Source organism: Prionailurus bengalensis, chromosome F2 (assembly GCF_016509475.1).
Source record: "Prionailurus bengalensis isolate Pbe53 chromosome F2, Fcat_Pben_1.1_paternal_pri, whole genome shotgun sequence".
In the NCBI taxonomy this organism is placed as follows: domain Eukaryota; kingdom Metazoa; phylum Chordata; class Mammalia; order Carnivora; family Felidae; genus Prionailurus; species Prionailurus bengalensis.
This window is the reverse complement of record NC_057353.1, coordinates 76,016,997-76,089,085: the sequence shown is the minus strand read 5'-3', so window position 1 is coordinate 76,089,085 and position 72,089 is coordinate 76,016,997. Positions and strand designations below refer to the sequence as shown.

The following is a 72,089-nucleotide window of genomic DNA, read 5'->3' as shown; positions in this document are numbered from 1 at the left end:
CTCTCTCTCTTTCCCTTTCTCTCTCCCTCTCCCCCGCTCGCTTTCTCTCTCTCTCTCAAAATAAATAAATAAACCTCTAAAAAAAAAAAAAAAAGACCTCAGAGGCATCTAGAACAAGGACCACCCGCTGCAAGCCATCAGAGTCCTTGTGGGTCACACAGGCTGCCAGCGGCTGACTCCAGCCACGGTGTCAGGGAGCCCATGGAGAGATGGGGAGCCCGGTGAGGAAAGCCCAGAAGCTTTGCCCAATTCAGGAAGCAGCAGCTGACCTGACAGCATGGTTGTTCCCGGGAACAGTAAGGCCCAGAGCCATCAGCTCTTCCCAATTTTTCAGAGAAGCCATAAATCCTTACTTTTCTTTGAAATCCACCCGTTTAAAAACATTGGCAATTTATTTAAACTGCTCTTAAAATGCAACTGAGGGTGCCTGGGCCGCTCAGTCAGTTAACTCAGGTCATGATCTCAGGACTCCCAAGTTCGAGCCCCGCGTTGGGAGTCTCTGTCTCCCTCTCTCTCTGCCCCTCCCCCATTCGCTCTGCCTCTCTGTCTCAAAATTAAATAAATTAAATAAATTAATAATACATTTAATTAATATAAATAAATTAAATAAATTAATAATACATTTAATTAATATAAATAAATTAAATAAACATTTAAAAAGTAAAAAGTAAAAAATAAAATAAAAAAAAAAATAAAGTAAAATAAATTTTACCTGAATCAACAAACCTGACTGCAAGCTGGATCCTGCCTACAGGTCGCCAGTTTATGACCATCCCATGGAAGCAAGGTCTGAGTCCAGAGAACTGAGGCCACCTGCCAAGGACACACGGCTTGTTGGTGTGGTGACAGCACAGGGACTGGGCCTCTAGGTGGCCAGGCTCAGTCTAGCCCTTGCTCTCCAGCATCTGAGTGGCCTGAATGCCCCTCGGGGTTGCCCCGCTGACACACACCTGCCAAGGTCCCTGCACGTCACTGCCACGTTCACCTCTCTAAGCAAAAACTCTTCGATGATTCCCAGTGGCTTCCCGGACTCACGTTCGATCTTCTGTGCTGAGCATAAAATTCTTTCCCTTCCCTTGCTTTCTCCAAGGTCATTCTGAGAGCTTTTGAACTTGACCTCTTCACGGACCTCCACATCCTGGGCACCCACTGTGCAGGGCACAGCGGCCAGCCCTGAGAACACAGAGTCCAGTGAGACCCAGGCCCTCCTTCGAGGAACTGTGGTGGTCAATTTTATGTGTCAACTTCGATCAGCCGTAGCGCCCAGGTATGTCATCAGTCACAAGGCCAGATGTTACTGTGAAGGTATTTTTTAGATGTGCTTAATATTTAAACCAATAGACTTCGAGAAAAGCAGAAGGCCCTCCATAATGTGGGTGGGCTCCATCCAATCAGTTGAAGGCTTAAGAGAAAAGACTGAGGTCCCTGAAAAAGAGAACAAACACACTGCTCCAGACTGCCTTTGAACTCAATCTGCGACACCAATTCTTCCCTGATCTCCAGCCTTCCACCCAGCCCTGCGTATTTTGGACTTACCTCCCTCCCCAGTCACATGAGCCAATTCCTTAAAATAACTCTCTCCCCAATACATAGACAGATGGATAGATAGAGGAGGGTGTGGGGGACAGAGAGGGAGGAGAGGGAGACACGCATACCTTACTGGTTCCGTCTGTCTAGAGAACTTATACAGAAACTCGGAGTCTGCTGCGAAATATACTGACTGCGACTCCCTTCATTATACTCAATTCACATTTGATGTGAAGGCTCAGGAAAATGAGAGAAAGGGCAGTTCCCCCCCACCCCGCCCCCGCCAGACTTGTAAGCAATTTCTGTGTATCTGTGCTATGTGCATTTTTTGGAGAAAAGGGGCAAAGAATTTTGGAGCCCCTCCCCCACAAAAACGTGAGGACCACCAAATTCCCCGCGCTTGGACAGCCATCCCTGCTCTGCTAGTCTGTAACTCAGCGGTACCAGAAGCATTTCTGCGGGTCATTTTGCTCCCACCAACCAGAGACCTAGAATGAGCTTTCGGTGTTCATTGAGAATGAAGCCTCCGAGAAACGGCACAAGATGGAAATAATACCACCCCACCGATTTGCTGTGAGTCTTCTAAGAGGCGGCAAACGTGACTGAACTGCATGGGGGCTGAACCCACAGAGGGGGCTCAGTGAGTGTCCCCTTGCTTATTTATTCAGCCGGATACACTCAAGGCCTGAGGAGCCCCCGTCCTCGGCTTGCAGGATTTCAGCGTAAGTCGACTAAGGTCAAGCTGCTCTCCTTCCAGCCATAGACACAAGGAAAGAAAGATGATGCACCTGCTCCTTTAAGTCCAAACTCCTAGCCCAGGACAGGTACTTTCTTCTCACAGAGGCGGTCGCATTTTCTCAGCTGCTCTCCAGGGTAATTATACCTCCCCCCAGGCAACTGTCACAATGCCAGGGCGCGAGCGCTTTACCTGTCCCTCCTTCCTCACATCCAGAAGGAAGAGAGGCACGGGGGCCTGGCACCTGGGGTCAGAGTCAGGGAGACGAGCCTGCCTAGTGGCATCCTGCTCTTCAGACCTTGGTTTTCCCCAATAACCAACAGGGGTCGGTAAGACAAGTCACGTCACAGCGTGCAAGGATTTAATGAGATAAGTCGTGCAAGGCTTGTGATCCCTCTCTAGGCAGGGTTGTAAGCAAGGATTATTTTTTTTATTACCCTAATTTTTGCAGGGGAAGGACCGCTGACACTGAGTCCCCTTTGCCTAACCTCCCTTGAACTGGGGCATCCTATCCTATCACCTGCCACCAAAAGAGCCCGGGCAAGCACCTTTTGGAAATGTACTTCTCACGTGACCTCTTGGATCACTGAGCTGGGTAGACAATTAGCTCTCATCCCGCTTTCCAGACGGGACTTCTAAAGTCCAAGAGGTGAAGCCACTTGCCCAGTAGGGCATGGCTGGGAAGCCGTGGAAAGGCTCTCCACTCCCAATTGCTTCTGCCCCTCTTACTGACTGCACAGAGGTCAGAAAGTTGATATGGCAGCCAAGAAACTTGGCAAGAGCTTCTTGGTCAGGGGGTCACAGAGCAGGAGAAAGCATGGGAACTTTTATCCCAATTACATCCTGTTTAACTTGGACTTCCCTAGAGCCTGCAAAGCCAAACGGCCAGCATAGTTCTTGCCCTTGGGTGGCCATCAGGAATTCTGACTTCTAATTTGGGCTGATTACTTTGGACAAGTTGCCCAGCCTCCCTGTTCTAATCTTCCCATTTATAAGTCTGGGATAATAATAGCTTCCTCTCTTTGGGGAACATTTCAATGGCTTTTTTTTTTCTGAACAGGGTGACATCATTTGTTCCCCTTAATTTGCTTTGTTTGGGTAGGCAGGAAATTATTTTCAGCCAGCAGCCAGTAATCACTAATCACACTGACAATTTGTAAAAAGTGAACTGCCAAATGTATTTCAAGACTGGATCTCTATTTGCTAATGCAACGTTCCCCCAGGAGTGGATTTTAGCTGATGTTCAGGCACCATGTGGCCGTGGTTAGAGACTGGGCTAGAATAGAAAATGCAATGGACTGAGTGTTAGGAAGCTCCTGGTGGGGCTGGGAGACCCTGATGAAGTCATTTTACCTGCCTGAGTCACTAACTCTTCAACTGTGAAAGGAGAGAGTTGGACTAAAATACCTTTAGGGTCCCCTTCAGCGATGCTGCTCTGACTTCACCTAAAATAATCACTTAATAAGAATAGTTCTCAGTTACCCTGGTCCCTCCAACCCTCACCCTTCCCCATTCCCCCTCCAGACAGATACCAGCATAAGCCAAATCATTTCACTCACTGTTTGAAACTCCTCCAATAGCAGAGCAAGGGCCAGGAAAATCATGGTGGGTTCATGCAAAGGTATAATATGCAGTCATTTAAAATGATGTATAGGGGCACCTGGTTGGCTCAGTTGGTTAAGTGTCTGACTCTTGGTTTCGGCTCAAGCCATGATTTCATGGTTTGTGAGATCGAGCCCCGTATTGGGCTCCGTGCTGACAGCATGGAGCCTGCTAGGGATTCTCTCTCTGACTCTCTCTCTTTCTCTTTCTCTTTCTCTCTCTCTCTCAAAATAAATAAATTAACATTTTTAAAAAAGAAATAAAAGAAAATGATGTATAAAGAGGAGCTTTCAGGGTGCCTGGGTAGCTTAGTTGGTTGAGCGTCCAACTCTTGATTTCGGCTCAGGTCGTGATCTCACAGTTTTGTGGGTTTGAGCCCTGCATTGGGCTCTACCCCGGCAGTGTGGAGGCTTCTTGGGATTCTCTCTCTCCCTCTCCCTCTGCCCCTCCCTCACTCATGTGGTCTCTGTCTCTCAAAGTAAATAAATAAACTTTTTTTAAAAAGAGGAGCTTTCCGTAATATGGAGAAGCAAAGAGCTTAATTTAGGTGAGAAAGAAGGATGCAAAATAATATCTCAATAATTAAAAATATGTAAGACAAAGACTAGAAGGAAAGGCCACAAGATGTTCATTGACTCAGCTTACTAAGTGCCAGAGCTGGGACTCAAACCCAGGTAGAAAGAATGTGAGTGAGTTGTTAGAGAAACAGCATGGGCAACAAATGTCCAGCACTTGAAGAGCTTAAAGACAAGAGGACTGGAATTGTGTCGTGGACCCAGAGAACCTATGTAGAGAAGCTATCGCTATTATCAGTCACGTATTTCACCATGGAGCATAATCAAGTAAAGTTAGTTAATGCATTTTTTGCCAGATCCTTCACTTTCTTCCTTTTCTTCAGCAAAGTTTCTGCACACATTAAGAAGGCATGTTCTGTTCATCCTTCAGAATCGCCCTCCAAATATCTGTAGAAGCTAAGAAATAAATCTTTGGTATCTTAAGTGATGAATCTTTTTTTTTTCCCCTTACATCACCATCAGAGGTCCTAGATTATAAAATAATTAAATTACTTGATAGTTACGGCAAAAATCATGTCTTTTCCTCTGGGACGGGCCACTGCCTTTGAAATGACACTCTTAAAAAAGACAGATCATTTATCCTGGTCTTACTATTTCAGAAATCCCAGGATGATCCAGTGTTCCAAACCTAACGATCCCCCATGGTTTTCTGGACACAGCCCTAACTGTCACACTCACCGATGACAGACATGTCCCCGGGCCTGAGGCTCACATCCGGGATAACAGGAAATAATATGAGCTAGATAAGTACAGACCCACGAAGTAGGTAAAAATCGCTGTATGTGTTATTTTCTTACATAAAAGAGTCCGCTTTAAACAAACAAAAACTACCCTGTTTCATAAGATGATGGGTGCAAGGCTATTGACACTAGAAAGGTAATTCTACCTAAATGATGGAGGAGGAACTGTTCATTCGAGTTAACCAGTACATGGGGCCCATCTCTCAAAACAGAAAAAATACGTTAAGACAAGCTACCAGGCAGTATTTTTGTGGAAACGGCATCATGCTTGGAACCGGGAGACCACGATTCAAACCCCAGGCCCTTACGTCTCCTCCATGGGTTTTTTTGCAAGTTCCCAATCCACCTTAAGCTTCACTATTGCCACCAAAAAAATAAACAAATAAATAAATGGGGCTAACAGTTTTAACGCAAAAATGGCACTCCAGAAAACGTGAGTGGAATATAAAATTAAACATAGAAGGAAAAAATCAATACCCTTCTTACATGTTATATAGAAGACGCACATTATATATAAAATGTATATACATATCCATATCTTTCAAATATAGAACTCATAAGAGCGCCATGTTATCTATCACTGTGGACTATTAGTGCTGAGAGGGACTTCAGGGCTTATGAGTCTGGAAGGTTTCAACCTGGAGCCAAGCAGTTCTAGAAGTTCCATACGAAGCCAAGCAGCCTTCAGATGTGAGGTGAATGCCTGTAGTATTTGTCCTCCCAGTATCCATTGCCCCTTCTCATGACAACAATATCCTAATTTCGTTGAGGGGAGCCATCCCTGACGCACTCTCCACATGGTTCAGGTGGGGCTTACCCACCCCGTGTTACAGTGACAGGCGCATGGCCAGTCCAGCATCCATCCCACCATCTCTCCACGGGGATGGCCTCAGCTCTGGCCTGGACTTTTAACAGAACCATGAGAAAGAGTTGTGCTCTCCTTGGTGGGGTTGCTCAGCTGGCAGAAGATGGACATATTTGCAATGACCCGGGGAGATCTTTCCTGGAAAGAAAGCAAACAACTCAGCAGCACTAAGAGGTAGAGAGAGATAGGCTCCTGAAGGCATCCTCTGGGCTCCTGGGTCCAGCCGTGTCTAAAGCTAGAGCTTCTCCAAAACTTTTGAGCGCTATGAACCATTCCATTGCCTTTCGGTATAGGCCACTGTGAGCCGGGTCTCTATCATCTGAGACCAAAAGAATCCTGCCCAGTACAAGAGATTTCATGAATTCCTTGAAACGGTAGGCAAATTTTATATAAATACGCATAGATATATTTTCCCAGAGAGAGGATCTGTGTTTTTAACAAGTTCCTGAACTAAAAAGATTAAAACTGACCATTCTGATCCAGTGCTCATATTTTTCGGATGAGAAAGCCAAGAGTCAAGTCGAGGGAGTAACTTGCCTCAGGTCACATGGCAAGTTGGTGACAGAACACGGAACAGAATCAATTCTGCTGACTCAGCCTACCCTTACACCTCCCTCCTCCCCAGTGGAGCTCACCTCTGGCCACTCACGATCACCATGTGCAGGTTCTCCGATGTCCAGGGATGCACAGCCGAGCCCTGTATTTTTTGAAGCCTCCTGGAAAATTCTAATGTGCAAGTAGGATGAGAACCCCTGCCTTACAACATGCAAACAATGGTGAGGAAGTACACACAGCCCAACTATTCCGATATTCATTCCCCATTAAATAAATACATTACTTACATAAAATGAAACATCTTACTCTACGCCAGCACTGCAGTAGGTGTTGAGATGCAAAAATTGAAAAAAAAATACAGGACCTCCCCTGAAAAACAGTTGATCTCTTGGGTAAAACAAAACAAGAACGATCCATCCAAAAAATGGCCACTTTTCATTGGCAACAGAATGGAATTCTTGGCAGCCTTAGCTTCAAACTCGCAGCCACCTAACTCTCTCTTGGTCTCTCAAATTAAGTAAACAGCTCCTTCAGAAGACACGGTCGAGTGTTTGCATCTATTTGAAACAGTCCCATTTAGGGAACGTATGGCATTTGAGTACATTTACAAAAAGGGTAGAATTTAAGGGTAACGTTTTTGTGCAATCAAAGTTAAATTGCTGTCGGTGTAAAATAGACCGCTGTATTAGTAAGATGTTTTATGTAAGCCTCGAGGTAATCACAAAACAAAAATAAAAGATAGATTCACAAACAGTGAAGAGAAGGGAATCAAAGCATACCACTACAGAAAATCATTAATTCACAAAGGAAGGCAGCAAGAGAGGAAGAAAGGAACAAGGGACTACAAAACATCTAGGAAACAAGATGGTGTTAGTAAGTCCTTCCATAGCAATAATTACTCTAAAGGAAAATGGATTGAATTCTCCAGTCAAAGGACACAGAGTGACTAGATGGATTTTTTAAAAAACAAGACCCAGCTATTTGCTGCCTATAAGAGACACATTTCAGCTTTAAGAACACACATAGGCTCAAAGTGAGGGGGTGGAAAAAGATAGTTCATGCAAGTGGAAATTTAAAAAAGAGCATGGGTAAGTTCACTTTTATCAGACAAAAGAGACTTTAAGTCAAAAACAGTAACAAAAGACAAAGAAGGTCATTATATAATGATAAAGGAGTCATTCATCAAGAAGATACAACAATCATAAATATATATGCACCCAACAGTGAAGCACCTAAGTATATTAAGGAAACACTAACAGATATGAAGGGAGAAAGAGTCAACAATACATAATAGTAGCCGACCATAATACCTCACTTCTACCAATGGATAGACCATGCAGACAGAAAATCAACAGGGAAACATTAGACTTGAATATACTTTAGGCCAAGTGGACCTAATAGACATCTACAGAACGTTCCATCAATAGCAGAAGAGCACACGTTCTTCTCAAGTGCACACAAACATTTCACAGGGCACATTTCTACACACCAGCAACAGAGAGGTGAAAAGGAGAACGAGATCTCTGCTCTCGAGGAACTCACATCTAGGGCAGAAGTCCATCCTGGGAATTTTTTATGTCAAACTTGGCAAAGGTGGATGAAATTAAGACAACAGAGGTAGAAATTATACAGATAATAACATTGGCACCTCATTCCTGTAACCTTCTCCAGAGGCTTGCCCTTGAACAAATTAGTCACCTCACTTGGAGATGCACTATGGGCAGTGACAAAAGATGCCTGACCCACTCAACCCACGTGCAGACAGGGCACAACCCAAGCTGGGCCAGTACTTCCATCCCACATGCCTGGTCCCATTGCAGCTGAGAAAGCCACACCTGAGATGGAGTGACACTCTCTAAGCCACACTGTTATCTGTGCTGGGAACTGGGATAGAGATACAAATGTAGTATTTCTGGAGCCCCTGAGTGTCTGCCCTGCCAATCACCCCTCTCCCATATGGAGGTCCTGAAAGATAGATCTACCAGAGAGAGTGGCCATCTAGAAAATTAAATATCTTACAATGATCGGCGGGGCCAGTGGCCAGCAGCTGAGTTCAGCATTTTCTGTTAAAGATGAATTTAAAACACAAGTTAGACCAGAAACTGAGTATAGCATCTCTCAAAAAATCCACCTCCAAATTTTGACTTCTCCCACTTGCTTCTTCCACATGTAAGGAGCCAAAATGTGGGGCTGGCACTATGTTAACATGGCTTCATTAATACCGGTTTTCTAAATGGAAGCAATACAATTTACAAATGAAGTTGCCTGCCAGCCTTTTCTATTTGGTACAGCTCTGCTGTCTGGTACAGTAGCTATGAGCTACAGGAGGATATTTAAATTTAAATTTTAATTAAAATTAAAAATTCAAGTCTTCAGTCATACAAGCCACCATTTCAAGTGCTCGACAGCCACACATGACCAGTGACTACCATATTGGACCATGCCGATGTAGAACATTTCCATCTTTGCAGAAAGTCACATCCTACAACCCTGACCATGAGGAGGCAACAGGACAAGAGATAAATGGTCTGTCTCAGAGAGTCAGGCAAGGCTCCGTTTACCCAAGCAGCCTCTGGGGAAGGGGCGGGGGGGAAGGAAGGTGGAGAGACAGTCAGGAAAACTGATCCACATCCTTTAACACACAGTGAACCCACTCGGTAACGAGCCAGCCTACTCTGTGCTTTGGGGTCCAACCCATAAATGCACATCACCCCTTCGTGGAGAAACAGGTGGGACCAGGGGCAAAAGATCCTCTCTGTTTTCATGGTGTGCAGATGAGACTGCTATTAACCAAAACATTACATTTTTTTTAATGGAGTGATTTATAGCATGAACTAAGTTCCCTTGCCATCCATTATAACTATGAAATCACAGAGAGGGACTGATGGATCCAGCTAGGATCAGGTGCTCACCCTTGGGTCAATCTCCCTTGAGGGTTGGAACAATATGGCAGCCAAAAGGGTAGCTATGTGATTGAAGCATGACTGCTACCCTTGGAAATCCTTCTACAACGGGCAGACAGAAGTCAGAGGTCCTCTACACTAACTTCACATCCCTCATTTCACTTCTTGTTTTGTTTAGCCAATCTTGCCTTGCTTATTCCTGATCTTTGAGATTTTGGAGGACAAGGATCCTGTTTCTTCCCCCGTGCCCACACATACCTGCTTCATGGTTGGTTCTCACTCCTCAACAAATATTTAACTGAATGATAGTAGATGGCATCTATTGAGTCCTACCTTGGGCCTGGGACAATGCTATGTGCTTCATCCACGTTAACTCATGTAAACATTACAGCAACTTTATTGATGGATTTTATTTCCCCTATTTTATAGGTGAAGAAACTGAGTCTCATCAAAATGAAGGAACTTGCTCAAGGTCACAGAACCACTAAGTGCTGACTGTGGGATTCAAACTCCCACCTATATGACTTTTCATGCTGCTAAATATTTAAAACCGGATGCGTGAATGTTAGCAGAAAGTCTTTGATAAACACCAGTAACTGCTCACAAAATCATTGTCTAAAATGAATTCTACCAAAAAGAGGATACGTGCAAGGCCACATTCAGGATGACTTCTGAGTGCTATCATTGATGTCTATTTTCTGTGAAGACAAAGCCACATTCACATGATATTGAAGGAGCAAAAATGTGGCCTGGAAGTATGTTAAACACAGCTTAGTTAATAATGATGGTCCAAATGGAAATAATAAAATTATGAATGAAAGTATCTTCCAGTGTTTTCTACTTGGCACGCTCAATTGAATCTTCATTCTGTAGTTGACCTCCGAATGTCAGCAACTTATAGTCGGTAGTTGACATACAATTAGCATCCAGGGTGCCCTGTAGCTAATATTCCTTTATATCAGCTAGCATATATTTCTTTCTTATATTGCTGGGGCCCCTAGCTAAGAGTAAATGCTACACCTGCCTTCCTCAACTCCATATTTTCTCACTCAAATAATCTTTGAGCATCTGCCTCTGTCCAATACCCTTCAACAAGTGACCTGCCCTCTGACCTGCTCACTGGTCCTAGAACAGGTCCTGCACATTGCTTCTTCTTTGCTCATGCTGTTCCGGTAGTATTACTTTCCGGAAGTAGTATTACTTTCCGTACCTAGGACTCACCTATTCCTATGCTTTCTTCAAGGACCAATGAAACCCACACAGAGTGAATGTGAGTACGGCTAACTCTTGAACAGCACAGGGGGTTAGGAGCACTGAGACCCCCCCATGCAGTTGAAAATTTACACATAAATTTTGACTCCCTAAAAACTTAACTACTAATAGCCTACTGTTGACTGGAAGCCTTACTGAGAACAGAAACAGTCAACTAACACACAGCTTGTATGTTATATGTATTATATACTGTATTCTTACAATAAAGTCATCTAGAGAAAGAAAATGATAAGGCGGGGTGTGGCTGGGGGTTGTAGCTGGTTGAGCTTCTGACTCTTGGTTTCAGCTCAGGTCATGATCCTAGGGTTATGGGATCGAGCCCCATGTCAGGCTCCACACTGAGTGTGCAGCCTGCTTGAGATTCTCTCTCCCTCTCTATCTGTCCCTTCCCCACTAGTGTTCTCTCCCTCTCTCTCTCTCTAAAAATAAAAAAATTAATTTAAGAAAGAAAAAAGAAAATGATAAGAGGGGAGGTTGGTGGGAATATGGGTGAAATAGGTGATGGGGATTAAGGAGCACACTTGTGATGAGCATTGGTTGACGTACGGAAGAGTTGAATCACTATATTGTACATCTGAAACTAACATAATACTGTATGTTAACTAACTAGAATTATAAAACCATAAAAACTTTCCTAAAATTAACTAATATAAATAAATTAAATTAAAAAACAAAAAAAATGGTAAGGAAAATCCATTTACAATACTATACTGTATTGGCCACACAAACAAACAAACATATAATTGGATCCATGCAGCTTAAACTGTATTGTTTAAGGGTCAACTGTAGTTTAATTAGTCCTCTGCTATCACTGCCATAGGAGATGTTTAATATTTGCCACAGGAAGTGCCAAGTTACTGTAAAATGGAAGCTCCATTTCCAAGTTGTACTTTGTATCGGTCAGTTTTCACTGAATGACAAGAACACAAAGATATAGGGGAAGGAAATTCTAGGGAGAGGAAACAGCAAGGAGAAAGAGCCTGAGGTAGGAATGAGCTTGGTTTATTCAAGAAAAGGGTCAAGTGCCAGCATGGTAGGAACAGAGTGAGTGGGGAAAATAGTGGAACAAGATGAGCTTAAAGAAATGCTAGGCGGAGGGGGGACAGGGGGCAAGGTGGGGGGTGGGGGGGCGCCTGGGTGGCTCAGTCGGTTGAGCATCCAAATTCAGCTCAGGTCAGGATCTCATGGTTTGTGAGTTAGAGCCCCGCGTTGGGCTGTGTGTTGACAGCTCAGAGCCTGGAACCTGCTTCGGACTCTGTGTCTCCCTCTCTCTCTGCCCCTCCCCTGCTCACACTTTGCCTCTCTCTGTCAATAATAAATAAACATTTTTAAAAATGGGAAAAATTTTAGCAAGAAAAAAAAAAGAAATGCTAGGGACCCATGTTTCTTCTGTGCCACCTGTTATAATTTTGTCCTCAGTTTCTCCATCTGTAAAATGGAGTTACTAACCATCAGCAGCTTTTATCTATTAGGATCTCTGCGAGAAGTCTGTGCAACAGGCAGGAGAGGAATTGTCATTCCCCCTTTACAGGTAAGGAAACAGAGACTTGGAAATTTTACTGGCTTTGCACGGAGAATCAGGACTCACAGTCAAGGCTCCCGATTGCTGTTGCCATGCTCTTCCCCATTTGTGAATTTCAATGACCGCAAGCGACCCTAAATTCTGAGGCGGGTCTTTACAACTTTCAATTCTTTTTAAGAGGGAATTAACCCCAGTATTGTGGATAAGCTTAGAGCCTCCTATGGTTTTTATTTTTAATTTAATTTGCCGCTTTACGTACTTATCTCTCCTACCAAAATGTGAGAGGTCAAAATGTTGAAACTGCTCTGCAGAACTTGGGTGGGCAGAAAAGTCGGGGGTGGAGTATATGGGGAGGGACACCAACAGTGCCCACATATCCAAGGTCACACAGCTTGTCAATTGTGAGGCTAGAATTTGAACCAAGAGGAAAGTGTGGCCTGTTTCCAGTGATTGGGACGGTGTATGCGGAGGACCAAGGAGGGCGCCTGACCACGGTAACAGCTCAGTTAACTTTAGCTGCTGTTACTGTCTCCCACAACCACGCTGTTAGAAGGGTCTGTCACTAGTCAACAGCCATCTGGTCCAATGGCCAAGAATCCACCCAAAGATCCACGGAATTAGAAAGATCAGGTTGTGAGGATGCCAGAGCATTGCCATCCCATGAGTCCTCCCTCCCTAACTCACACAAAAGCCTGGCAGTCTCGCCCTATTTCTCGGAACAGAGTCTGCTGGGGACCGGGAAATTAATCAGACTTCATTAATTCTGCAGAATAAACCATGGTGTGTTTACCGTTGCACTCAAAGGCGTTATCATCAATCACCAAAATCAAAGCTCACCTGTCTGAGCAGAGGCGAAGCTTGCACTGGAGCCCCAGGAGCGGGTCACAGCATCAACGGCTTCCCGATGGTTTCCTTTCTTTCTGAGCCTTTCTGGGACCAGCGGGACCAGTTACACTGTGCTCCAGTTTGATCATTAACAGTCACGAACATCAGCCCAGCAGTTTGGAAGGGGCTCTCGTGCAGTGCATTTTTGCTTGGAATAGGTAAAGACTAAGCTACATTCAGAGGAGATGGGAGGTTTGAGGGGCGCTGGTTTGTTTTTGTTTATTTTGAGCCACAGCTTCTTAAGTCAAAGCCCGAATACACATGAGAGATCTAGAAAGGATTAGTGATGTGTCCAAAGTCACATAAGCCATTAACGGCGTATCTGGGACCAGAACTCAGGACTCCTGACTCTCAGTCTACAGCTCTTTCCACACCAATGCTTCCGCCTAAGGGCTTCAGGTTGATCAGAATACGCTCAAAAATATTTACTCCCACCTGGGAAGAGTACACTGCCTACCTTGGTCCTGACTACATGATTTTCTTTGGCCATTAAGTAGAAGCAGACCTGCAGGCAGAGACAGAAGTGTGCCTTCATGGTTAGGCATGCTCTGCCTTCGAGAGAAGACGCTAACCCAAAGAGCCCCTGGGTCCAAGGGAGATGAGACACCCATGGAGCAAACCCAGACCCAGACTTGCAGCCTAGAGGCACTTAGTCCCGCTCCATCTAGATCAGCCGGTCCCCAGCTGACGCACAGACACAGGAGTGGAATAAATGCCTGTCTCTGAGATTTGTGTAATTGCATATGATGCCACAGTAGTTGAGTGGCTCAGGGCTCGTCCTGCAAACAAATGCACAAAATCCCTGTGATGCAAAACTTTGCACTAGAAGGAGACTAGGCTTGGGCAGAGTTTAATTTGAATCTTGGCTTGGGCATTTATTTAGTGACTTTGGGATCTCAGGAAAATCATTAAAATGCTGAGACTCGATTTCCTAAACTCTGAACCGAAAGTAGTATTTACCTATAGGGGGATGCTATGTGATGGCGTTTTGGAGTGATGGGGGTCCAGAGCTGACGGCCAAGAAAGATTTCTTGAAGATGTCTTTGGTGCAAAAAAGGTGATTTTACTAAAGCCCGGGGACAGGACCCACGGGCAGAAAGAGCTGCACTGGGGTTGTGAGGAGTGACTGGTTATATACTATGGAGTCGGGGCAGGAAAAGACAAAAGGAAGTTTCTTAAAAGGGATTTTCGTATGCTAAAGAAGACTCCACGATTCCTGAAGGCCTAGCTATCACCAAGCTAAGGCTCTTTTTCCCTCTAAGAAAGCATTAAGACAGTATCGAGTTCCTAGAGATTAGGCTATTGATAAGATATTTGTAAATTGATGGAGACTATCAGTTTTTCCTTTGTTTTTGGGTAGCCAGGAATGTCTGAGAAACATCATACATATCATACCTCGTGGAGGGAGGGGATGTTGTTAGCTTGTGCTTTGCCCTCAACTTGCCTTATGCTCCCTCATCATTATGGACTGAATCATGTCCCCCCAGAAATCATATTGAAACCTAACCCCCAGTGTGGCTATATTTGGAGATGGGGCTTATAAGGACATAATTAAGGTTAAAGGAGATTATAAGGGTGGGGCCCTGATCCTGTAGGATTAGTGTCCTTATAAGAAGAGATACCAGAACAATCTCTCTCTTTCTCCCTCTCCCTCCTTCCCCTTCTCCCCGGCCCCTCCCCCTCTCACTCTCTCCCACTAGGTGAGGACATGTGAGGACAGGTGAGAAGGGCTGGAAGAGCTTCTAACCAGGAACCCAACCCCACTGATCCTGGACTTCACGAGAAATCTCCAGATTTCTCCAGAATCCAGAATCACGAGAAATAAGTTTCTGTTATTTAAACCACCCATTCTGTGGTATTTTGTTATAGTGGCCCAAGAAGACTGACACAGGGGATGATCAGAACCGGAAATTCAGAATTTTACATTAGCTGCCTAGCATACAGTGGAGTTTAATGGCAAACCTCTAGCCGGAGAGTTGAGACAAGGTCAGTTGTAACTACACTGAAAATCAGTGTGTAAGAAATGCATTCTCCTCCAGTGTGGTCCTGGAACCCTGAATTTTAGCTAGGCACATTACCCAACATAAGAACTCTATTTTCCAGATTCCTTTTAGGTAGTGTGATTTGGCTATGTGACAAAGTTGCCCAAGAAGACATTGGCAGAAGCATCATGTACAGCATCCGAGAGATGTCCATAAAAAGAGAGGGGACACCCTTCCCCCCCCTTCCTCATTCTTACCGGCTTGAATGCACAGTCGATAGCTGGAGCTCAAGCAATCATTTTAGAATAGGAACCACATGCCGTGTAATGCAGAAAAGAGAGAGAAGGGGCTTATGTTTTGACCCCTTGGTGCCAACCTTGGACAATCCTGCCTATGGACTTCTTTAACGTAAGAGAAAAGTGAACTAACTTGATTAGGCCACTATTATTTAAGGCAGCCCTACTCAGTATCACTTGGGAGCTTGTTAGAAATGCAAATTCTCGGTTCCCACTACAGACCTCCCTAATCAGAATCTCTGGGGCCCAGAAGTCTGTGTTTTACCAAGCTCTCCAGGTGATTCTTGTGCTCTCTAAAGTTTGAGAGGCACCGATTTAGAGTTTTCCAGCGCATACACCTAAACTGATAGCTGATAAAGTAGTCCTAAATTGCAGGTTTTGTCAAGGACTTGGTGAAGGCTTAAAAGGCACATGATATAAAGCCAGAAAGGATGGCAAAGCCAATAACCGATAGTGTCAAGATTTAGAATGATCTTGACAGAGTGGAATACTGGACAAACGCCAAGAAGATGAAATGTAATGGGGATATATAAAAAGCAAATCAAAATGTTATTTTTTTATTGAAGGAAATATAAAATGTTCTTCTGTTTGACTCCTTAAATTAACAAGAAGAAATGTAAAATTGCATATTTTAAAGTACAGCAAATAATGTTATAAATCAATGCCAATTATGGCTAGTGAAAAGAACAAGGGAAGGAGAGAAGATCCGGAAAAGGAAGAGCACAGAACGCAAAGGAATAAAGAGACATAGTCAAGGACAGAGAGGGAGAGAACAGAGGTCCCTCCATGGGCTCATTCTGTGGATCCTGAGATGACCTTCACAGCTGGAGGTAATCATCATAATTAGCCAGATTATGTTGAAACTTACTATGTGCCAGCCGCTGTACTGTGAGTGATATGCAAATTTATTCTCTCAGGAACTCTATGAGGTAAGAGCTATTATTATCATTGTTTTTCAGATACAGACGCTGAGGCAGAGAGAGGTTGAGTAAGTTTCCCAAGGCCACACAGCTGGCACAAGGTAGAAGTGAGATATGAACCCAGGTGACCAGGGTTCAGGGCTGTGGCCCCTCAGTTGTTCTGGTGTCTCTAGCCTTTGCTGCCGCCCCACTCTTCTGACTGACTGATTACTTTCTACTGATTAAAGGCCTGCCATAAAAATAAGGAAATCCACTATCTCACATGACTGTTAAGTCCAGACGTAGGGGGGGATCCAGGGGCAGCATCATTATCAGCTCAAAGATGTCATCACAGATACAAGTTTTTCCATTCCTGTGTGCTGTTGTCCTGAGCATCTGGGTTTATCCTAAAGCTGGATCCCCCTCATAGGTCCAAGACGGCGGCCAACAGTCTCGAAGCCTTGTGCTGTCTTTTTCATGGCCAACAAGGAAGAGAAATCTTTGCCCTAAGCACGGGATATACTGGAATATAAGTCCTTTAATGCAGTTTTATTGTACCAATGTAGGCAAATGGCCATTCTTAGACAATAGGGGCCATCAAGGGGAATACTATGAATTGATTGTGATTGATTACTCAGGACCTACCCCTGAATTAGGGATGGGGCCAACCAAGTCAGGACTCTACGCTCCCCAGGACAAATGGGTTCCACTATTTGTTGTGATTCCCTCTCCCTTTTCTTCTAAAGCAAATCAAGTTTCCTCATCTGTTTGAACCCTAGCAAAATAATAAAATACTGACAAATTCATAAAATATTCACTAGAGAGCAGCTAGGATATAAAACCATGATCCCCTCTTTACAACTCTTCAACAGCCTTCCTAACCTTGTATTTTTGGGCTGAAGCCCTCTTGCTCTCCCTTGGCAGGTGTAATTGTGTTCGGTAAGGAGGAGTCGCACGTGGTGGTGGTAGCAAGTGCTTTAGGAGGAAGGAAGTATCCAGCGTTTACTGAATGTCCAGGTGCCAAGAGTGATGCATTTTTGCACCATTGCTTCATTATTTATTTCAGTCATTACAAGGAGATAGTATTATCCCCACGTGATACATGAGAGAACCAAGGCCCAGAACCATTGTGCGTTTGCTCATGGTCATTCAGGTAGTCAAGTGGCAGAGGTGGATTTCAAGCTGGAGTCTGTCTGATTCTATTACCCAACTTCTTACCACCACACCACACAACCCAATCTGGGATCGTCTCCATTTGCCGACATGCTTAGCATTGAACTTTTTAACTGAGATTCCTTGGCTACGTCTCTCTGCTCTCTGGCTCATGTTAGTTGTGAGAACTACTCTCAGTTTCTAGCATACTTTATAAAAATTTCTCCTTACTGAACACTTACTATGTGCCAAGAACTGTGCTAACTGCTTTACGTGTACAACCTCCGTTTACCCTGTCGATAACCCTGCGATCCAGTTTATGATGCAGAATGCCTTTAGTTGCAAGTGGTGGAATCCAAAACCAAACATCCTGTGCCAATGGCCACATCCACAATTCTCTTCTAGTTACGACTCTCTCTAGACTTAATTGTGAGTATCTTGAATGTGTCTGGCTTCAGTAGGAGAATCACACTTACGATCTCTTTTTCCCTGAGCCCTTTTGTCTGACTGAAAAAATTTAATTGGTGCCACCTTAGTCAATTCAGAGGTTCTACTGGTCCCTGCCGCAAGGCTGAATTTTAATCAGACTTTGTACCTTAAAGACCTCAGTTTTATCTTTCATTGTTTGGAAATCAGAATCAAGAACATCTCCTATTGCTCAGTCCTCACATTTCTGGACATTTCTACTCCCTTCGATCTCCCCAAAATGGACCACTCTTTCCTAAGCCCAACTCTCTCGTATGGCACCATAGGCGTGTGAGTCACATTCTGTTTCAAAAACTTCTTGGCCTACAGCCACAAACTTGTTCAGTGATCACAGGGGACACTTTCACCCATGCCTCACCACTAGATAACAAGAGGTGCCATTTTTCCACCCTTCAATAACATAGTTTTTTTGTCCCATTCCCAAGCCCCAGAGGTAATGTCCCCATTATTTAGGTTTTCTGCAATGGCAGCCCCTGAATTGTAAGTCCCAACTGCTGTATCAATCAGCCTCGCCTAAGTAGGCTGGAGTAGCCACAAATAAGCCTCAAATCTTTACAATAGGGAAGATTCTTCCTTGCTTATGCCCATGTCCTCTGGTGATGGGCTGTGATGTTGCTTCCTGTCTTCTTTTTTTTTTTTTTTAATTTTTTTTTCAACGTTTTTTATTTTATTTTTGGGACAGAGAGAGACAAAGCATGAATTTCCTGTCTTCTTTATTCTAGAACTCAGACTGAACACACAGACACTAGCTGGGACAGGCCAGCCTGTGGCAGAGGAAGAAGAAAAATCGGGCACATGTTCCTGTGTTTAGAAATGGCATGTGTACTTCCAGTCACATGCCATTCACCCAAACAAGTTGTAGAGTCAAGCCTGACTTCAATGGGTGAAAAATCTTCTCTCCCAGGAAAAGGCAGCATAGAGACGCATGGTGAAGACAGCAGATGTTTTTAAACAAATAATACAACCTACCCAGCAGTGTCCTGGTAAGCGTTTAACTGCCTTTGAGGGAATAAAAGCCTTGACTTGTAGCTTTTGCCGATTTCCATGGTGTAAATACTCCCTCGATGGCCAATTTCAAGCTACCAGTGTCCCTGAATGGATTAGGGAGAGGTGTGTGTAACGAGCTCTCATGAGTAGTGTGAGCAGGAAATTGCACGGAACTAAAGCTACCTTTCATATCAGTTACTAAGCAGACGGTCCAGTCATACCTGTGCCACAATACAAATACGAAATCTTGCTGTGGGCTACAGGAAGGAAGGCACGAAAGGAGAATATTGTTTGACTCCGCATACACCTGAATGGAAGCTAAAACTAAGGATTTGCAGTAGGGCTGAGGACTTAGTCCACTCAAAATTAAGTCTTCATGTTATTTGCTATTCCTCAATTAATCGGTAAATTCAAGTGGAGAGGAAGAACGTGAGATTGAAATAAGAATCATCTTTTGCCTTTATAAATAAGATTCAGCCCCAGGTTCCTCCTTTGCAGAAATTCTTATTAAGGACTTGGCTCTCCTCCAAGAAAAATAAGGTAGCTATCATTCAGAACTCTTGCATTCCAAATGACTCCTGATAGGAGCTGCTTGGTGAGTATTCCTCTCTATTTTTGTATATGCTTACAATTTTCCAGTAAATTGTCTGTTGAAAATGTCCCTGAGCTTGGAAGTAGGCTCTAAGTTGTGGGTTTTTTTTTTTCCAAAGATACTTTTTTTAAGCACCTTGGCATCACCACTGTGGTGACATTGAGCAAGTTCCTTGCAAGCTCTGAATTTCTGTTTCCCCACCCATAAGATAGGGTAACAACTCCTACCTTGTAAGACTGTTATCAAGTTTAAATACCTGGCATACATAAAGCACCTCAAAGAGTACCTTGTACACGGCGGTCACTTGATAAATACTTATTATCACACATTACTAAGAATACTGATAAGCATTCTCATAATTATTATTGAGGCATGGGACCAGAGAGCTTGAGTCACTATTTTAAATTGTGCAGGCCTTAATTCTGTAGCCTCAGAGAACTTGGCAGGAGTAATTTGACCGTTGATTTTGAATGCATCTGACAGGAATGACTTTTGTAGCTCTCCTGGAAGCTTGGATACCATTGTCATGTGACAGAACTCACCTCTTTAGTTGCTAATGCATTATATCTACTGGCCTCAAGCTTGGCCCAAATTGTCCTTCTAAAAGGAAAGACTGTAATGGTTTGCCTTGGGGCAAAATCTTGGCCTGAAGGGTGTGGATCCTGAGCCCCATCCTCAAAGAGAACGGAAGGCTCATTCAACCATGGCTCAGCCTTTCATCCGGATTCGGACGTAAAACAACAAAAGGAACTTTCTGCCACCAACTCCACAAGAATTCTGGAGGAACTGAAGGGCCGGTCAAACACAGATGCCTGGCATGCCACGTAGGTTCACAGGACAGGCATCCAAAGAGATCGTGATGGTGATTCATAGAATGAACAGCCCACCATCTTTCCGGGGTCAACTCATTCATTCTTCATGAGTTGCTGTAAATAGTCCAGATTTGTTTACGCCTCTCAACTTAAAAAGATAATGATGAGGAAGATGCTGATGCTGGTAATGATAATAGTAAATAAAAATGGTGCAAGTTGCATTCTACTGTGTGTGTTTGTGTGTGTGTGTGTGTGTGTGTGTGTGTGTAATTCGATGTATGTATCTGTGTATTGGTTCTTCCCAGGTGGCTTTTTTTAAGCCAATTACCAGCTTGTAGAATTGCACATAGCAATGCTCTAGCAGCAACAGTCACACATAGGAAAGCCATCAAAGGCTTGGAAGCAATTTAATAAAGACTTCTGGAGACAGAGGCTCACTTAATTGGGTGTCCCAAAATTAAGAATTTAATGCTACCTGTATGAGCAGCTCCAAAAATTTGGGGTGCAAATATGGCCATGTTATTTACTTTTCCAATTAAGTCATTGAGTAACACTTGCTGCTATAACAGATGAACCCCTAAATGTTCACCTATTTCTTGCTCTGTGAAATGTGAATTTCTTGCTCCAAGAGAAATGTTTCTAGGTGGAGATCAGCTTTCCTCCATAGAGTGATCCAGGGATCCAAGCCTGATTACACTCTCTTTCCTGGACAATGGACTATGGACTTATCCTGCCAAAGGTGATTTCCCTTGGGCTCCCAGGACACCCTTAAAGCAGCCAGCTTAACTTTCTGGCACCTCTCCTGATAGAGCTAAATAGACCAAAAAAAAAAAAAAAGACAAGAAAAAATTATATGAAAGCCTTATATTCACTGGGACATCCTAGTATATTGGATTGTTTGAAGTGTCTGAACCAGATGTCATCTCTAGGTTGTAGGGGGTGAGTGTCTATGAATGAAACTTGATTTGGAGAATATGCTCATATGTAAAGTGTCATAAATAAACTAAGCCTTTATTTTTGGAGGAATCAGTTAATGTTTTTCCTAAGATTTATAATTAGTGTTCAATACGTTTGTTGAATACACCCTTTTGAATCATGTCTGGAACTTAGATGCTCAGTTGTTGTTTATTAGAATAAATAAATGCATGATAGTGATGTTGATCTAATAAGCACTTTGAAATACGCCCACATCTTTAGATACAACTCTGTACGATAAAATTCATTGAAATTTTTTGAGATAAACTGGTAGCCATTCAATACATATTTATTTATGCATATTATCAAAGATAAAATCGGGATACCATAAATTGCCAAAGTAGACAGAGATGTGCCTGGTACATGTCCCTCAGGACTGCTAGGTATGTTTATGCAGGTTGAATACAGCCCCAGGGGGTTTCATTCATATAAGACTTCTGTATTAATAGCCCCCCCCCAGGGTTGTGAAGTGCATAGTGAGAGCTCGGCCACTGACTCCAATGCATCCGTTCAACAGGCTGTGAGGACAGAACAGCCAATTCACCTTGTTGATCACCAGGACTGATGCAGCCAGTCTGGCCAACTGGAGAGACATGGGCTCTCACTTCCCCCCACATTTTCCTCATTCACCATCCCCCCTCCCTACAAGTTTAGGTTCTGGTCAAAGATGTTGACCTTCCCAGAGAGGGGAGCGTGCCCTCCAACCAAGGCCGTGCTTATGGCCCAGGTAGAGCCCTACTCACACACCAGGGGCCTCCCAGTAATCTTGGAGCAAGAGAGTCCCTCAAGATCGGAACTGAATGTTCTCCTCTTTGTAATGAGGCACTTACACAAATGCTCACCCAATGGCTTTTTTCTAACCCAACTTTTTACGCATTCCTTTTTTGATGCCAAGATTCAGCTTAGCTTTTCATGAACTGACAATGTCACTTATTCATAGACATTTTTGTTTTGCAGCCTCCATAAGGGCCTCAGCTGGGGATGTCATGTCCCAAAGGCCAACTTTAAACATTTTATCCTTGGGGTGCCAGGGTGGCTCAGTGGGTTAAATGGCCAACTCTTGATTTTGATTCAGGTGATCTCACCATTCAGAATTCAGATTCAAAATGATCTCACCATTTGTGAGTTTGAGCCCTGCATTGGGCTTTGCACTGACAGCGCAGAGCCTGCTTTGGATCCTCTGTCTCCCTCTCTTTGCCCCCCCCCCCCCCGCCCCTGGCCCCTACTCACTCTCCCTCTCTTTCAAAAATAAAGTTCAAAAATTTTTAGAAAACCATTTTAGGGGGCACCTGGGTGGCTCAGTCGGTTGGGCATCTGACATCAGCTCAGGTCATGATCTCACCGTCCGTGAGTTCAAGCCCCGTGTCGGGCTCTGTGCTGACAGCTCAGAGCCTGGAGCCTGCTTCGGATTCTGTGTCTCCCTCTCTCTGCCCCTCTGCCACTCACACTCTATCTCTGTCTCTCAAAAATGAATAAAGGTTAAAAAAAATTAAAAAGAAAACAACCATTTTATCCTTATATGCACAACATGTGTATTCTAAAACTAAGAATTTTGATTTCAGTTATGGAAAAATAAGTGTGAAAAACAAACAGAAAGGAAAAATACGGCCCTTCCATTTAGGCCGACTAGTGCATATTCACTGCACCTAACGCAGTCACATTTCTTCTTGGTGGAGCAAAGGGAGTACCAATTTTTCTGCTAAAAAGTAGGAGCCTTTGGTCATGACAAGACAGGTGAGATAAGGAAAGATCGAAGTCCCAGCAGGAGCACCACCATCACATCTGTGGCAGCAGAATACCTCCCATAATAGTCTATTTCCAAATTAGATGAGCTGGTCACCAAATCCTGGCTTGGCCAACAGCTAATAGTGTGTGTGACCTTGGCCCAGTCACTTGCCCTCCTGAAGTTTTGGCTTCTTCATCTGCAGCATGTAGATAACATTCTACTAAATAGGATTGTTGGCGGACTAACTGAGAGAATCAATGGAAAACATGAACTTTAGTCCCTGATTCATGCTTGGTTTTTAATATGTCATTACTATCGTTTCATCATTCGTTATTATTTTAAGTATCTACTCACTATTTCTGTAATTCCGAGCATGGCTTTGTGAAGACTCAAAGAGGTGCAATAGCTTTCTCCCTCATGGAGCTTATAATACACTCATTTGTTCAATAAGCATTTATTGAGTGTCTATTATGTGCCAGGCACCGTGGTGGGTATTAGAGTAACACACGTGACTAAGGTAAGCCAAGGCCCCTGCCCTCAAGTGGCTCACATTCTAGTGGAGAAGGTAAGAGGTGACAATACATACAGTGTATTTACAACACCCAATAAGAAGGGTTACACCAGAGGCGTGTGGCCTGGCTGTTCCCATAGGCCTAGAGAGTGTAGATGCGATTAGCCTGGTAGAGGGGCCTGAGCAGAGAATTCTAGCTAGGTGAACCTATGTGCGCAAAGAACATGACAGGCAAGAGAAGCTGCGGTTTTGCAACACCTGTGGAGCAAAACAGTTCTTGCAGAAGCAGTGGGAGACACGGCCAAAGAAACCAGTTGAGGATGAAGCATCAAGAGCCACCGCAGAAGAGGTCTCTTTCCCGAAGAGGCAAAGAGGAGCCAAGAAGACAGTTAAGCTACTTAGGGGGATGTGCTCAATTTTTCTACCTTTTGGAAACATCCTGCTGGAGTCTGGGGTAGGGTGGAAGTTGGGCTGGATGAGCCCGAGATAAGGTGAAAAGACCAGTTCCGTTTTTGTCCAGCTGAGAGAGACGAGGGCTCACAGCAAGGCAGTGGCCGAGGCGGTGGGGAGCCTCCATAGCTACCACCGCCATTTAGGAGAAAGATCACGGAACACAAAACAGACAGAATGGAGATGGGGGTAAACAGAATGATTCATGCTCCTGGGTGTTTGGCAGGGCCTCAAACATGATCAGGAATCAGAGGACTGGGTTTGGTGAGGACTTAGCACACATGTAGTGAGTTAAACAGCATATCAAGAGGAGAACAGTACTACATATACAACACCACTGGGTTTTAGGTTATTGTGCCAAATTAGACAAAGGAACAGATGCTATCCGTTCAGGTTAAGCAAACGATATTTGAACTCTTTTTTCAAGATTCCTCTTTGCACAATTTCCCCCCTTGTCTGGGAGCAACCTCGCTGATACACATTGGGGTAATTTCCCTGTTATCCCTTAACAGCGGCTGAAAATCTCATTCTAGGTCCACAGCAGCAGTTATTAAGAAACTGTGACCTCTTCTTCCCTAGACTTCCTACTTCTCAACTCTGCTCAATAGTTTGTGCTATTGCCAAAGCCTTCTTTCATTGCATGAGTGTGACCATGTAATTTCTGGTGCATTTTAGAGTAGTCCAAGATTTATTGAGAATTCATAACTTCCCAGAAAGTCTTTGGGTCTGAGTTATAAATATAAACAAGATAAAGTCTGCCCCCAAGAACTTTATGAAATAGGCAGGGAGCCCATTCAGCCATTCAATAGCTAGTTGTTCCGTAGCGTTGTGGTACTAAGGGAGACGTGGGAAATGCGCAGTGGAACTAGACACGATTCCTGCCATTAAAGAGTTTTATGTCTGATGGAGAAGGCGAATAAATCAAGCCTTAGAGCAATGGGTGATAAGTGATATATTAGACATAAGATGCCTTGGGAGCACGGAATAGGAACAGCCAACCCGTATCTAGATGTTCAGAGAAGCTTTCTGTACATGACATGTCCATAAATCACAGAATACAAAGTCTACTAGGAATAGCGTCCAAAGAAAGGTATACACCAACTGCTCTGGAAACCGGACAAGTTCATTCCGACTCAGTGGATCCAGCAAGAGTTTTGGGAAGACACTACATTTTAGTTAGACCTTGGAAGGGCCAAGTGAATTAATTCCTGCAAGCAAAGGAGGAAACATAAGGGCGTGTTTGGGGAATGGGGAGGTGTCCTTCACTAAGATCAGGTTTGGGGCTATAAGACACAAGGAGACAGACATACACTTTTTAAAAAGTTACAGTATAGGAAATACAGTCAATAGTATTGTAATAACGTATGGTGACAAACAGCGACTAGATTTATGGTGGTAAGCATTAAGCAATGTACAGAATTGTCCATCACCGTTGTACATCTGAAACTAATGCAACATTGTATATCAACTAGACTTCAATCATAAAAATTAAAATTAAAAAAAGTTAACAGCAAATCGAGTTAAAAAGTACTACGACATTCAAGAAATACCATGAAGTAGTAAGCGATGAAGAGCTAAGCGAGAGGCAAAGGCTGGAAGCACAGGTTTGATGAACGGTGAGGTCATCAGTGTGTCTGAATCGCAAGGTGCCTGCACAGCCCTGTGGTCACAGGCTCCGTGTGGGCTGGAAAGGCATTCTTGCCTACAGGGACGATGCTGGGTAAATGACGAGGGTTAACGGAGTTAATCTTTCCTCAGCTAGCCAGAAATCGTGAGGGCATGGAGCTCCTTGCTACCGTGTGCACACTTTAACCAAAACTTCACTTGAAGTGTAGCGGCCCCGAAGGGAACTGAGTAAAGCGCCATTCTGTTGCTAGTTCAGGCGCAAATCAAGAAGCCGAATAACTGGCCTCCAAAAGTTGCACAAAGGCTATCGGCCCTTATGTCCAGAGTTCTAAGCCTCTTAGCGGTGAGAGTGGGGCCGGTGGGAGTATGAAGGGATCCACAGACAGCAAAGGAGGGTCTTGACAGGTGTTTCTGGATGGTTCCCCCCCCCCCCCATTCTCCCTAAGGGAAGGCCATGTAGGACAGAATATTGAACTTGAAGCCTGGGTCTCTGCCACTACCTGACCCTGACACTGAACAGACATTTAATGTTTCAGTCTCTGCATCCCATGTCCCCATTTGTAAACTAAGGTTGTGTGGGTACCATACTAATAGCTAAGTACTTAGGGTTGACCATATGTCAGGTCAGGCGTTTCCTTTCTTTTTAACTTAAGTATAATTGACATACAGTGTTATATTAGCTTCAGGTATATTAACAGTGATGACGCTATGCTCACCATAATTGTACTTAGCATCTGTCACCATATAACATTATTACAACATTGAGGATATTACAATATTTACATATGATGATAATTATAAATGACGATACTGTTTACTCCACTTCTCTCTTTATCCGCCCAACCACCGCGGTAATTTTACTAACCCAATTTGACTCAGGACATTCAGTTCAGAGTGCTTAAGTAACACGTCCAAGGTCACACAGCAATAGCTGCAGGGCCAGACCGCATTCCGAAAATGCCGGACTCCACCACCACGCGATCCCAGTCCCATAGGGGTTAATCTCCCCCCAAGGCGCCCAGGGTCCCCTTCCCTTGACCACCGGACACCTCCCCCTCCTGCTCCCTGAACTCCGGGGAACGCGCCTCTTCCACCACCGGGCATGCTCAGTGGCTCACGAAGGATCTCCGTTCGGCCTCGGGAAATTTTTCACGCCGCTCGGGCGGCCGAGCCCGCCCCGCCCACGGCTCCTTCTCATTGGATTGGTCAAATTCAGCAAGTAGACGAGGAGGCGCAGATGACCTCCCAACCCCCCCGCCCCAAGCGCCCTGGGCGCGCGCGCTCCGAGCGTGCGTGCGTGCGTGTGAGTGAGCACGTGAGGGCCCGGAACGTGCACAGGGGGAGGGGGCAGGAAACGGGAGGCGAGGGGCGGGGCCGCCGTTGCCATGGCAGTGACGTCAGGCGTCGGAGAGCGAACCCGCCCCTGCCCCACGCGCGCGCGCGCACACAGAGCCATGCACACGCGCGCGCACCGCCGCTCTCCCTCAGACACACTGGAGGGAAAGGTCAAACTAAAGGCGAGGGAGCGGGGAGGCCGGAGGGAGCCGCCGCCGCCGCCGCGCGCCATGACGGACGCGGCCGAGGCTGCTTTCTCGCCGCCGACACCGCCGAGCCGCGGCTCTCGCCGCGCCCCCTGCCCCCGCCCCCCGTGCCCCCCTCCCCCCCCCCCCGGCTCTCGCGCGTCCCCGCGCCCCCTCCCCACGGCGCTCCGGGCGCGCGTCGGGCCTGGGGCGCGCGCCGGGCGGGCGCGGGCGCGGGTGCGGGAGGGTGGGGGCCGCGGCGGGCGGCCTGCCTCCTCGCGCGACCCCCGGTCCCTCCGCCCGTCCCCTGGGCGAGAGCCCGCCAGGTGAGTGCGGCGGCGGGGGGCAGAGGGCGTCAGGAGAGGACCGGGGAGCGCTCAGCCCCCCGCCTGACCCCTTCCGGGGACGCTGACAGGCTCTCGGGACCCGGCCTCTGGGGGGCGTCGCAGGGTCAGCCTGTCGGGGGGCCTTTTCTGGCGCCCCCGCCCCTCGAGGTCGAGCCCCGGCATGGTAGGGGGCTCCGCGCAGGGGGAGTGCAGCCGCCGGGTAGGAGTTGGCAGGGCGACCCGGGCGTGGGGACAGGCGACGGGAGGCAGGTGGGCCCTTCTCTGGGGCTTGGTAAAGTGCGGGGAGGGGGCGAGGGGCCGGGCAAGGTGCGCGCGGGGGGCCCGCGGGAAGCTTTCCGGACGCGGTCCTCGGGCAGTTGGGAGAAACTCTGCCCTTGGGACGAGGCGCTGTGCTTTTGCCCGGGCCAGCGAAAGTGGCGGATTTTACAGCGAAACTCAGGGAAGCCAGGCAGGACCGGACGGGAGAGGGACCGGGAGGACCCGCCTGGATGGGCACCAGGGATGAAGAAATCCGCCTGTGGGTAGCACTGGGGCATGATGTGTGGACGTTGCCATGCCAATGTTTGGCTGTTTGTTGCTTGTGGTTATTTTAGGACTAAATGATTAAAAAAAAAAAAAAAAGTTACTTGGGAGAGAGGGAACTGCTTGGATGGTCATGAGTTCTTCCCTGGGTATGCAGGAAATGGGTAAATCTTTCACATTACCACCCCCCAACGGAATCCATGCCCAGTGGGCTTTAACAATAATACATACAAAACGCTGGAGCCCCCGAAACCCGGCAGTGTTTGTCAGCTGAGTTTCAGGTGTCAGGCTCCGTGTTCCGTGGGAGAAAAACAGGAGGACACCGTAGTACTTGATATGCTCAAGCAGTCGCCTTTTTGTAATAAGCTTTGGAGCCCATCAAAGGGGAGTTTAGTTGTAACTGCCAGGGTTAAGTAATCACATTGACCCAGTGCCACCCACCAATCAGGAGCTTCCCTGAGTGTAACTTGGAAGACTGCTACCAGCCCAGGACTGTGCTGATTGTGAATTACCAGTGGTTCGGCTGGATTTTTTTTTTCCTCTTTAATTTTCCGCTATTACCTTGCATTTAGCAGACGTTACAATGAATTACCCAGTTGAACTCCTCTCCACTAAATCACTTTTAAATTCTCAGGCGCTAGCTCTGACGGGTCTTTTTTCGCCCCGTGTTTGAAAGTTGTTTGGATATTTCAAATATAATAGCTTCAACTTGATAAGGATTTTTTTTGAGTATAAGTCCAGCTTAAACAGATTATACACCAAGCGGGTGACGTGTTTTAAAATTTAAATCTCATCCAAGAAAACTTATGGTTTGTGAACGGCGCAGGTTGTGACAGCTGCCGTCACAGAGGAGATGTCTGAAGGAGTCTTCTGTGAAGGATAAGAGAACACCCAGGACGCCTGGTGAGTTTGATATTAACCGGCAGGTGTCCCCCCCCCCCTCCCCCCGGCTTTGCAAACTTGCTCGTTACTTGAGCATTTCTGACACGTGGGAGCCACTTCTGTTGGTTGTGGATCTTTGGTTATTTGTCATTTTCAGAAAGTTCTGTCGACAGAAAACTCTCACTTCAAAATTGAGTCGTTGTGGCATGAACCCGAGGCACCAAAGACTTTCAGTGCGAGATGTAGAGGAGGATCATTCAGTTTGGGATCTTGTTAATTCTTTCTGTGCAGCAATTTTTGTACCTGGCTCTGTGCTGTGACACCCTTTAAAGGGCTTGCTCCTATTGGCTGTTGCTGACATATGTCTGCATACAATCCTGTAATGGGCTGTTTGACTGTTACAACCTAAAGCATCATTTCCTGTACTATAGAAATAATTTTTTATTGCCCATCCTTCCTTCTCTCTGTTGAAAGGGAACTGTAGAATTGGGCAGATCAGCACTTACTCAGCATATGCCCCACGTGTGAGTCTCATTGACCTTGGTAGCATCATGGAGGTCATGTGTTCATGGAGATAAACTGTGCTTGAACAGTTTCCACCAAATGATAAAGACACATGGGAAAGAGATTTGAGATATGCATATCTTGATTTTTTTTTTTAAGTCGTTTTTATTGGGAATTTATTGTGATCATTGCCAAAAATAATTCATTGATTTCTTTTGGGAGAATACATACTTTTCTATTTTACATTTAAAAAATTACTTCTTTTTTCAACTTTTCTAGTATTGCTTGTATATTCTACCACTGACAAATGTTTTTTGGGGTGACCTTTTTAAAGCTTGAGAACTAGGGACAAGGGCAGTAATGCTGGGGTGAATTTGGCCTGGGAAAGCAGCTGTGCTCCAAGAAATTTGATATTTACAAGTGTAAGATAACAAATTAAGTAGTGGTTAGTTATGTTATATGAGAATTCTCTATTTTTACAAAAAGAATTCATTAAAAGATGCCTTCAGATAATCCCTTTTATATGGTAATTACCAAACGGGACTTGATTTATAAAAAATCATTTGGCATACAACGATTTAGGGATAGGATTTTGGCGTTACGTAAGATTTATCAGGGTTCTTTGAATTGTCCCTTTCTGAAAAGTGAGGACAAAGTTAATATTTATGGGCTTCTTAAATTCGAGTGTATTGCTTGCTTGTATGCTACCTATTAATGTTTTAACTGAATGGAAAACTTGTCATCTGATTTGTGCTGTGCCATCTAAGGAGCACATTGAAACCTAGTGAAAATGCCAAAATGTTATGGTCAGGTTTGTGTGGAAGTCCATCCAAGGTGGTGTAGTTACTGAAGCATCAAAAGCACCTTGTCATCGGATCCTGTTAGTAGGGACGGTGGTCTGGTAGCATAGGCCAACAAGTGGTTATACCCAGACTTCAGCAAAATCAAAATAAATAGATTAGGTCCAAAGTCCACATGCAGTGAAAACCATTACCTTGAATTTTTCTCTAGGTGCAAATTATTCCTCAGAATTAAAGGCTTGATTTTCCTAAGCTGTAATTCTGTTTGGGTCACTTGTGAAAAATTCTATTTTGATAAAAGAACAACTTACGTACTCTGTAAACTTTCCAGGGAGCTTTTTTTTTTTTTTCTTTTTGTTAGTGCAGTTGGATTTATTTGGAATCACAGGGGATATTGAGTGAAGTACTCGGGGAGTTGTCTCTCTGCAATCATTTTGCTTGGGCGATGTAAAAACAAAAAAAGGAATGTGAGTTAATATGAGTGGAACTTGCTTATGGATTAGCTCAGACTTTATGTTGGGATATGGGGTAAAGGAAGGAACCGGGCACAGGCTTTATTAAGGATAACTAATCAAACTTACTTTTCCTTATACTGTTCATGCCTGGCTTCATAAGACTGACACTCCTTCGCGATTTTAGAGAAGTCTTATTTTTAGAGAAGGACTTTAGATAAGAGCTAAGTGTATAGAAGCATTCAGAGTATCAGAGTATTTGAGTGCTTTAATAGTTTTTGTTTTTGTGCATCAGGCAGAAAGCAAGAAATTATTTTCATGCTGAATATGGCTTGAGAGCCCAACTTTGGGATAATGGGCACAGTTTTGTTCCTCTTAACGTAATTGAATATTATAAAAATTGAGAGAGCAGCTTGAATGATGCCATTGATTTCTTAGTACAGGCTCTTAGTTCCTCTGTTGAACAAATGAGTAAAAATGAGAATTGAAGATGTGATATTAAAAGAAATTTTTTCAAATTTTTTTTTTTTTTTTAAATTTCAAGATGCTGTCTCAAAGGATTGCTAATTTTTGAGTATGGTGAAGTTAAAAAAAAATTTGGATTTATCATTAATGAGGGTATGTAATTAAAAAAAAAACTTTTTAAACACATGCAGCAAGTAAGTAGACTGCTGCAAATTTAAAATATTTGTGCCAAGATCTGTGAGAATAGAGATAATGATCAGAAATTTTAATTGGAACTTAAGGCCAATTTGTGTTATCAACTTCATTATTCAACTCAGTGTCACTTGAAAAATATTTTATTTTTCTGTTCCCAGTTTTCTTTTCCTATAAAATGCAATCAGTAGTGCAACATACTGTATGTAAAATTGGGTTTTTAAATGTTTGCTAGACTTCTTAAGCATAAAATATTACCTAATGCTAATATGTGTATGTAAATCTATTGTATGGGACTTTTAAAAGTTTTGACTTTATAATCTGCAAAAATTTGTACAAAAATTTTAAAAATAAGAAAGGCCGAGTTCAGAGTTATAGTCACTGATGATGTTGTAAATTGTATTTTCCTCATTTTCCTTGAAGGATTTTCTTTCACTCTTGCTTGTTTGTATTTTCTAGATGCCAATCATGCTAGTTTTTAGTGTTTGATCATGGTATCTATACCATCAATAGAAAGTTCACTTGTAAAAACTGCCCTCTGTATCTTCTTCCAGCTGTTCTGAGGATTGTTTGAATTTCACTTACCGAATGTGCTTTAATCAGAAGTTACTACTAAATAGAAAAGTTATTGCAGTTTTCACAAACTAGAGGAAAATATAAATTTGTCTTAAGATATTTTGTAAACATTTTTATGTTACTGCAGGGACAGTTAAACATAGTATGTATAATTTAGTGTTTCTCACTGTTATTAACATTTGTTCTAACTTAGCTTCATTTGATGCATTATTAAAGTCAGTAATAGTAGGTATACAGTCTCATTTAAAAATATCTGTTTGTGGAATGTTTTTCAAAAAAACTTGCCCTTAAATAGGCAAAAGATGAAAATTTCACCCTGAAATCTTCTAATTGAATATATAGGTAAATGTTTGATATCACGCATTGTTTTGATTGTTATCTTACATATGAGGATTTTTTTGTGTGTTTCTTTAGGATTACTTTCATGTACTTTTTATTTTTTAAAAAAGCTTTTCTTTGGGGTGACTGGGTGGTTCAGTCGGTTAAGCGCCCGAGTCTTGATTTCAGCTCAGGTCATGATCTCCTGATTCATGGGTATAGAGCCCTGGGTCAGGCCTTGTGCTGCCAATGTGGAACCTGCTTGGGACTCTCTCCCTCCCTCCCTCCCTCTCTCTCCCGCCACCCTCTCTCTCTGCCCTTCCCTTGCATGTGTGTGCACTCTCTCTCTCTCTCTCATAAATAGACATTAAAAAAAAAACTTTTCTTTAAAAAAAAGGCATTTTATTCTTAATGACCATTTCAGAGTCCTCAGACTTTTATTTTATTTATTTATTTTTAATTTATTTCATTTTTTAGGGAGAGAGAGATCACAAGCAGGGGAAAGGGACAGAGAGAGAGAGAGAGAGAGGGAGGGAGGGAAGGAGGGAGGGAGGGAGGGAGAATCCCAAACAGGCTCCACACCCAGTGTGGGGCCTGACATGGGGCTTGATCTCACTACCATGAGATCATGACCTGAGCCAAAATCAAGAGTCGGATGCTTAACTGACTGAGCTACTCAGGTGCCCCAGGAGTCCTCAGACTTTTATATTTGAAAGAACTGGAAATGAGTAATTTATTAAGCCTTTTCCATAAAATGCATTAATTAATTGGAGCATGTGATGTAGTTTATTTTTACTATAATCAGAGAGTTGTCTTTATCCTAAACAAATTTATAGAATAATAGTTGGCTCTTTGGACAAATTTAGGTAGGGTAGACTGTGCCCAGAAATGATCTTTTGAATGCAAAGTGTTGGACTAAGTTTACAATATCCTATGGAAATGATATTTACCTTATAAAGACATTTATAGTATGCCTGTTTAAGGATGCTTTCTTAAACACGTCTGTAAGTAAATATATTATACATGTTGTTCACGTGATGTATTGAAGGGTTTAATTTGTATCGTATGCTTCTCTCCCCTCTTCCGCCTTTTAATAATTGTCAGTTGTTGGCCTTTAGCCACATACTATGAGGGAACTTTTAATGCATGATTGATTGGCCCAGGGTGGTGGTGGTTTTTTCCTAGTGCCTTGTCTGATGGGGAACAAGGAGATGGTCCTGTAACTCTTAATACATGTTAAATATTGTTGTGAATGTTTGGTTTTAATCAGTCAGTCTGTATAAAGGGGGAAACACTTTAAAAATTCTTGAGACGATATAAGTGGTTCTGTTCCCCGTCGCCCCTCCTCCGGCCCCTAACTCTATTGTGAGGAACAGAGAGGGTGACTGTAAGGAAGCATTGTAGGAGTTCGATGAGGTCTATGAAGGGAATATACTTGTTTTGATATAAAGCATGCTATATTCATCATTGCATACCTTTCCTTCAGGGTGTAACCTGGCTTTTTTATTAGCACTTGTGACTATGAAGAGTTGAGAAGAGCAAACTGCCAGGAGAAGCATATGGGAATCTTTAATCAGTTTACATAATGTTGCTGATGGCTGAGGATAAGCAGTTTCACACTGATGATCATTTTCCGTGATCACAGGTAGAGCTCCAAATTTTATAAGGCGGAGGACAGATGCTCAGGTGAAAGGTGGGGAAGGATTTTCGGATTCGAAGTCATTGTTGAGAAAATTCAAGGTTACCAATCTTGAAAAAAAAATTACGTTATATCAATTATAATATTTTCTAACACTGTACCAATTTTGAATATCCTGTGGCCATAAACACCCTAGTGTGTGTCCAAACATAAATCCTAATTTAGGTTAGAAAATTGGTCACTGAAAGTAGAGTTTTGGGGCGCCTGGGTGGCTCAGTCGGTTGAGCGTCTGACTTCAGCTCAGGTCATGACCTCACACTTTGTGGGTTTGAGCCCCACGTCAGGCTCTGTGCTGACAGCTCGGAGCCTGGAACCTGCTTCAGATTCTGTGTCTCCCCCTCTCTCTGTCCCTTCCCTGCTCATGCTCTGTCTCTCTCTCAAAAATAAATAAATATTAAAATTTTTTTTAAAAAAGTTAGAGTTTAACTGAAGGATGAAAAAGCTGATAATCTTTATCTTTTTTCTGTATTATAACACTTTGTTGTTAATTTAAAAAAAATTTTTTTTATGTTTATTTCTGAGACAGAGACCGAGCACTAGTGGGGGAGGGGCAGAGAGGGAGACACAGAATCCAAAGTAGGCTCCAGGCTCCGAGTTGTCAGCACAGAGCCCCACGTGGGGCTCAAACTCACAAACCGTGAGATCATGACCTGAGGCGAAGTTGGTCGCTCAACCGACGGAGCCACCCAGCCGTCCCTGTTGTTAATTTTTTCAGGCCTAGTACCATTTGCTTAGTTTTATGTACGCCTAGCTCTATAATTGAAGAGAAATTATGGGAATGATTCCTTGAGAAGCTAGAACCACATTGAGAGAGGTATGAGGTAAATAGAGCATAATTGTATAGATATACTAATTTTTTTTTCTAAAGCAGTGGTTTTGAAACTATTCTGTAAAAGGTTCTAGAGGAAGTCAAGCAGGTTCATTCCAATTTCAACTAGTGCAGTCTTACTTTGATCAGTTTTAAGTATGGAAGTTTGCATAAGGTTTCTTTTGAGAGCAAGGTTCTGTTGTTTAAAATAAAAAGTGTAATATCCACGATTGTTAGCATATTTGATCTTACCACTGTTCTGCTTAAATTATTACAGTGGTTGGGCCTCTTTAATATGATTTCTAAGACTTTTCTTTATCCAGCGTCAACTTAATTCTTCACCTCTTCTGTCAGTCTTTCTCTCGCTCTCCATATAAACTCTGTATTCTAGTCCTACTTAAATTGCATGATAGTCCCTGAGAAGAAAATGTTCTTTTACAGGTCCATTCCTTTGCACATGGAGCTGCTCTCCTTATCATGCTAGGCAGGACTCTGCTCCCTTGGAACCTTGGTCATAACTCCATAAAAGCATTTATTTCGTTGTTTTTAACTATGGCCCCCTCGAGAACAGAGACCATCTAATTTATCTTTGTATCCATACAACTTGGTGTTCATTAAGTATTCAAATGTCTGTTGGATAATTGCATTTAGAATTTGAGAAGTAGTAGAATTACTTTAATGCACACTCACGTGGATAAAACATCCCAGATCTAGTCCATGCAAAGTATTTTTAACGACATAGTGTCAGGCTAAGTATGTGAAAGGCATCCCATTGCACTTACCATGAAGTATAATAAAGCCAAAAGATACATAGAAAAGATTAGATTGATTAAGTTCTAGTGTCTTAAATGAAGTGTCATACTGGATTCAGTTATCGCATCCTAAAAGTTGGGTGTGAAAGCCTTTTACCCATTAATGTCATACCGTCTTGATTGCCCACGAAACAATTTCTTCATTATGATTTAAGCTAATAGACACAAAAAGACCTCCATGTGTCAAAGTATACAGTGTGTTGACACCCTCTCATAGAGGTTAAAAAACGGGCCCTGGAGCTGCCCTGCCTGAAGTCCTATCCCTCGCCTGCCTGTCAATACTGTGTGATCTTCTGTAAGTTACTTAACCATTCTGTGCCTCTTCTTCTCTGTAAGACGAGGGTGTCGATAATACTGCTTTATGTGGCTGTGATGAAGCATATGTGTGAGTTATGTATGTTGAGCACTTAAGAGAATGCCCAACACACAGAAAACCCTCAATAAATGTTAGCTCTAATTAATTTCTAGTGGCTCCTTATTTAAACAAATGAATGTGCATTGTGCATCATTTAAAAATAATTGCTTTACTGTAGGAGTATCTAATTGAAAAGAAAGTTAACATTTTTAGTTATATCTTTAGCCTAGCAACCGTTTGATCTCCTTACTGACTCATTCTCCCATCTCCCAGTGGAGTATAGACTGTTTCTGTCAGATGGATCAATGAAGACATGGGAGATTTGAAACGATGTCCTCTTCGTTTCTACAGCAGAGCATTTTTGTTCCCATGACCTGTGCAGTTTTTGCTAGTGCCCACAAGAGAGGAGGGAGAGAAACAGCGCGTAGAAGAATCCAGCAGCAAGTTCTTAAACAAGCCTTAACCTGTACCAAATAAGTCGGAAACTTTCATACTCCTTAGTAGAGGAGGGGTGTGCAGCAGCTTTTTTCCTTGTTTACATTTTCCTTTACTATTTTGGCTTGGAAAGATAGATTTGTTTTACAGTGAATTTTTTTTAATATTTATTTTTGAGAGAGAGAGAGCGCGCGAACGGGGGAGGAGCAGAGAGAGAGGGAGACACAGAATCCGAAGCAGGCTCCGGGCTCTGAGCTGTCAGCACAGAATCCGACGCAGGGCTCGAGCTCACACATGGAAGATCATGACCTGAGCCAAAGTTGGACGCTCAACCGACTGAGCCACCCGGGCACCCCAAGATAGATTTGTTTTAAATCTGAAAATACATTTATTCCAGAAAGGTACATACATATTTACTTTAATTAGTCAGTGAGCCTGTTTTTTAAGCTCATTTTTTACATTTCCATGCCTGCAGTGAGGGAAATCAGTAGGGTATCATTTGTGTTAGTGCTGGGTACTATGAGATCCCGTTCAATATGCCCATGCAGGATGCAGAGACAATTTTGAAGGAGGAAGAAGTTTGTATCCCAATATGTTTTATAAAGGAGGGTGGTTTTTTTTGAAAATGTTTATTTATTTTGAGAGAGAGCAGGGGAAGGGCAGAGAGGGAGAGAGAGAATCCCAGGCAGGCCCCATGCTCAGCACAGAGTCCAACGCGGGGCTCGATTTCACAACCGTGAGATCATGACCTGAGCAAAAATCAAGAGTTGGACGCCAGACCAACTGAGCCGTACAGATGCTCCAAGAGTGGTTATTCTCATAACAAATAATATCCAATGTGTCCTTACAGCGTCCTTGACTTTCTGTCTTCCGTGTAGCAAGATATAATGGGTAACTTTTTAAAAACCGTCTCACTAAAGGAAGGACTTTAGCAAGCAATTTTGAGTGTTCGCTGCGCTGTGAGTAATTTGCAGATGAGGAGCTATGACGTAAAGATAAATCAGGCATCGTGTTTATGTACTGTTTTATGACCTGCTGGTGAGACCAGAGGGTGAAGAGAAGACTTGGGAATTGAACCCTGCAAACAAGACTGGAAGAGTGCTGGGTTTTGAATAGAGTGAGCAAGCAAAATGAGACAAGAGCAAGGGGGCCGTTTTTAAATGCCAGGGGTGTGCAGCGTTGACCGTGTGCTGTGGGAAATTTGAATGCTTGCACAGACTGGTACCCTTCGTGTCATCTTGTAGTTAGGACACTAGTTTAATGTTAGCAAATTTTTGCTGACGTGCCATTGTAGAAACTTTTAAAATATTTTTTGCACTTCCCTGAAAATTACAGGAGGCAGGTCACGCTAGGAAAAACAACTTCTAGAAGAAATACGATTTTGACTACACCGATTTCCTCTGTACAAACCAGGACGCTGTTCGTGTTTAATGTTATCTAGCCTTGAAATTTCATTTCCCTTCGACAGCATGCCTTTCTGTGTTTGTCAGGCCAAACAACTTCTTGTTTTACTTATTATCTCAGTTCTTGTTCCTCATTGTTACTATTAGTATTAATATTATTATTAGTATTTAATCAGAAAAGAGAAATACTATTTGGGCATTTCAGAAGCCTCAGAAATGCTTGGTTACGTACAGGAGTAAGTTAGTTTTATGACTTTCCCGGTTGCGTCTTCCCAATAGCACCTCCCCCATGCTGACCTTCACCCTTCATGGACTTAGAAGGTTTCTCATTGTTGGGAGAGAACTCCTTGATCTCCGTCCATTTCCCATCTAACTTTCACTTACTGGTTCTTGGCCATCTAGGGCTATATATGTGAAACTCACTCTTCTTACACACGATAACTCTTTCAAGTGTCTGAAAACAACTATTAAATCCTACTTGAACCATCTTTTTGCCACAATAAGGGAAGAAACCCTGATTCTCAAAAGATAAACGCACATGACCCGGTTTACAGACCCTTCTCCATCCACATCGCTCTCATGACAAAGTCTGTTCATCAGCATACCTCTTCAGATATGGTGGCCAGAGCTGAACCGACTGCTTCAGATGTGGTCTGACCATGGCTGAATACAATGAAGCTGTTATCTGGATACTGTACTTCTGTTAAGGCAGCCTGAAATTTGCATTACATTTTTTGGCAGCCACATTACCCTTTGATCATATTGAGGTTCTGGTCAGCTAAAACCCTGTCTCCTTCTCACGTGAGCTGCCCTAAGTCTGATCTTTCTCCTTTATTTGCCAGCTGATGCTTTGAAAGTAAATGCAGACTATGGGGTCTTGCATTACTATAACAGTTTAAATGAATTTGTCTATCAGATTTAATTCCATTTAACTGGCGGGAGATACGAGCTAACGTTTGTGTGCAGCAGAACGGTTTTCGTGGTGCTTTCACGTCGACTTTAATCTTCATAACCACCACCCGAGAATCAAGAGAAAACGACCTTCCACTAAATCAGGAATTGGCAGATAGGGGACTTCGTCACGGGTTTTTTGATTCCAGATCCCATGGTCATCTTATCACTGTTCACTTAGTAAGCATTTAGCATGCCCTTTAATATGGGGCCAGTGCTATGTGGGGCTGGTGCGTCAGCGAGCAAGACAGATTACAGGCTCTGCCCTGTGGTATTCGTGGCCTGGCACATAAATAATTACTGGCGATTACTGAGCACTTTGTGTTGGTTAGGCACTGCGGTAGATAGCGTTATTGTTCAAAGTCTCTGTTGCCCATCTTTACCAGGGTCCTCTCCGTAGGAGGATTATATTTTCCACTACATGGACATCAGGTTGGGGCACTAGGCCTTCCTTGACCAATGAAACATTAGGAGAAGTGACCTGTTGCTTATGTGAGCAGATGTTTCCATCTTGTGGTTCTGGCAGTGGCTCTTATCCCTCTGCCATGGGACCGGTATGCCTTGGCTAGGGCCGGTCCCGGAGTGAGAGAGGCTTCGGACTGGGTCCCAGAGCGATGGAACAGAGCGAAAGCTGATTCATGACAGCCATTGTTAACGTAAGTGAGAAACCCTCGTGTTGTAGGCACTGTGACGTCGGAGTCATTTGTGACACGATAGTACAGCCCAAACAGTGTGATGCTGACGTCACTCGAGGTGATCTCTGAGGACACATAAGGTGCAGGCTTTGTCCTCGAGGAGAATGCAGTTTTGGTGAGTGCGTTAGATGTCCACAGGTTATCAGTAGTTGGGCAAAAGGAGAATACCTATATGGAAAGGTCTGTTAAGTTGGGGCTCTTTGCTGACCTTTGCCTCACCCCTAGGCTGAGTCAGTCAGCATGTTGGAAATCCTACATCTCTGGTCCAGCTACCACTGCCACAACTTCTTCTCATCCAGAATTTGACCAGCATGTTTTCTAAATCCTCATTCAAATCCACCTTTTGTACGAAAATGTTTAAGAGGATGGGCTTCTACAGAAAGTCAGCAGGAACTTCTCTCATCAATGCATCCATCAGCACTCAAGAAGTAACCCAAGAATTTGCCTGGTTGAACCGTTTCTCCAGCATGCGCAGAGAGATGGGGTCCCGGGTTCCATGTCAGTTATGTCTGCGAGCTTTCAGGTTTCCCATTTTCACAGCTGTCTGTACATCTCCCTTTGCGTGGGGATGTTAGCGAGGCAGAGCCCAGCTGGGATTCTGCGAGGAGAAGCTGGGGAATACGTGCCCGGGGTTTGGGGGAGCACTTGAAGCCTTGGAAATAATAATCATGTGAATATGCATGGTTGTGGGCTGTAGTTTTCATCACATTATCAAAGGGAATCATGATTCCCCTGGCAGGTTACCAGCCCCGTTGTGGAGTGAGAATGGAAGTTGAACAGAGATCTGGAAAATGCCCGTATGTAAGGAGCAGGGGAGACAAGAACCCAGAAGGGAAGCTGAGAAGGAATCATTGGAAAGGGTTGAGGACCAGGAGCAAATAAATGTTACAGAAGCCAGCTCCTTATTAGTCATAGTTTTTTAATCTGTTCTGGAATTTTGCATGAATTCTACATCCACCCTCATGGTATTTCTTCATGATTCCTTAGAAGTTACCAAACTTGCAGATACATTTAATGTCTTAGAATACAATTTTTCTTGATCTATAAATACGAATTTAAAGCAATTCCTTCTTCTTTTTCTGTCTCCTTTTTATTTTGGGCTTGAGTTACTTTTTTCTTTCTTCCTTTTTTCCCCTTAATCTTTTTTTACCCTTCCCAGATTAAAGATCATTCTTCTTGTTTAAAAAGGCTGAGTCCAGATGGGAGTGAAGCAGTCCTTTAGGTTGTCTGTTGACAATTGATCCCAAGTAAGGAAGTCGGCCTTTGTTATTTTTTAAGTCTTTTTAAAATTTTTCTTAGCACTTCTAACAAATTTCTACCTTTTTAAAAACAATTTTACTGAGATATAATTGTTACACAGTAAACTGCACATATTGAAAGTGTACAGTTTGGGGCACCTGGGTGGCTCAGTTGGTTAAGTGTCTGACTCTTGATCTCAGCTTGTGTCGTGATCTCCCGGTTCGTGAGATCGAGCCCCACATTGGGCTCCATGCTGACAGTGCAGAGCCTGCTTGAATTCTCTCTCTCTCTCTCTCTCTCTGCCCCTTGCGTGCTCTCTCCCCTCTCTCTCTCTCAAAAAAAAAAAAAAATATATATATATACACACACACACATACACACACACACATATATATAAAAGAAAGTGTACAGTTTAATAAACTTTGACATATATGTATCCTCATAAACCATCATCACTGTCAAGATACTGAACATATCCATCATCCCCAGAAGTCTCTTGGTAATGCCCCCATTACTCCCCAGGCAACCACTGTTTGCATTCATTGGCATGTCCTAGAATAAAGCATATACTCTCTTTTGGTCCAGCTTCTTTCCCCTGCATGATTATTTTGAGATTTATCCATGTTGTAGCATGCATCAGTAGTTTATTCCTTTTTCATTGCTAAGTAGGATACCATTGTATGGGTATATTGTAGTTTGTGTGTTCATTTACCTCTTGATCGACATTGGGTTATTTCCAGTTTTGGGGGTTTACAAATAGAATTGCAGCGAACGTCCACGTAGATGTCTCCGTATGGATGTATGTCCGTATTTTTCTCGGGTAAATACCTAAGAGTGGAGTGGATGAATCAGTCTTATGTTAGGTATAGGGGTGTGTGTGTGTGCACGCGCGTAGAGACAGAGACACTGAAAAATAGGCTCACGCGATTGCTGGCAAGTCTGAAATCTGTAGGACAGGCCAGCAGACTGGAACCTCAGGCAGAAGAGTTGATGTTGCGGTCCTGAGTGCAAAGTCTGTAGCATAGGCTGGCAGGCTGGAAACTCAGGCAGGATTACTGTTCCTGATTTGAGGCAGAATTCCTTCTTCCCCAGGAAACCTCAGTTTTTTGCTTAGAAGGCCTTCAACTGTGATTGAATAGGGCACAGGCACCTTATGAAGGATAATCTCCTTTATTTAACGTCAGTTGATTGGAAATGTCAATCATGTCCACAGAATACGTCCACAGCAACATCTAGACTAGTGTTTGACCAGATAGCTGGGCACAAAACCGAGCCAAGTTGACATAAAATTTAACCTTCACAGCGGCTAAGCGTGTTCTATTTTTTTAATACGGTTATAGAGGATACATATTTTTAAAGGTGAGTTTTTGATTGTTGCTAATTCACTAGTTGTTTGTTTTTAATTTTTTTTTTTCAACTTTTTTTTTTTTTTATTTATTTTGGGACAGAGAGAGACAGAGCATGAACGGGGGAGGGGCAGAGAGAGAGGGAGACACAGAGTCAGAAACAGGCTCCAGGCTCCGAGCCATCAGCCCAGAGCCTGATGCGGGGCTCGAACTCACGGACCGCGAGATCGTGACCTGGCTGAAGTCGGACGCTCAACCGACTGCGCCACCCAGGTGCCCCAGTTGTTTGTTTTTTTTAACTAGCCTTTTCACAATTCTTAAAACAGTTGAATGGCAGTGTTTTCATTCTAGGTTAAGATTACTTTCTTCTTTGTAGACCTATCCTTTTATTTATTGTTTTTTAACTGTTTATTTGTTTTGAGAGAGTGCACACATGCACCAGTGAGTAGGGGAGGGGCAGAGAGAGAGGGAGGGAGAGAGAATCTCAGGCCAACTCTGTGATGTCAGCACAGAGCCCTATGTGGGACTCAGTCTCAGGATCTGTGAGCTCATGGCCTGAGCCGAAATCGAGTCAGATGCTTAACCAACTGAGCCACCCTGGCACCCTTAGACCTATCCTTTTAAAAATAGGAATTATTTTAGGGGCACCTGGGTGGCTCAGTCGGTTGGTTAAGCATCCAGCTTCGGCTCAGGTCATGATCTCACGGTTCATGAGTTCGAGCCCTGCGGTGGGCTCTGTGCTGACAGCTCAGAGCCTGGAGCCTGCTTCTGATTCTGTGTCTCTGTCTCTGCCCCTCCCCCCTGGCTTATGCTCTTTCTGTCTCAAAAATAAATAAGAACATTAAAAAAATAAAATAAAAAATACATAAAAATAGGAATTATTTTAGACACTTCCTACTATCATTACGTAACCTCCCACTTTGCTTATTTGTCAGAATCACATGACAGAAATGGCAGTTTCATTGTAAGAATCTTACCTCATTTGAGTTTCTTTTTAGTATCACAGGATTAAGCCATTCTTACGTAGTTTAGAGATTAAGGATGTAGTGGATTTGGAATGTAGAACCTAGTTAATTGGCAGAGTGGAGGTGCTGATCTCCTTTTAAAAAGGAAAGACAAAGTTTGGGAGAAAAGATACAAGCTCATATCTTAGGAAACATTTTTATGCCATTCTTTGATCAAGTCATTTAACTTTTTTTGAGCCTCAGTTCCTCATCTGTAAAATGGACGAATATCTATTTCATGGAGCCATCATAAAGTAGGATGCTTTGTATAAAGAGCGTGGAATAGTCCTTTCAAACAGAACAGCTCCCATTACTGTATTGCTTTATTTACTTAATGTTTAACGGTATTAGGTTTTTTTTATGAATTTAGAAGAACTTTGTCAATTTCTCCAAAAAAGCCTACAGCCACTGTGCCAGGCTCTAGAATTATAGGAGGAAAAAACATAAGTGAGGTTCCTACTCTTTGAAAGCTTCTGTCTGGCAGGTTATGACAGGAGAGGCAGGCTGTAAACAAGTAAAGGAATAAGCAAACCACGTAATTTCGGGTTGTGATAAGAACTGAGAAGAAAATCAGAGAGATGTGACACAGAATTACTGGGGTGGGGAGTCCCCTTCCAAGAGGCCCGGGTAGGAAAGAGACCTCTTAGAGGAAGTGGTGTTTCAGTAAAGACCCCAGAAGGATTCGAAGGAGCCAGGTGTATGATCTACATGCAAACGTGTCTGGCAGAGAGACGAGCGAGTGCACGGCCTGTAAAATGGGGGAGAGTTGGCGCACTGGGGATGCGGAGAGGAGCCCGGAGATGCCGCTGGAGAACAGGAGAGAAGTCAGGGCAGCCTGCATAGTGCCTGATGGGCCACAGTAAGGAGATTGGATCTTATTCTAAGTGCAGAGGGAAGCCACTGGAGGGTTTTCAGGGAAAAAGCAGCATGATTATTTGATGGAAATGTTCCATGGACCTTTGAAAACATGAACCTAGCTGAGCCAGCTGTGTGCTTTAGCGTGACTGGGATTCCTAGTTGCCCAAGAAACATCGGAGTAAACTACTTATTTCTTTTCTGATATAAAAATCCCAGCCAGATTCTATGAAAGCCAAGTCTGGGTTATCGAAAGCAAATACTATTTTATATCTCTTAACATTTACTAAGATTCCTTGTGCACTTGTATATATTTTCAAAAACAGTATTTTGTGGATTTTTTTTCTTTTTAAGTACGAGTGGCAGTTGACTAGTGTAGCAGGAAAGGGCACATCTTTGGTTTCGTCCGTGGGCATAATTACCATATGGAAACTTTTGGTAAATATTAACAAATCTTTATATAGGATTCCTTCACAGAATCATGGACTTATTGAGCTGAACGGACCTTAAGAATTTTTTAGTCTTAATTCCTTTTATAGAGGAGGCAGCTCAGATCCAGAGAGGCTAAATGGGTCCCATTATGGTAACATAAGAAATAAAATGCACCTGGTTTTTATGATCCCCCAGTTGCAGGATGAGAGATTCTTGAGGCAGAATGTGGAACCAGGGAAAAACTGTGACATCGGTTTGCTTTACACTTGCTGTCTTCTTCTCTGTCGCTTACTTGGTTGACACCTGTACCGTTTCCCACTTACCCCTGAACTGAGGCAACCGAGACGGATCCGACAGGCCCTCCCTTATTATGGGACCAGTTGCCATGCGTGGTACGTGCCACCGTAAGAGGAGCTTAGTGGGCTGTGGGTGTGAGTGGTGAGCGGGTCTGAACGACTCCAAGTGCGGAGTCCGTGTACGTGCAGGTTGGGTGCTTGGCCCCTTCGTAAAGTATACATTACGTGGCCCCAGCCGTGTGGCCTCTTCTGTCCTTTTTGCCCTCCGGCCATAGCTGTGGGCTACACATAAGCCAGTTTGAAGGCCTCGTGTCAGGCAGGCCCTGTCCGACCAGGAAGACTTGACTGGACAGCTCTGCTCTGCTCTGCTCCTGCCCCTGAGGGCACTGAGGCCCCAGCGTGTACCCAGGGACAGATGGACAGACATGAGGAGCCACCGTGATGGCAGCGTGTCTTTCACACAGGAATCCATAGGAACACTCCGTCTCGTTGTGTCCCTCTTCAAGTGATGCAGATTTCATGAATTCTTAATTTTTGAAAAATTCCCAAAGGAAATAGAAACAACCGTTTTTTGTTTATTTTGACCCGTTTACCTTTTTACTGTATTTCATTTGGGAATATGGCCATTCCTAAGAAAACTGGCATATGAAGTTCGTCGTTGAGGTTATAACATGCTCTGAATCTTAAAATAAAGCCGCCAACGTGCATTGAGAGAACAGGTAGATGAAATGGCACTGTGGTAGTTACAGGAGTAACGGTAGTTTCCTTTTAAGTCTTTCCCTTTCAAGAGCTCGTTATCTTCTGTATAACCAAAACATATGCCCTGGGCAGGTATGTTTTATTCTTGCCCTTGGTTCTGTATTATAAAGTCTGATTAAAAAGGGAAGACGCGAACTTTGTGTCTCCCACACAAGAGAATGTGCCTATTTGCAGGGGGTGATTCGTTCGTTCGTTCGTTCGTTGATGAGATCCAGTCCCATACCCCTGAGCCTACCTTCGTGTGAAGAAGAACGTGAGTATCTTTCACCTGCGAGAGGCACCTTCAGACACTGCACGTGTGAGAGTGTGTGTCAAATCAAAGCCTGCAGGTACGACATACGTTGTCAAGAATATTAGATGATGAGTTCCTGATGACTGTACTCTGTGTTCACAGAATATTAGAAAACAACCGGTTTTGACAGTCTAATATAGTAGGTGATCTGGCTTTCTCCCTCCCTTGGGTCACATGAGGCTAAAATGACCCATCTCCATTGTCTCCTGGGCCTTATGAGGAAGAGGTAGAATTCTGGACATATGAACGGAAAAAATTGGACTTAACAGTCTAAACAGTGATCAAACCAACTTGTGTAACTGTTCCACCGCTTCACCCCCCCCCCCTTTATTTTGTGCAGATTGAGGAGCTGAACCATAGAGGCATTTCCTACGAACGATGAATAAGCTGTCTATTGTGAATGATTGTAGCTGGTGTAGAAAACATCTCCAGCTGCACTAACTATAAAACTACCAGCTCTCTGAGGGTGTCGGTAATGGCTGCTGCTCCTTCTCGGTTGACCGTGGAGGCGTGTGGCCTGGGTGAGAACGGGCTCTGCGGCCAGGCTGCGGCACGCAGGGCCCGGTCCGTCAGCTGCCGTGGGGCTCGGGGCCGACTGCTTTCTGTCTCCCCAACTCCTCGTGTACAAAACCGAACAAGACCAGTACCTCGCTGGCGGGGCTGTTACGAGGGTCAGTAAGTTCGTGCACGTGACACCCTAAGAACACGGCCGCAAACACAGTAAGCGCTGGGTGCGTGTGAACAGTTCTCAGTACGGATGCACGGCTGCAGGATGTGTAAGTGGCTGCTTTGATTGGCGAAGTTTTCACGAGGAATTTGGCGTTTGAACTGGGCCTTGAAGGAGAAGCAGGACTCGTAAAAGGGAAATCTAAGGAACTGAGTGTGGGAAAAGCTGTGTGAACAAAGTTGAAAGAGGAGGTAAAGACCCTTCTTCCCTCCTGTTCTCCTTCCATTTATTGCATATTAGCTGTGTGCCTGCTGCTGAGCCCTGTATTTGGCGAACGTTCCGTTGTTTTAATCAGTCCTCACAATAACCCCGCAAGATAGGTGTTTTCAGTTCTCGTTTTACAGATGGGAAAGTAGCCACAGAAAAGTTAAGTCACTTTGCCAGAGTCACAGAGTTAAATGTTGGCCTAGTTCTGTCTGATCGTAAAGCTCTCACATTTCTTTAGTATTGTCCAGTACTTCTTCCTGAGAGCAGACTATCGGAAGAGGATGCCAAAAATTATTTATTTATTTACTTACTTATTTATTTAAAAGGGTGACGGCTCCATGGTTGGAGTTGTAGAGACACGAACAGAATTACGGTATTAGGGATGCGTGTGATCATTTTGTCACAGTCAGAGACTCCGGGTACCGTGTATGCTCGTCATTTCAAAAGATGGAAGAGAACTGTGCGTGCCAGTGCCTGCTGAGCGGTTTTCCCCTGTCATTCTAGCTGCATGAAAGTACTTGTTTTTTCTGAACTGAGAATGACAGTATTTTGGTTGTTAAAGTTTTTATTTTTCTTACTGTGAATTATGCAAATTTCCCCCAATGGCATCCTGATTGACCTCTTCAGTGCTTGTCACACATTTTGGTTGCCTAGAATCGATGGCTCTTTGAATAAGTACCCTTTTCAGTTCCCAACATCAGAGGGGTGTCTTTACCTCTGCTTCCCAGTCTTCAGCTTGTATGGATTCCTGTTTATGGGGTTTGTTTGGAATGCAATTAAGGTGATCTTAATTCTATTACTGTTTATTCCCCCTCCTCAAGCTACTTGACAAGTTTCTTTCTTTTGAAACTTTGAGGGAATTGATAAGTTCGTGCTTATACTTTTTCTTCTCAAGTATCTCACTGGCCTTGACTTAAATTTTTAATTGTTCTGTCTCCCATGTACTCCTGCCTTCCACTAAGTAGCCGACAGTTGGTTTTCCCCTCTTTTATTTTTAATGCCTTTTTTCTTTTTTTCAACTATAAAACTCCCCAGTCCAGAAGATGGAACCAACAACTCAGGTGCTGGCCTTTATGAAACTAGAATAAGACCTAAATGAACTAGTACCTTCCCCTAGAATGTATCCTTGCCTCTGCTTTTAAGAGAAAAAGAACATTATATGGTGACAAGCAAATGCCAGAGATTAAAACAAAACAAAACAAAAAAAATTCGGGATTTGTCAACAAGCTATTAACACCTGCTATGCAGACTGTGAGAAACTATGAAGATTTCTACCTTTAAGTAAATCTCATATCTGTACTTTCTTTTTTTAATCATCCTCTTCATCATGAGGCAGGTCTTCATGATCTGACTACTGCAACAGCCTTATCCTCATCAGTTGCTTATCCTTGCCACCTCCCTGCTCCTGCCTTTCAGATCATCATCTATTTTACCAGCAGTCTGATCTTTACTCAGGGATCTAATCTTATTTTGTGTCTTAAAAATCATCAGCAGTTCTTGTAAATTCCTTTCACCACCTCATCCGACCTGTAGCTTCCTTTAGATTGTAATTTCTATCAGAATAGGTACCTTACCAGCTTTATCCACCACTCTCGCCCCACACCTGGATCAGTGCCTAAAGCAGTTATTCTTTCCGTAAATAGTCGAGGCCAGGGCTTCCCCAAAGATGTGCCTCTCATAGGTTACTGGTTTGTTGAGAAGTACTGGTGGGTGTTCTCCACTTTTGTGATGGCCAAGTGGGGCAGCCTGGCCCACCCGGGGCTCCACTGAGAGTAGACGGAGTCTGACATCTCTGCGTGATGATCGGGCCGTGCTGAGCACAGGCTAGAAGGCGGACCACACCCTGCCTATCTGCTTTAGCAGCCCACTTCAGAGCGTGCCCCTGCCCCCTGCAGGTGGGGGGGGGGGGCACAGAACGCCAGAGAATCTGTGTTCCTGACGCCCGAGGAGCCGTCACGGCCGATGTGGTGTTAGTAGTCAGCAATGGGAGGAGGACACGATAGAGGCCAGCCAGGGCCTCCCAGCTTGCCACACAAGTCTCCAGCCTGCCTTTGCGTTCTTTGGAGACTTTTGGTGCACTCGTGGCTGCCATTCCCATCCAGTGATGTTCAAGTTAGCTGTGGGGTGAGCAGTCCAGCTCCATAGGTTCACCTGCAAGTGATTTTTAACTCACAGATGCACATTGATCTGAACTTGATACAAGAATGTTCCGATTGCTTTGAGACCTGTTCACGTATCACAAGGATTTTTGATGAGTACTTGCCAATGAAAAAGAAGACCTTTTGGATCTTTAAATACAATGTAATTTTAACTAACGCAACTGTTTGAATGACTAAGAGAACTGGGTTTTGTTTTTGTTTTTGTTTTTGTTTTTGCATTTGAGCAGATAAAGTATAGTTTGGTTATGGCTTAATTTGCACAGTAATTCTTAAAGTGCTGTTTAAATTAACATTTTAAATAAGATTTTCTTAACCGAAAAGTAAGAAAGAATAGTGTTTCTAATATTTTTTAAAACTGTTTATGTATTTTTGAGAGAGGGAGAGGGAGAGAGTGAGCAGGGGAGGAGCAGGTAAAGGAGGAGACAGGTTCCCAGGCAGGCTCCACGCTCTGAGTGAAGAGCTCGAGCTCCTGAACCATGAGATCCTGACCTGAGTTGAAATCAAGAGTTAGACGCTTCACAGACTGAGCCACCCAGGTGCCCCAATAGTGTTTCTAATGTCGTTGTCGTTATATCATCACTTATAGATGAGCCCAGTTAGCCTATCTGGTGTGGAGGAAGCCAGTGGTTTGGTTTGCTTTGTTTGCTTGCCCGAGTTTTGCTTTGTTTTTTGCCCGAGTTAGTTAATGCCATGTCAAGTAGAATCCTGTAGAACTCTTGTGTTCACACAGATGAACACCCTCGCGGGTGTCAGCTCTTTCAGATGCAGACTTTTGCTTTCAGGGGGCAGGTCTCCAAGAAAGTGTGAGTACAAACCTGTAAACACTATTACTATCATGTAGCGCTTTATTTTTCCAGTATAGTATGCTTTTATACTCACGTAATTTTCTTTACTTAATCTTCACAATCACTCTGAAAATTGCTTGTAATTCCATTATAGGGTTTTCTTATTTTCCAGATTAGGAAACTGATTCTGAGTAGTTAAGTGACTTACTCAAGGTCACACAGCTAGTGTGTCAGCTGAAGTGCAAGGATTTGTTTGAACAGACGTGATCCCTCTGAGGAGACTATGTAATAAGCAGACTTTGCGAAAGGCAGTAGGAGAGTCATTTACACCTCTTATCTTTAGAAGAGGATTCTTTTTCTCAAGTACAGTATTAAGTAGAGTTCCTGCTTTTGAAAACAGTGTTTCGAATTAGATGTAAATGGATAACTTCTGGAGGTTAAAATAGCTTGTTTCTACGTATGTAGTGTATACTTTGCTTGTTTTTATGAAGATTTGTGAACAGAAGAGTGGAAGTGGCAGAGCTGGTGGTAAGAAGGGCAGCTCAGCTACTGAAAAGTGCACTGCCACAGCTGGAAGTCAGTGTGTCAAAAATGGCAAACCTTGAGTCACAGCGTACGTGCGTTTGGTTGTGAATAAAAGAACAGAATTAAAGAACATTTATAAAGTACGGGTTATATGTTATGACTGAAGATGGTGTCTATAGAAGGTATTTTGTAATCGATTTTCTTGTAGCGTGCTTCTCTATCCCGCTTACGCACGGTTCTTTTTCAGCTGCCTTCAAGACTACGTCGCGTACAAGTGTGTGGCACTTGACAGGGTCACCTCCTAACCCTGAAGAAAAGTGTCTATGTGTTATGTGTCTGAGTTAAATAGAGTAGCTCTGATACAAGTGTCGTTCTTGTGATCAGCCTCCAAGAAGATTAAACTGAGAGGGGTGCCTGGGTGGCTCAGTCGGTTAAGCGTCCGACTTCAGCTTAGGTTATGATCTCGTGGTTCGTGAGTTCGAGCCCCGCGTCAGGGTCTCTACTGTCAGCACAGAGCCAGCTTCAGATACCCTGTCCCTCCCCAACCCCTCCGCCTCTCCCCCCCTTGCTTGCTCTCAAAAGTAAATAAGCATTAACAACAATAACAAAGGCTTAAACTGAGAACAGAGAGGGAAATTGAAGGCGGGAGTTGGTAGTAACTAGTTCACGGCCACTTAATGTGCAGCATCCTCGTTAGTCAAGCATCCTGTGCCTACCTCGGCATGAAATAATTATTTTTCTAATTTAAATCTGCAAATTTTCAATTGTAGAACAGCTTGAATAGTCTTTGTTGTAAATCGTCACTGGATTTTTTTTTAAGTATTTGTCTTCAGAAACAAAGAAGGTCATCTTGTATCCATAGAGACCACATGCACTTTCCTCATTATTTCTATATTCTATAATGGAGAAGAGTTATTTATAACATTTAAACAAACAAAAACTGTTAAGAGCAACCTTTAGATATTATCACAGGGTAGATACCAGTAACCATTGCTCCAGAAAAACCCAAACTCCAAAAATTGATAGTAGAGAATTAGCACGTTTGTGTATATTGGTGTTTTCAATAGTTATCCTAAAGGGTGTGTGTGTGTGTGTGTGTGTGTCTGTGTATGTATGTATGTATGTACACATGCTTATTTTAGACTCAAGCAAGTCTGGTTTTGATGGAATGCAGATTTCCTGTCTTCCTTCTCTCTTTCAGGTAAGTAGTGTGGAAAACAAAATGGTTTCGATGTATTGCTTTATGAACAAAGCCAAGCTCATGAGGTTGTTCCTCTAATTTTCTACTTCGCTTTGTTCATTTCCGTGGACTGTCCATCCCTAACCTAAATCTAATGGGGATAGGGAAGAACATTAGACTCTTGGTGTGATGTCCTGCCAAGTAAAACCCTCTGTATTCGCGGTCTACATTAGGACACTTCCTTTAATGAAGGCAGTCACTTTTCATAACAGTATTGGGGCAACAGGTGCAAATTGAGACTGGTTTGGATGGATGGATGGTCACTCTGATTATTAGGATTGTCCTTCTGCTGTGTTTCTTACTGATTTTGAAACTCCAGGTTTACAGAGAGAAACACTCATTTTTGCGTGTCTTAAGTAGAAACATAGATCTTCATGTAGGGGAACTGGGTGTAATATATTTAATTTTGCACGTTTGCCCAGTTAACTTTTTAATGTGCATCTGCTTTGTTAATTAGTCCGTTTGGGAAGAGTTGCAGCTGATTCTCTTGCTAACTAGTTGATAACATTAACCTTATTATTTTCTAAAATGTCACAGATGTCATTCAGCGCTAAAGAGCCTGTAAATCATTAGATAAAGAAGGTGACAGGCCACATGCGTGTCTATTCCTTCTGTGCATTTGCTCTTCAGAAAGCCTGTTGTTGTAAACATCCCCGACTGGAAGCTGTAAGACACAGCAAAGCTTTCAGTCAGATGTTTGCTGCTACCGGCTGTTCACAGGCATCATTTGGTCTCATTGTACCTAAGAAGTGGAATTGACGAGGCTGGCGAATGCATGGGAAACACCAGAAATGTTTCGATTCCTCCATTTACCGCTGTCTGGGAGGCCGCCCGTGTTGTGACAGAGGTCAGTGTGGGCTGTGGTCCTGATGACCGGACACCCTGCAGCACAGCAGGCCCAGGCTTGCCTGAGCCAGGCTGCTGCTGGGCCAGAGAGGACTTAGGGGAAAACTTTGTTTTCGCTGGGGGTCGTTAGGTTTGTTTTTGCCCTATCCGTGAACTTCTGGTCCTTATGGCCTTTCCAGGTGGGCTGGAGTTTAACTTCCCAGCAGCTCAGGAGACTGATCTCCTCCCTTAGAAATTCTGCAGATTGGATGTATCAGGACCACCCCCCAGCGACATACAACCTAGAAGTTTCAGTTTCTCTGTACTGAAGAGGTGTTACGTGCGTGAACTTGGTCTCCCTCTTCTCCCACCAACTGCCTGCGCTCCTCACCCTGCGTGATGTCACAGCTCCTGTCCGAACACTGCTGTCGGAAGTGTGCGTGACTGCAGACCACGGAGCCTGTGCACAGCGTTTACCAGTGGTTAGAAGTGTTTCCAGGTTCTCGCGTGCCTTTTCCTCACCCGAGTATGGATGGATGCCGTGTGAGCAGGTGCGCTCTCTATGTGTTGTGTTTCCCCACAGGGCTGAATGTTACAGAGCTTTTCTCACAGAAGGCATTCATTGTGACTAATCGATCATGTATAATTTTATAGCAGCTTTTTTTCCGAGTTCTAAATATATGATTTCTTATTTTTATCTGTCCTTTAGATCCTGGGAAACAGGTGTTGTATTGAAATTTTTCTCTTCAATAAAGCATTGGTATTTTTTCCTACTTATTATTTATTACTGCTGACCATCATACCGTGTTAGGTTCAGTACATAATTAAACCAAAAGATAAAGTTCTTGCTAATCTCATTTTAAATGCATGTCTTTTTTTGTTCGTGTGGCAAGCTTTCTGAGGGCAGGGACACACTCGATAGAACTCTGTTTTCCCGCCATCGAGTAACGCACCTTGCATGTATAGGATTCTAATAACAATCTTATATTATTGCAGAACTATCTGCTGTTTCTTATGTTTTTAATGCAGATGAGCAAATGAAAGTTTGGGTCAAAATGCAGCTATTACAGATGTATCCATACTACAGCATTTATTTTTAAAGGCTTCTTTGTTAGAGTGGTGGTTTACCAGACTTATTTGGTCAGGCGCGGAGGGAGGGAGGGTAGTTCGCTGCTTCAGACCCAAGTAGCCTGGCAACTTGTAAGTATAATTTTCCAGCTTGACAATTAGCATGCATCAGGCGTCCCCACTGAACTCTTCATGAAGCAGGTTTATTGCATATTCCATGACTCTCCATTTTAGTGCGTTGAGAGCCTTAGATTCCAGATAGCTGCAAGTGGATAGGACCATTTCTGAGAGCCCTAGAAGTGCTCCCTGGCAAAGGCAGAAAGAGTTTTCTGGTAACAGGAGTATTTTGTTAAAGCAGGTGACATTGTTTAATTGCTATGAAAAAGTTGGTTATTGCTTTCAGATTCAGCAAGATGGATAGAAACTGCCTGCTTTAATCATTTGCACGGCTCCATTTGGCAGGTTTTTCAAAATGATAGCCCAAATCCAAGCTAAAAGGGGGGCAGAGTTGTTCTACTCTTCCCAGCTAGTCGAGTTATCCCGTGATGCTGCAGGATTAATGATACAATCAGCGTTACATAACATTTGTTCTATATTATTCTGCCCTAATGAGGTGGATCAGAGACCATGTCAGTTTTAATCCTGGACGCCCTTGCTTCAGTGTACGTGCGTGCAGCCTTTTAGTCATTTGCAGATGACTTCTTCGTGTTTTAATTTTGAAGACCCACAAACTCCCATTGGCCTGCAACTTTAGCAGTTATTTAGAACAAATGCCTTAAGATGTTAAATTGTCAGTATTTTCCGGTAAACCTGCAACAACTTGTTTCCCTAGCTTTTAATTTAGTTTTTTGGGGAGAAGTGTGTGGTCATTATTGACAGGTCTTAGCACAGAAACTACTACTTAAGATTTTTGATCAAATTAATATTAAAAGCAAAACATTGGTAGTTACGGAACACCATTCTGAAAATGACAGGGTTTTTTTTCCTTAGTCTGTTTTATTAGGGATTACTTTGTTAAGCAAACAAGCTAAACTACTGAATTGTGTCAAGTTCATTTCCGATTAGATAGGCTTGTGTACAAATTTTCTTGGTTAACAACACATTAGTGGATGGGTCCTCACTGGTCTCTGTATCTGAGTTCGTTCCACACAGAGTCAGAGGCTTGGGGTGGCCCAGCAGTGAATGGTAGACTTTAATTCCCAACATGCCTTCTTCCTTGCATGGAGCACATTCCAAATCTGGCTCCTTTTCACCCCTCTGACAAAAACTTCAGTGAGTGAATGTGCTTCTCAGGCTGTATGTATTCAGGAATTTTTTTTTTTTTAAGTTTGAATATCAGTCTGAGCTTAATTACTTTTTAAAATGATGCCGTTTCAGATTGTCTCTGTCACAGTTTCCTAAGCTTAGTTAATTATGTGTGGACATATGATACATGTTTTGACGTTGGCTTTTTTCTTATCTGTAGCATGTTACAGACTTCCAAATAATTGCCGTTCCCTGCTGTTTCTGCTTTGACTTTGCAACATATTTGGTGAAACAATTAGTCTACTGGTTTTCAAATATTAGTGTGTATCAAAATTACTTAGAGTGCTTATTAAAAGCACAGATTGCTGGGCCCTTCAAGAGCTTCTGGCGCAGGAGGTCTGGGGTGTGGCTTGAGAATGTGCATTTTCCCCCTAAATTCCCAGGTGCTACAGACACTGCTGTTCTGGCTCCATACTTTCAGAGCCATGGGGCTCATCTTAACATTCTTTTCCCTGTTTCGTATTTGCCCATTGAGTGACTGAGTAAAAAAAAAAAAAAAAAAAAAATGAAATCCCCAACTTAAAAATCTGTAGTAATCCAAAAATTTGATTATTTTTTTAAACAGGTTTGTTAGAAACCTGAGGCCCATTTTTCTCCCAGAGAAAGTATCATGTTAATTGCCCAGCCCAAGAAATGCTATTTGAATATATTTGCAAAGAAAAGCAGAAGAAAAAAAAAATACTGTTGCAGTAGGAGTAGTTGCAACAGAAAAACAATACTCCTAGAGGGGAAGAAGAAAGGCGTGTGTGTGTGTGTGTGTGTGTGTGTGTGTGTGTGTGTGTGTGTGTGTGTTTAATCTTGAGACTTGATACTTGTTGAAAAGTAGCCCGAAGGGGACAAGAGGCCAGGCCAGGTAGAGACTCAGGAGGTTCCAAAACATCCTCGGATGCCTGTAAAATTCCAAGGATTTTTAGTTTGCCTGCAGTGGCTCTTAAATTTCATTTTACTTCCAAATTTGAGGATTTCTTCCTCTTTAATGCAAGTGTATCGGTAAGGCCACTTTAATGCTCAGTAGAGATGTTTGCAGTAATAGGAGTTTAATCAGAGGAATGCAGGGAGAGGAGAAGCGATTTCCGTGGGCAACTCCACAGCAGTTGGGACAGCGCAAGGTGGAGAGATGCGAGAGTGTGGGAGAGATGTTCCTGCGGTGAAAGTATCTGAATTGCGAACGTGGGGGAGATGCAGAGAGGCAAGGGAGAGGAAGAGAAATGAGGACGAGAAAGGCCACCAGTGAGCTTGGGACTCCTCGGAGGTGTTTTATTAATTTTGTCTTTTGCCCCAAATGGGACTCTTCTTCATGAGAAAGAATGGGTGATTGATGCATCGTACTGGCCATCAAATGGGTTCCCATAAGTGCAAGTTCACTTGTTTTGAAGAGAGGGATATAGGAAGATGAGAGGCTGTAAAATCAGCCACATTTAGATCTGGAACATTCACAGGATGTCTGCATACATTGCCATAAATTATTTCAGTGTAAGGAATATCACTTCTGCCTTGTCCCTTGGATTCTAAACTTCGTCTCAAAATACCTTCCGACTGTTGCCTCATTTATGTGGATCACTGTACCAATTCTTTTTTTCAACAGATTCTACAAAATTGTCTTTTTAAAACATATAATAAGTCATCATATTTACTTAAATATAAATTTGAGGGTCAGGTAAAGGGCCAATGTAAACACAGTAAAGGGTTTCATAAACCAAGTTGTAGTTCATGTAAACATCCTACACTCAGCTGTAATACACGGATTGGCTGGGAGGTGGATGTTTACTTCAGCTGACTTGGAATATCAACCATTAACGTTGATGTCGGATTTGGCAAGAACAGTACAGAGAGGCTTGATTTTCTTTTTTTTTTTTTTTAGTGTAATTACTATAAATTTAAATTACTGTCATGTCTTTTAATTTTGTGCTGTTATATCTCTAACATGACATAAGACTCTAGGTAAAAGGACAAAAAAAATGTCCTCGTGTGGTAGTTGGGGTCAGATCTGTAGGTGTTGCAGTGTGCTTTAACAAACATGGCCTTGACATCAGACATTTGTAGCCATCTGGGCTGTACCAGTGAATTTGCTAGGTGATTGGGAGGAGGGAAAGGCACTGTTTCACACCTCGGTGCTTTTCTCATCTGCAAAATAGGTACGGCATCCACTTCACAGGACCATTTGTTGTAAGGATTGATCTAGATGACGGGTGTAAAGTGGTTCATTAGGACAGTGCCTGTCACATTAAGCACTGAATAATTGCTAAGATGTTAGCTGTTATTAATGCTAGCTACAGTGCTCGTAATAGTACATAGCACATTTTAGGTGTTCGATAAGTAATTGCTGTTATGTCTAATTAGACATAACTCGTTTTTATTTTAGCAGCAACGATGACACCAACTTTCTGGTTTAATGGAAATGGTTCGCATCTTTGACAAGACTGTAATTTAGTGGTACAGAGTTTTGAAGCCCACCCTCCTGAACTGTTCTAGGCCTGCCGCCGGCCAGCTGTGCCACCGCGCCGAGGTTAAGACTGTCCCCGTGCCCCGCCTGCGGCAGTCTGCTTTATCGGGGTTATAGCGGTACCTACCTACTGGGACTGTTACACCAAATGAGTTAATACCAGGAGAGTGTTAGAGCAATTCCTGGTACTCGCTGAGCTCTTCGTTAAGTGGTAGCCGTTACTATTACTTTAAAAATATGTCTGTTATCTGTTATTTTCCCCAGAGTATAATTGTGTCATACATTTCAAATAATTTAAAGATCAGCTAATACCTAATAATTAGTTCTAAGTATGTATTGCTTGGTTTAAATGATACTTTTACATTTCATGCTTCTATTGAAAATACTTAAAATTTTCTGTAGCTTTGTTTTTCAATTCCAGGAAGTTTTCATTTCTTGGTAAGTTAAAAAAAACAAACAACAACCCCAAAACCAAAATTGCTTGAGAAGTACACATTATTCTCTAGCAGCTTGGCCGGTGTCTGTAAACCCTTGTCTTTGCCTAAATCCTGAGTTAGAATCCACATTGGATGCTTTTCCTATGGACTGTATCTACCTGTCATGAGAAATTCACAATTAAATAAAAATGTGAAATTAAAGCATGGAACCTATTGAAAAGATGAGTGCTGTTTGTCCAGTTACATTTTATTCAAAATAATAGGGTGATTTTTCATTATTTGTTACTGAGAGCTATTATGTACTTGGATACAAAACCTGTATTTCAGTGAGTGCTACATGTTCCTTTGAAACTTGGCAAATGCTTCAATTATAACTTACAATCAGGTAAAACCTTGCAGTGTGTTATGGAAGCATTGTCTAATCTAAAGGTAGTTTTATAAAATGTGATTTTCAAGTAAGGTGTATTTGGGAGTTCTCCATCAATTCACCTTTGAACCTCAGGGACTAAAATACAGATTTTTTCTTTTATATGCTCGGATATTAAACAATATGTAGCATGTCGTGTGGTTTAGGCTGTGCTTTTTAATTCATTGTTTTGTTCTCTTTGTTTAATGGTCATGTGTTTGCCTGTGAGTATCACCTGCCTTCCTGACTATATAACAGAGCCTCTGCTCATGTGGGCTGCCAGCTGTGTCCCATGTTGTCACTTAGAAAAAACTCTGTGTGAAAGATGAGTTACACTTAAGATTTGAGGGTGTATCTTGTTTTACTTAATGAAGTGAAACATTCTAAGTTGCACTGAGCTGTCCTCCACCCTTACAGGAAAATACATGCTGTGATTTCTTTAAATACTATGTATTTATTAGAAATGTAATATAAATTCTATTGTGATGAATATGTGCTTTTAAGTATGAAACATCACAGCATCTGGATAAATGTGAAAATGTCCCCATTTCTTCCCCTTTTTAACAGTTGCTATTTATTATTTAATTGATGGATAGGGAATATAATACAGAGGTGGATTTGAATATGACCTGACATTAAACTTGGACCATTTTCTGTCCAGTTTGAAGATTTGGTCCATCTCCTCATAATTATTTGCTAAGCAGTTGGCATCAATTATTTAACTTTGATTTCATTGTGTCTTTCCTTATCTCACTGATTCCCAGTAGTAGAAATGTAGGGTTCTGAGCCAATAATGTCTCCTATCGACTTCAGTAATCAAGAAATGACAGTTAAAATGCAGAATCTGTGATATATGAGAGCTTTCCTTTAAGTTCTGTTTAAAAAGTGATTTTACTTTTTGATAAAGGTCAAACTGTTATTCAGTACAAAATCTTACGCAAAATGATAGTAACCAACTGTATAATTTCTTCATTGTTAAAGCATACTGAGATTTTTTTTTTTACACTAGAAATACGCTAGTAACAAAATCTGGATTACATGAAAGGTAGGTTTTGTTAATAACTTTTAATTCTTCATAAAACTGCCATTACATTATGAAACCAGTTTCACATTTAGGATTTTTATGAGTATATAAATTAGGATTACTTTTTTATATTACTTTTAACTTCCTTTAATTTTATGGAACAGAACCAGTCCCAAGGGTATTTTTATAATGTAATACACATTATTTCTATGAGACCAAGTAAAACTGTTCCACGAATCAAAATCTTAGCCGTAGAACCTGTTCAACTACTTAACTGTCTTGGGACTAACCAGATGTAATTATAACTGGCTTAAAAGTTCTGACCTTTTCCTTGCTTATTTCAAAGTGATTCTTTAAAGACTATGAAGCTGTGTTCAGTATTTGTCCATGTAAAAATATTTAAAGACAGGGTTTGAGCTGTTGGTTTTGTTTTTTAAAAGTAGTTTAAGGAAGTTCCTTTGCTACTTGTTCTCCATGCAAATTTTATAAAAGTCCAAATTCCCCGGGGGGGGGAGAAAAGATCTTCATAAGGTTTCTTTGAAAAAGTATAAAAGGTTCCTAAAGGTAAACGTTAGCCTTCATTTTGACCTTATAAATTCTCCTTATTCTGTAGCTTATCTGTGAAAATTTTTGTTTTGGGTATCCAATTTGTATTGAACAGTCATTTGCTTAAAATTCTCTCTTGCACATAGTCAGTAGCACAGGAAGATTCCATATTAGCCAGAATACTGCATTACTGTTAGGTGAGGTTGTCAGTATGAATGAGAAATAGAGTTTGGGAACTGGGTGTTGGCAGATCTTTTGTTTTCAGATAATTTTCTAAATGTTTGGCCATTCATTCTGTCTATTTAGAGTAAAATGTGCAGGTGCCCCTTCGCTGTCTTCACACTCAGGTGGCACACCTTCCTCTGTTACACTCTAGGTTGTGAGCAGTGCACGGCCTTCCAAATTCTTTCCGTGTTTTTACACACATACACCCTACGGGCGTGGGTGAGGCTTCTGACATCATGGAATCCTACTGTTGGTAGTATGTGCCTTTTTTTCCTGCATTTAAGAGAACTTTTCGCATCTCTGCGTCACTAGTTTTTTAGTTCCATATATAAATGTGCCGTAACATACTTGCTTCCCCATTGGTGGACGTGGAGGTTGGTTGCTCTGTTGCACCAGTCCTGCAAAATACCGATATGTTGATGCGTGGCGTAACTGTTTCTGCAGGACAACTGGTAAAGGTACAGTTGCGGTGTCAAGGAAGACGTCTATTTAAAATACTTAACGCATCTTGCTGAGTTAATCTCAATCTGTGCCAAGTTTATACTTTGATTAACAATATAAAAGAGCCCCCATTTCCTCACATCATTGCCAGAACGTCATCAGTCTTGTTCATTTTTGCCGCTCGGGTGGATAGTTGCAAAGTTGTGTCTCCTGTTTGCATTCCCTCGTCGAAAGGTGAAGTTAACATCTTTTCATACCTGTGTTGGCTTCTTTCTTTCTCCCTTTTGCCTTCCTTCCTCACCACCCGCCTTCTTTCTTTCAGTCTTTCCTTTGGATTGCATAGTCATATCTTTTGCACATATTTCTTCTGGTTTCCTAATTTGTTCTTACTGCTTTCTAGAGACTTAATATACTCGGGACATTTTTGTTCTTGCTATGTCATATGCGTTGCAAATATTTCCTCCTTATCTGTCCATGTTTTTTAACTTTATTTAAAACTGTTATGTAGGGGCGCCTGGGTGGCTCAGTCGATTAAGCATCAGACTTTGGTTCAGGTCATGATCTCATGGCTTGTGAGTTCAAGCCCCACATCGGGGCTCTGTGCTGACAGCTCAGAGCCCGGAGCCTGCTTCGGAACCTGTGTCTCCCTCTTTCTCTCTGCCCCTTCCCTGCTCATGCTCTGTCTCTCTCTGTCTCAAAAATAAACATTAAAAAAATTTTTAAAAAACTGTTACATAATATTCTGTGACTTCTGGGTTTTGTTGTCTTTCTTTAGGTAGGCCCTTTCCATCTTCAGTATTATAAGTACATTATCCTAAATATACTACATTTTAATCTTTTCAAGTTAGATTTCATCAAAGCTGAGAAATGCCATTGATTATATGACATCAGTCTTTATATACTGAGAAAGAAGACGACGACTTTGAGGAACAGACCACGTACTTTCTCACCATTTCAAATTTTATTTTATAGTTACTTGATCTCTTTTAGACATTTATTCAGATTAATTTTTTTGATTGTAAAATATATTAAAAAGTCTGTCAGTTCGTTTTTGCATTAACAAACCTTAGTCCTGGGGTGCCTGGGTGGCTCAGTTGGTTAAGTGTCCGACTTCAGCTCGGGTCATGATCTCGCAGCTCGTGAGTTCAAGCCCCGCGTCGGGCCCTGTGCTGACAGCTCCCAGGCTGGAGCCTGCCTCGGATTCTGTGTCTCCCTCTCTCTCTGCCCCTGCCCCTCTCTCGTGTGTGCACTGTCTCTCTCACTCTCTCAAAAATATAAACATTTAAAAAAAAAAAAACCAAAAAACCTTAGTCCTTGGGTGTTCTGAATTTGTCACTCATTGAAATATGTCTTTCACTATTACTCTGTTGAGTATTCGTAAAGACCACAGTGTCTGTGAAACACCTATTGTACTGAGATTTATCTAGGCATTTATCTAGGTATATGTGCTCTCCTGTAAGCCTGTAGCTGCCCTTCAAGGTGACTGTTACTAGTGCATTTTGCAGTTGAGGAGCCTGGGACTCAGGGAAGTTAAGTTGCTTGTAGTTACCGAGCAGTTAAAGTGAAGGAGATTCCTGAGTGCGGAGGGCGTGCTGTGGTTCGTATTCAGGAGGTGGTTTTGAGTCGTTTGTGGAGATTGAGACAATAAATACACGGAACCGGTTTGCCCTCAAGTACACAGTCAGTCTAGAATGAAACATCTGTAATCGTTTAGAAGTGTGTGATGAGCGTGTGATTCTGACTTTCATACCTTCACAGAACCACCGTGTGCTGTGCTGCCAGGTAAATGTTCGCTTTTGTCCTCGAGAAGTTTGCTGGTATTTTTTTGGTTCCTGTCAGTTTTCATATTGTCTTCGTTCTGGAGTCTGTAGGATTTAGAATGGGACCTTCACTTCATGATGGGAAACAAATGCAGTGATACCAGGCAAATTGCAGAACCGTTGTCTGTATTTGTGTGTTAAACCTGAACCAGCACAAGATACTGTAGTGCACGCTACCCTTGAGCAATGTTATCCGCATCGGAATCCTAGCCCCCTACCATGAACGTTTAGCATAAAGTATGTTTTTAAAACTGCACGTACAGTAAGAACGACGGTTTTTATTATGGACCAAAGGATGTTATTCGGACTTTATTTTCACACAAGCGGTCAAGATTTTTAGCTTCAGACTGAACAGACAGGATAGTTTGCACTGTTTGGTTATATATTAAAAAGTGACTGAACATCCCTCAGGCAGCTCAAGCACGGCAGGTGGAAGGCTCCCAAGGGTGCTGACACTAGGAACCAGTCCGAGCACTTCGCAGACTCCGTGTGGCTGTGCCGCACAGGGACGTGTCACTGTAAGGGGGAGGGGAGAGCTGGTGCTCTGGACAGGGCAGAGCACGAGCCTTTGCTGACATTGTGTGGGGTGGCCTGGGATTTGAATCCATGCCTTGTGTTTATTTCTATATGTGATAGGTTGAGTACGTAAGAAGCAGTGTTCATGAAAGTTGGCAGACCCGTCTTCCTGGTCTCTCAGTCTTTTCAGGTCATTGCTTATAAAACACCGATATTTATAGTAAATATCTTGTTTTAAATGCAAACTAACCCTGTTAAGTCATGTGTCCTTGTGCTGTACTCATTTAAGGACTTCACCCTCTGGTCAGCTATCTGAGACAGTTCTCCGTGCCAGTGGAGTGTTTGAAGGAGCCGAAGGGAGAGCAGGAAGAGAAGAAATTTTCAGGAGTAAGTGATCGTACACCAGCCAGGCCCCCGAGAGAAGGAAGGGTATCTCCGTAAATTATGTGACCTCTGGCTGATTCCTGAAGCATTCTGACCCCATATGCCTTGTGTGTAAGCGAGAGCATTACAGTCCCGTCAGTCCCTTTCCCAGGGCGACCGCATCCAGGGGGTCCGTCTGTAGGTGTGGGCGTGTCAGTGCAGCACAGTGTGTAGCAGAGTGAGTGCCAGGTTCCACCGCCCGGACGCACCTGTCACTGGAGTCACCTGTCTCCTAAATTGTAATGAGGAGTTAATGAGGTAATCCAGATAAACCACTCAGCACGCTACCTGCACATATTAAGTACTCGGGAAATATCTCCTTCTTCAAAACTCAGATGTCAAGTCTTAACAGGATTTAGATCTTGGACCTCCTAGGTAAAATCAGTCTTGTCTTTGTGCCATAAACGTGTCTTGCACTCAACTCCAACGCTGTTACTGGCACTAAACGTATCTCTAATTCATCTACGTGTCTTCTTCTCCTTTGAGATTATGAGCCCCTTGAAGACAGAGACCGGTTTATTCATCTGCATAAGTTCAGTGTCTGACATGGTAAATTTTGTTCAAAGAATAAAATTTTATTCTTGTTTTTAAGTCGAGTCCCCTCCCCCCTCAATGGACAATAATCTGGAGCAAAGCTGAGAAGGAGACATGTTCTCAAAATCTTGGTCGTGTTCTCAACCTACCCCCCCTCCCACCGCACCCCTATTTTTAACAGTTTTTTTTTTTTAAAACAGCTTTGAATTGCCATTGTGTTCCTAAGGATGTTTTACTACTTCACAGTGTTTGCCTACGAATAAGAATATAAAGAAAATACTGCTGGGTGGAGCCAGCTGTCCACTAAATAGAACTAAAGTACTCTGATCGGTAACTGTCTAACGGCATCACAATGACAGTAGAGGAGAGTATTGATCTCGGAATCAGAGCTCTGGGTTCATGTTGCAGCGCTGCCGTTTTGTGCCGTCTGACAGGAATCACATGATTTTCTCCACAAAGTAGGCGTGGCTGCTTCATATCATATGTTGCAACAGACAAAACAGACTACAGGAAGGGTTGGAGACCGTGCTCTGGGTAGACCGGAGTACGGCTCTTTGCTACGGTTGTTAGAAGATTAACGTGAGGGAATACTCGTCTGGTACGAGCACTGTGCTTGCTTGAAGGAAGGCACTCACATAGCTCTTGGAGTTCGTTTCTTTTGGTCGGGGGCAGACCCAGTGGGAAAGCGGAGGTTTGGGGGGGAAACGTTCTGTAGGAGGGGAGAGATGGAAGGTGGCCCCCGAGCCACTCTCCTTGCAACAGGATAACTCAACTAGAGCCACCTGATGGAGATGTTCTGTCTCAGTGTAAATTGCTACTGTACCCTTTAAGTTTGAGAAAAGCCAACCTATTTTATTCAAAATGCAATTGTGTGCCGTTAGAAACGTTAAGTTAGCTGTACTCTAGGTTAGATGTTGAAAAACGGAACTAAAACGTTAAATGGTGACCAGCTTTACTGCCGTCATGCTAATGTCGTAAGCGAGAGCAAAGACCAAATGGCAACGGTACAGCCAGGAATTAAGTCCCGTAATTAAAAGTTAATATTTTCTCAACACAAAAAGGCAGGTCTCTGCTTCATCCTGCTTGCCGCAGTGAATCATTGATAACTGGAGACACTGAAAGCATTAGGGCAGTATAGGTCTTTATTGGTTGCATTCTCCTTATAAAAGGTGGAAGTGTAGAAAGAATTCTTCTCAATACTCCTAGTACAAATAAAATCAGTTGGTTATTAGGTACCTTTCAGTCCATTGATTATGGGTATATAAACCTTCGTTGCCTATGAGAGTTTTGTCCAGATCATTCCCCAGTTCCTGTGTTTTAAAGGAACCCCTCAACGTGTCCCACTTGCATTTTCCCCTCTCCCTGTTCTTGCTTTTTACCTTCATACCTTTTTACTAAACATTTTCTTCTCTCAGTTTGTATTGTCTTTGTTTGATCTGCTTTTCAAAGTGTGTCAGTGATCTAATTTCACTACAGTGTAACAGAAAATTCTAAAACCGTAGCTTTAAACAAGTCGGTGGTTTGGTTTTTCCCATCTCACGTAGAGTACATTTCCAGGAATCTTGGTGTCATGGCAGACTAGCTAAGTGTAAACCTTCCTGCCACCACTACGCGATAGCCCCCAACTCCTAGAGATGTCAGATAAAACATAACAATTACACACGGCTGACTGCAAAAGAAAGAAGTCTCAACTGCCAGAAATGAAGAGAACACAAAACCAGGGTGGTAAACTTGGGAGCTGGAAGCTACTCAGACCCAGGAGATTACCGTCATCTCGGCTGTTAGCCTCACCAGCGGACTGTGGGACTTGAAGAGCAAGAGGCGTGACCTGACAAAACTCAGGGAGGCTGGGACGGAGACCCCTGCGTGGAGTCAAAACCCTAGGAGGTGCTGTGCCCTAGGAAGCAGGGAGCAGAGCTCCCCACATAGCAGCCCCTGGAGCCTAAGACTAGGTGGAGGAGGAGGAAGAGTTAAAATGCCCGTTACAGTCTTGCTCTCATGGTATCCATGCTCAGCTTAAAAATTACTGGGAACGTCTCCTTAATATGCGAGCACAATAGCAAAGCAATGCTACTGGTTGGTAGCAAAGCAATGAATAAAACACAGAGGTTTCTGCCCTCTCGGTGCCTCCACTCTGATTTCAATCGGAAAAAATTTACTAATGTGTCAGACACACTTGACCAATTTTTTGAAACAGTAGAAGGAATACGCTAGAATGCAGCACAAAAGAGATGGAAAGAATGGAAGACTAACCCATGGAAGATCCAGTGTACACATGGACTTCAGGAGTTTAAGAAGGGAGGAAATAGAAAAGGGGCTGGGATGAGGCAGTTGTCATGAACTGACTCGAGCTAATGTATTTGGGTACAGCCGCTGGTAGATCACTGTTACGCGCAGAACCCCTCCCCACAAAAACCCACGTACGCGCCTCCCCTCAAATCACCCTCAACAGCCAGATTGTAATGAAAACAGTTTCACACCAACTTCTGTCACAAGTACAGATACTGTACTAAGCAAGAAAACAGTTCTTGTAGCCTGTTTTGCAGACTCAAGGAAGTGGTTCTTGGCCCTTTGAGATGTTCTGACCACCACCTTGCCTAAAAGGTTCCTTCAGGAAACAGAATGTCCTTACTGAAACCTGGACAGAGGATCTTTTAGAGGATCGGATTAGGACATCATCCCAAAGGCCAAGGGCTGCAGGCCAAGCTGGATTCTTTAACCTCTTCTTGCAAGGGCGGGGCGAGCAACTAGCCATTCCAAATAACCTTGACCACCTTTAATTTCAACATCAGAGCCAGTTTTTGAAGTTCATCATTCTAGTTAACAGACCACTAATTTCATCAATAAAATGTTGACATTTAGTGTGTACATTAGCAAATTTAGAGTTCTTCAAGACACCACAGTACCTGGAAATGTTTCCTCTGGAATACGGATTCTGACTACACTGTGAGCTGACCATCCTGGATAGTGCTGTCTTGATCAGAATGTTAGCAGGATACAAGTGAGGACTTTACATAAGTGACACACGTGTGCCACATATACTGGAGTATTTCAGTGTAAATTGCAGATACCTTAACAGCCATATTGAAAGAGCTAAATGGCTAAGAAGTTTCCAGAATTGATCAAAGACCATGTATCAGGAACAGACCAAAGTCACATTGGTGCTTAATCTGTCGGGTCGGCTGTCAAGAGCTCAGTACAGTAGCTCCAAAGGCCAGTGGGGCTATAGGCTTTTTCTGTTCTTTATGACCCACCATCTTTGGCATGTGGCTTCTGTCCTCATCCAAAGATGGCTGCTGCAATGATCCCATTCCAGATAACTGGAAAGAAGGGCCAAGGGCAAGACACCCTTCAAATATGATGGCAAAATACTTTTCAGGGAAAGACAAGGATTTGTCACCAGTAGGCACACACTGAAAGAGTTGTTAAAGGGTATTCTTCAGGCAGAAGCAAAATGACCCCAGATGAAATAGCAGTGGAAATGGTAAATATGTCTGCAGATACATTAAAAGTGTGGGGTTAAAACAGCTGTGGACTTAAAACACATCCTATAATAAGGCACAAGAAGGGTACATGGAGTTAGTACCCACAGGTTCTGGCACTGGGTAAGTGGTAAAATTAATAGTTATTAGGCTGTAAAGTCAGGGATGCAGGTTATATCCTCTGAGTTAAGCACAAAGAATAATAGAATGTGTATCGAACAACGTAAAAGAAACATGAAACGGCTGGGTCAAATTCTAAAGTTGCAAAACATAAACCCAAACACCTTAAGTGATTCATTACTGGATTAAAGTAGAAATGTTATCAGCTGAATGAGGAATACCCTCCTATGTACTCCTTATAAGAGCCACAATTACAAGGTCACAGAAAGGGTGAAAGTAAATGCACGGGGAAAGATACACAGCTGAATGAGAATAATAGGACTGTAGTTTTATCAAGCAAAGATAAGACGTGAAGCATCACTAGAGCTAAAGAAGGACATTTTAATGATAAAGGAATTAATCCACCTAAACCAAATAATCCTAAATGTCTATGTGCCAAAACAAATTTATAATATATAAAGCAACAATGACAGAAGAGAAATAAATCCCTAACTTTTAGCTGGAAACTTTTACACAGCTTTTGTGATAGCTAATAGAGTATTCGGACCAAATAAGAATGAATGAATGAATGAATGCATGAATGAATGAATGAATAGAAGGAAGAGAAAGGAAGGGGGGGAGAAAGAGAAGAAAGAGGAAGGAAAAAGGAAAGGAAAAGGAAAGAAAAAAAAAGAAAGAAAAAAACAAAAATGAAATAGATGATCTGGCTGATAACAACCTCTAAACTGTAGTTAGTGTACATGTATTGAACACTTGATCAAAAAAGACGTAATTCACATCTTCAAGTAAACATGAATCATTTACCAAAGTTGACCTTACGCTGAGTCATAAAACAAACCTCAACAAATTTTAAAAGATCAAAAGCCTTTATCCAATATTCTCTAACATAGTGGAATTATGCTAGAAACCAGTAACAAAAAGATCACTGAAGAAACCCTCAACTGCTTGGAAATTCTGTAGTAATTTCTGAACAGATCCTTGGTCAAAGAGTAAATCAAATTTCAAAATATTTCAAGGTGGATGGTGATCCCAAAACTTCTGAGTTGTAGCGAAAGCAATGCATGGTGGGAAATTTAGCCTTAAATGCGTAGGTTAGAAGCAAAGCAAAGCTGAAAATCAATGACCTAAACTTCTGATTTCAAGAAGCTAGAAAAAGAACAAGGAAATAATAGACAAAATCAGTGAAATAACAGAGAAAGTCAACAAAGCCAAAGGTCGGCTTTTTGAAGTCAATAAGAATACCCACTGCTGTTTAACATTAAATTTGAGATCCTAGCCAGTGAGATAGGCCTAAAATAAAGACAAAGTTTTGAAAGGAGAAAACACTAAACAACTAGTTCTGTGCATAGAAGATTCAAAAGACTCTACAAAATATTCAGGAATTTATCAAGGTCACTGAATACAAAGTCAATATACAAAAATAAATTGTATTTCTAAATATCAGAAACAAATTGAAATTGTTAAAATGATACTGTATACACTAGCATAAAGTATCAAATACCTAGAAATAAATGTTTGAAAAAATCATATTGAGAGAAATTTAAAAGATCTAAATAAAGGTATGGATATATTACGTTGATTGTTTGGAAGGCAATTTTGTAAATTGTTACCTAACTTCAGTGTAATACTATCACAGTCCCAGCAGTATGGGAAGAAGTTAACAAGCTGACAGAAATGCAAAGGACCAAGGCTATCTAAGGTAACCTTGAACAACAATAAAACTGAACAATTTTCACCGAAGCTGTAGCTATAAGACTGTATGGGGTGAGGCGGGGGGGGGGGGGGACGCCTGGGTGGCTCAGTCGGTCAAGCAGCCGACTTTGGCTCAGGTCATGATCTCATGGTTTGTGAGTTCAAGCCCCGCGTCGGGCTCTGTGCTGACAGCTCAGAGCCTGGAGCCTGCTTTGGATTTTGCGTCTGTCTCTCTCTCTGCCCCTTCACCCACTCATGCTTTCTCTCTCTCTCTCTCTCTCTCTCTCTCTCTCTGTCTCTCAAAAAATAAATAAATAAATAAATAAACATCTAAAAAAAAGAAGACTATAACGGTTGGCATAAGGACAAAGACTAATGTAACAATACAAAGTCTAAACATGAATCCACATATATGGGTCACCAGATTTATGACCAAGGGACGCCATTGCAATGGGCAAAAGGATGGTCTTTTCGGGGCGCCTGGGTGGCGCAGTCGGTTAAGCGTCCGACTTCAGCCAGGTCACGATCTCGCGGTCCGCGAGTTCGAGCCCCGCGTCGGGCTCTGGGCTGATGGCTCAGAGCCTGGAGCCTGTTTCCAATTCTGTGTCTCCCTCTCTCTGCCCCTCCCCCATTCATGCTCTGTCTCTCTCTGTCCCAAAAATAAATAAACGTTGAAAAAAAAAAAAATTTTTAAAAAAAAAAGGATGGTCTTTTCAATTAATAGTGCAGAGTTTGATATCCATGAGGACAAAAGAGACCACCTCCTTACATCAGATAGAAAAAGCAATTCCTATGGAAAATAGTCTAAATGTGAAAAGGGAAATAGTAAAACGTAGACTATCTTTATGATTTGAGGCAGGCAATAATTTAAAGGACATAAAAACATAAAAGGAAAAAATTTTAAACTAACCTATGGTGATAGAATCAGGATAGAGGTTATAATGATCCTGACAATTTTTTTCAATAAAAAAGACAACTTGATATCAGGAAAGAAATAAGATATAAATAAGGGTATAGTTAAGATTTTTTGAAATGATAAAGCCATGGTGAATTTATATGGATAAATGTGAAATTCTAGATATTTTTTAAAATGTGGATCTGTGTGTGTGTGTGTATGCACGCATGCACAAATTCTCATTAAATACATCTCTGTGTTTTTAAATTTTCCAGTAAGCCACCAGATCTAGATGGTTTATGTGTGGCCTATTAAACCTTCAAGAAACACAATCTTTGTAATCACTGTTCTAAAGAATGAAAATAAATAGGGGCGCCTGGGTGGCGCAGTCGGTTAAGCGTCCGACTTGAGCCAGGTCACGATCTCGCGGTCCGTGGGTTCGAGCCCCGCGTCAGGCTCTGGGCTGATGGCTCAGAGCCTGGAGCCTGTTTCTGATTCTGTGTCTCCCTCTCTCTCTGCCCCTCCCCCGTTCATGCTCTGTCTCTCTCTGTCCCAAAAATAAATAAACGTTGAAAAAAAAATTAAAAAAAAATAAATAAAATGGGAAAACCCCACTTTGATACTAAAGTCAAATGGGATGTGTGAGGGGGAGAAAAGGGTAGGCCAGTCTCTCTATGAACACAGCTGAATTAGCCTAAATGTTACAATTCAAATACACCTTTAAATTAATTAGTTATGACAAAGTAAAGCTTACTGACCAAATGGGAGTTGGTACAACATTGGGAAATCTCTTCATGTAATATGCCACATTAGTAATAAAGAAAAGCCATATTATTTTCAATGTACAGGGAAAAAATCAACAAAATACAACACTCATTCATGATTTTTAAGTTTATCCATTTATTTTGAGAGAGAGAGAGAGAGAGAGAGAGAGAGAGCACTTGAGGGAGGGGCAGAGAGAGATGAAGAAAGAGAAAATCCCAAGCAGTCTCTACGCTATCAGCACCGAGCCCAACGTGGGGCTCAATCTCACGAACCTGTGAAGTCATGACCTTAGCCAAAATCAAGAGTTGGACTCTTAACTGACAGAGCCACCTAGGCACCTCGATACTCTTTCATGGTTTTAAAAACCAATCAAATGAGGCATCCTCTTGATAGATTATGAGTAGACAGAAACTTCCCTAATGTGATAAGTGAAAATTTACTACAAACCCATGGTTAACATCAGAAGTTGATACAATTTTAGAGAAGTTTCTTTTAAGTCAGCATTAAGACAAGGAGGGCTGTCGTGCACCTGTTCCATGTTGCACAGAGATGTTGGCCAATGCAATAATAGTAGAAATAAGCATAAGGATTGGAACGTAAGAAACAGTTAGTAGTAGTGGGCAAGATAACTGGGTTTTTTTGAAAGTCCAAGGGAAACTACAAAGTATTAGGACTAATAAGAGAGGGGTATTTGGATATAAGACCAAATATGCCAGAATCAGTGGTGTCCCTTTCTACTCAAAAGTCTACTAGCAGGTAACATTTAAGAGAGTTTCATTTACAATTAAAACTCTAAGGTATCTGGCAATACACCCAGTGAGAGATGTGCACGAATTTTACCAAAGCCGGCTGAAATAAATGGCGGCAATATTCCGTGTTTTGAGGGTGGGGAGAGTCAATATACTAAAGTGTCAGTTATCTATAAAGTCACTGAAGTTCCGGGGCGCCTGGGTGGCGCAGTCGGTTAAGCGTCCGACTTCAGCCAGGTCACGATCTCGCGGTCCGGGAGTTCGAGCCCCGCGTCGGGCTCTGGGCTGATGGCTCAGAGCCTGGAGCCTGTTTCTGATTCTGTGTCTCCCTCTCTCTCTGCCCCTCCCCCGTTCATGCTCTGTCTCTCTCTGTCCCAAAAATAGATAAACGTTGAAAAAAAAAAAATTAAAGTCACTGAAGTTCCAATCAAATCCTCAACAGAGTATTTCATAGAACTCGATAAGCCCAACAAATTTGGGAAGATGAAGAGCCAAGACATTTTTCAAAAAGGAAGAATAAGAGAGGACCACCTGTCATAGGGCCACAGGACCGTGATGGTAGAACTCCAGTGGGTGCACACAGACGTTCGGGTCTGTGGTTCAGAGTGAAGGTGCGGAAGCCCTTGAGATGACTGAGAATAGAGACACAAGGACTCTCCAATAAATACGAGGACAACTGCGTGTCCGTGTGGAAAAGTCAAATTACACACCGTTCTCACACCACATGCAAAGAGAAAGTGGATCAGAGACCATCTAAAAATATTCTAGAAGGACAGACGGGAAAATGTGACCCAGTGTAAGGAAGAAGTTGAATGTAACAAAAAAAGAGCCATAAAGAAAACATCAATGCGTCTGACTATATCAAACTTAGATCGTTAAGTATGACAGAAGACGCTAAATATGAAAAAAGCCAGAGACTTGCCGTGTACTCGCAGTGTATCTACCAGTGACCAACAAAGGAGGTGTCCGATTGACATAAAGGATTACTGGGGTTGTCGGGGCGGGGGGAGCTATACAAAAGAGGGCCAAAGGGTCAGTTAAACACAAAAATATGTTTAGGTCTTTAATCAAAAAGATGCAAATCAGTGCAATTAC

General features: G+C 42.8%; 1 long non-coding RNA gene across 2 annotated transcripts; it reads left to right on the top strand.

Moving 5' to 3' along the window:
* Window positions 1-27,413: 27,413 nt before the first annotated feature.
* Window positions 27,414-58,155, top strand: LOC122495842. 2 transcript variants are annotated; one of them, XR_006300626.1, is made up of 3 exons: window positions 27,414-27,522; window positions 28,892-28,968; window positions 56,842-58,155. It is a non-coding gene; the product is annotated as an uncharacterized LOC122495842 (long non-coding RNA). The 2 variants fall into 2 exon arrangements; XR_006300625.1 differs by lacking the exon at window positions 56,842-58,155 and adding an exon at window positions 29,105-30,510.
* Window positions 58,156-72,089: the final 13,934 nt, after the last annotated feature.